Raw genomic sequence first — 61,441 nt, forward strand, 5'->3', positions numbered from 1 at the left:
AATGTAGCGAGCCCTCCATGACCTAACTACACTCCCCTCGGGGAAGACTACAATTCAGTACGGTCCTCCAGGACGAAGTGCAAGCTCTGGGCACACCGCGACTGTGTTTGGTGCTACAAGCTTTTTGGGCAGATACCTTGTGGCGAAGCTCGGTATGTAATGCTACCCACTGTGTCACAACTCTCTGTTATTGCGTTGGAACGCTTACTGACGATTGTTGCTGGGCACAACAGCCAAGGTGGGCACGCACGTCGTCATCCCTTACCGTGACGAGGACGAGAAGAGGCATCTGAGGGTCACTGGGGATCTCGGGCAGATCACATCGTTGGTGCGTATACAGTTTCTTCTCCTAGGTGGTAGGCGCGTCAGCGCGTCGGGTGCAGGTGGCATGATAGTTGAAGTGTGTTGCCGTATTGGTTGCAGGAGTGGGATCTGCGCCGGCCTGATCAGATCGAGGAGTGTCTCAGACACTCGGACATCGTTTACAACCTCGTGGGTCGGGAGTACGAGACCAAGTACGTCCCTTTCCCTGTTGTCCGGCTCCCTTCTAACGAAGGCACGCGTCTCGTGTAGGAACTTCACCTACGACGACGTCCATGCCAAGGGTGCCGAGGCCATCGCGAGCATTGCATACCAGAACGGCGTTGATCGCTTCGTGCATGTGTCTCACCTCAATGCGTCGCACGACTCCCCGTCCGCGTTCTACCGCTCGAAGGCCAAGGGAGAGGAGCTCGTGAAGGAGGCGTATCCAAACGCGACGATCGTCCGCCCTGCCACCATGTTCGGCTACGAGGACCGGCTGTTGAACAACATGGCGAGTAAGCACACATCTCTACATATGCTCCGTTCCAGTACGTTAGTGTAAACGCATCATTTCATCTTGACAGTCTGGCCAATCTGGTGGAAGCTGAACCATATGCAGACGAAGGTTCGCCCCGCTCACGTACGTGTCCCGCATGATTCCTCGCTCCCGACTCCGAAACGGAACCTGTGACGCTGACTTTTAGCTGCTTCGGCTTTGCAGGTGCTCGACGTTGCTCAGGCGCTGGCGAACACCCTCCCTATGGCGGCACTCCCTGGCACCTTCAGTCTCCCGGGCCCATCGACTTTGACATACGAATACCTGCTCACGCTAGTTTCCACTATCACCTACAATCCGCCGTCACGCGCGCCCGTAGTGCCAAAGTCGGTCGCGCTCGCCCTCTCCAAGCTCGCGCAGAACGTGTGGTGGCCTATGCTCAGCCCCGACGAGGTTGTGCGGAGGTACATAGACGACGTGGACGTTCCCGGCGATTGGGACGTATTCGGCGTCATCCCAGACGAGATTGAGGAGCACGCCATCACGTACCTGAGGAGATTCCGATCCGCGTACGTGTTATTCTCATACCCTTCTTCCCAAATTCTTTCTTGCTGCGATTCCTGCGAGTTCTGTCTCCCAACCTCCCCCGTTCCCGTGTGTCTGTGCTTGGCAGCATCATCGCCAGCCAATCCGCGCACAAACGAGGACGTCAGGGGTGGAATCCGTGGCTGGCTGCGGTTTGCGCGTGTTGGAGCGTGCACTGATAAACTAACGTTGGCCGGTTTCGCAGGGACAACTTCTCGCGGCCGGTCGTTTTTCCCGCCTCCCGGGAAACTTCCTCGGTGGGTTGATTCGCTAGCCCCGAACATCCGTTTTGAGTCAGCGTCGCTGACGTTACATTTTGCGCGATGCGTGACCAGTACGACCTGCAGGCATGAGTGCTACAATCATACAATGGGGTGATGTTCGATGCACTGCCCGGAACGTAACGTCATTAGGCTTGAGATAGCGGCTTCGGTCTGTCTGTCAATGCGATACAGATGCTACTACTCTAGTGCTAGCCGGCGGGGCCACCGTCTGATGCAGATGACTCGTCGTTGTGACGTCTAGAATTGGTCCGATAGGAATACGGACTTCGTGACGAAGCGTCGTCATACGCTGGGAGACCAATTTCGCTGATGCGCCCTTCCGACTCCCAATGGACGACGCGGGCCCACCAAACGAGAAGCTATGTTTATGCTGTAGCGCTGCCACGCCAGCTGCTGACATACGTCTGATTGGATTCGCAAGTTCGGAGACATCGGCGTTGGCCAGCTGGATCTTTGACATGGACGTGTGCAATTCGCAATTGCCCGGAGAAGCTGAGGCTTCTACGTATTGGACGGGATGGTCTGATGGTGGCACACCGTGACTGGCTGAGGCCTGGGCGAACAGTGTGCCGCGTTCTATGTATGTATGTATCAGATATGGGACGTATGACGGCAACGGAAGGCCGCGTGCTCAGGATGCTGTTGAGCGTGACGCTTTTCATTTCGGTCTTTGGGCGCGCGTGCGCGGGCGTATAGTGCGGAGGGGCATGGAGGGAGGGATGCGAGCATCACAATAAAGGGCTCTATTATATGGTACATGAGTTGTAAGTGTACGGTTGCATGCATGCGAGTGGGGTGGGTAGCGGTCAGAATCGAGAGGGAGGAGCTCAGAGTGGTGACTTGGGCGGGTTTTGCGGCTGGCCTGGCTGAGGGTACAAGGAGCCAGGGGGCGCGAGCATCTGGACAGATATTGTCAGTGTCGGAGTACACGTCAGACGGTCAAATAGAGTATCTGGCGGAATGAGACGCACCTGCGCGCCCTGCTGTTGGGCGAGCATCTCCTTCTCCTGCTGCACGATCTTGGCCTCGTCCTCGAGCACGAGCGCGAGGGGCAGGCCAATGAGGAGGGCGGAGGTGGTGACAATCCAGACGAGGTTGCCGACGACCTTGCCGGTCGTCTTGAGCGCACCGACGGTGTTGCCGAGCTTGGTAGAGATGCTCTGGCGCGTGGTGGGCGGAATGATGTCTGCTAGGGCGACGATACGCTCGTAGAATGACTCCTCGCCGTCGAGCTCGGAGCCGACGGAGGAGAGAGAGACGGACGATGACGTGCGAGACGAGGAAGGGGAGGAGTAAGGGGAGCGGGAGTCCTGCTCCTTCTCTTCGACGATCTCGACCTTGACCATGATGGAGGTGTTTTGTTGGGAGGAGGGAGTGCTGGGTGGTCTGCGACGGTGACGATGGCAGCTGCTGCGACGTGCGTCCGCACCAGCGCCACAGCGGCCACCCGAAAATTGGCGTGACCGGTATATGTGACGTGTGTGACATGGAGGGCAGATGGTTCGGTGCCGAGAGGGATGAGCTGCGGGGGGAAGGCGCCTAGCGGGCGCGTATGTAAGAAGGCGGAGGCATTTGGCATTGCGGGTGAGACACTGCCAGTCCTCGTCTCATTCCAGTAAACACGCCCCTTGCCTGCACGGACACATCCTACTCTCCTCCTCGTCGCCCACCACGTCCATGGATCCCTCCGACAACAGGGAGGGCTCTCCCTCCGCCTCACAATGTGCGTGCCCCCCTTGCCGCCGTGCCCCGTTCATGGAGCCACCCGGTGTGCTCTGTATTGATTGACTCCCGTGCCAGCCTTCAATTTCTCCTCGCCCACAATGCAGAATCAGATCCACGAGCTCGCCAAGACCCTCCCCCCTCCCAGGAAGCAGAACACCGCTTGCGACGCCTGCAGGTCCGTTCACCGCGCTTGTGGCATGCCTATATGTAGACCAACGCGTTTCTTTGACAGAGCCCGGAAGGTCAAGTGCAACCAGCTACCAGGCCAGGATAAGGTCCGTCCCTCATCGCGTTATCTCTCGCCCTCATCTGTCCCGCTCAGTACAATCCCGCGTACAGTGTCAGGTAATGCATGCCACACCACCCCGTCCGTCTGCCATCACAGACACGCTCTGACCGCGTCTGTCGCGATAGCACTGTCTCTCCAAAAATTATCCCTGCACGTAAGTCCCATGTGCACCTCGCTTTGGTGTGAAACTGGCTCATGTGGCCGTGTACTAGCCATTTCATTCAGCAAGCCACCACTGAGAAGAAACGGAATGCTGCGGCCGCCAAGAGACCGCGGACCCTGTCCGCTAGCAGCTCGAGGTGGGTGTGCACGGACTGATTGGGACGCTGCCCCTACTCACCTTACGGCAGCGGGCCATCGTCGAGCTCCCGTCTGTAAGTCTCTTTTTACCCTGGTATCTTTTCATCCATTCCTCAGCCCCGGCCCCGGGCAATCACGCATGCAAGATTGCTGCGGTCCTGCATTTCTCATGTTTCGACGTGTCCCACAGACAGTAAACATTGAGACATGGGAACGGCAACACACTATGTCTTGGGAACAAGGCACTTGAATGCATGGGCACGATGCCTTCCCTCGTGCAGTCTATGCGCAGTTTCCCCCGTCACGACACGGGCAAGTCTGAGACGGAACGCGCCGCTGATGCAATGACGGTTATTCAGCAATAGCTTCAACAGCGGTTCCGCAGAACACATGGCTCCAGGAACCCCTCACTCGTATCAACCGGCCGGTAGTCAATTGCCCATACACGGCGGCCCGTTCCCTCGGGCCAACTCTATAACGCAAGAGACCCCGACACGCGACTTGCTTGCATACATTTTCTCGCCGCCGGAACCCCTAAGGTTGGTAATTTGGCATCGATTCGCTGTCATGTATCTTCCATCGTTCTGATCTGCCCGAACTTTAAAGCCAGAGCGCCCAGGTGAATGGTTCGAGGCTTCCCGCTGCCTACAGCGAATGGGGCGCCCTTGCTCACCGTCTTGCCGAGGAGAACTTCCGCATAGAGTACGTCCGACCTTCCGTTCTATCATCGCAACGTCACATAGTGCGGCATACGCGGGGCCTCGGCAGCCTTGATTATCGAAATTGGCCGTATCTTCGTCGAATTCGATGAAGTGTCCCATGCGGCCGTGGTTCGTGCTAACACCGGACTAATCTGTCACGCACGCAGATTCGCACTCGACCTCGTGGAGGTCTTCTTCCAGATCGTCCACTCCCGGCTCCCGCTTTTGAACCCAGCGCAGACCCGCACGCGTCTGCACTACAGCCTGCAGTCAACGAACGGCGGAGCGTCTCCGAATAACCCGCAAGGCGGTACGGGCCAGCTTGGGCGGAGCAGCAACAGCCCTCCCCACGGCGGGCCGCAGCAAAAACCTCTGCACCCTGCGTAAGTGTCAATCTGTCTCCTTGTTTCCAGCCGCGTGCGAGAGCAGTTCGGCGAGGCAGCTGACGCGTTGTGCGTGGCTCAGGCTGGTCGCCACGGTCATCGCGTGGGGCGCGAAATTCTCGGAGCACCCCCTCTTCATTGCGGACCGGCACCATAACAAGGGGCAGAGCGCGTTGGCGAAGGTGCTCATCAATCGTGCGAGGGATCTCGCGGAAGACATGAAGGTGCACAGAATCCCGAGTGCGGACCACGTGGTTATCGCGCTCTTAATTGAGCCGTTGCAGAGTCGTGAGTGCGGGCCCGTGTCGTTGCTGTGCGTGCGATGTTGAATGCTGTGTCGATTGCGCAGAGAGTCTAGAGCACAATGCTGGTATGCTCTGTTCTCAGTTGAGACTATGTGATGGCTGAGTCGCGTTTGTTCTGTTGCAGGCTTCCATGGGTTCTGGCTGGGGTCCGCGATCCGATTACTGCTAGATTTGCAGGTCAGTCTACCCAATGTGCTTTTATCTGAGTTCATCATTGACACCCAGACGCTAGATCAACCACAAATCTGTCATGTCGAATATTCAAGATCCCGAAGCCCGAGGGACCATGATTTTCGCATGGTGGATGGCCTGTCTGGCCGATGCCTACCGCTCCGTGTATTATCGGCGGAAACCGATGCTGTGCGTGCCGATCTTCCGTTTACATCTAGACGCTGCTGCGAACCGCAATCTCATGGACTTTTGTCGCAGTGATGACGACGACTACGACATCGACTTCTACACCGTTGGTCCATGTCCCCCAGATATTATCGAGTCGCATGCGCCGCAACCGTCTCCCAGGGAACAGTTAGAGGCACGTCTCGAATCTTCGTCTATCAGTGTCGTGATGTATTGAATACGGCACAATCGTTGCATTTAGTTCTTGGTAAGAACCAACCGCGACCCCGACCATCTCCTGTCGTCGTCGTTGCTAACTAGAGACCTGTGCGGCGATGTTCAGGGGTACTACCGCGCAGCGCATGCTCTCGCTAGGATCGCGCGACAGATGTCTCGCCAGTTGTGGCGACCAGCGACCGAGTCTGACGGCGTCCCGCTGGACGTCCTCGCTGGATTCATGGCTATGCTGACCGACTGGAGCAAGGACCACCTCCAGCACGTCGGTGTACCCAGTAATTTCGAGGCGGAGTGGGATTTTGTCAGTGCCGTCACAGCTTGTGCGTGTCTTCTTCGCTGTTATGGGCCAGGGACTCAATGTTGATCGCGTGTAGGTGCAAGCGACGCGACATATCACATCATGTGGATCATTCTCTACAATGCCTTGGAGGACTTCGGCATCCGAGAGGTCAACGATGTGACGCGCACAGGCACCTCTGAGACGCTCCTCCCACAACATGCGCAGATCGAGGAGACGAAGCGCAAAGTAGCGAGTGAGGCGCTGCATGGCGCGTTGCGCATCGCCGGCCTGGTCAGTTCTCTTCTGCGAGCTTATATGTTATTTTGACTGCGGGCGCTCACGCCCGTAAATGTTTCGTAGGCCGGCGTCTTGGCATCCAACGGCTACTTGGTACGTCCCGGTCCTCCCGCCTCCGACCCGCGCATACGGCGCCGCTGACCAGGCACTTTCTCCTCGTCCCTTCGCCCCCTTCTCTTCGCGCCGCTATCTCCTTCCTGCGCTTGTTTCTTGTCTCCGCACACGCCAACACTACCGCGTCGATGATGACGGCGATGGACGATCCGCGAATCACAGCGGCTCGATTGCGCAGTCATGCATGTCAGCTGCATCCAGGCCGGCATGCTCCTCGCGCGTATGGGCCGCCCCGAGGTGGCCAACTGCGTCACCGGGCTTGAGCAGTACGCGTACGCGTACGAGGAGTGCGCTGAGGCCGCCGCGGAGATCAAACGCATCTACAACCAGACGCTGTCCGGGGAGCTCGACATGGCGCCCTCATCGACGACGAACTCGCGCGCGACGCCGACCGAGGCCGTGTCGAGTCCCATGGCGAGCACGGCGATGAACGTCGACCAGCCTATGTACGGTGTGAGCTTCTGATTGCACTGGGTTCTGCGCGTTAGCTCTTGGTCTTCTGTGTGAGTTGATGTACGTTGGAGACGGACTGTCTTGGAATCTAAGGGATCGTGTCTGGAGGATAGAGGGAAGGTGTCAGAATATCTTGTCCGTGTTTTAGCCTGTAGTTTGTAGCTTTTGTCGTGTTGTCGACCATGTTGCCGTCGTACCATCGCTGCGTTGGGTTATCGGAGTATGTCTTGTAGTAGCATCATAGTATCCCCACCCCCTCCCTCCTATATCAATAGAGCACGGTCGTATGTATCTGGCATATCATGGACTACGGTGTTTGGGAGATCAGACAAAAAACTGTAAGCTGTAGTACGAATATATGCATTACATGCGCACAGCAGCCAAGGCGTGTACAAGAGTACAACTCAAAATGGTAGCTCGTCTGATTAAACAAAGCGTATGGTGGATAAGCCGAGCGTTATAGGCGGACGCTCTTGATCGTCTGCGAGATACCGGTCTTCTCGCCACCATATTTGCTCGCGTCGACGCCGCCCTTGTAGACCGCTCGTTGCGAGGCAACCTTCTTCTTGGCTTTCTCGTACTTCTGCCGTTTCTTGACGCGTGGGTTGCGCACCGACTTCGAACGTTTTGGTGTGAGGCCTTTGTTCTTGAGGATCGCGCGAGTGAGCGAGCGCGGGCCATCCACACCTTCGTCGTCGACGATACTGTTGACATTGTTAGCCCCATGCATGCGCAATGAACAGGCAGCGTAGCATACCGAGCAGCCGCAGCAGCATCCTCGTACTCCTGCTTCCTTTTCTCCTTCTTTTCCTTCGACTTCCGTTTCACCAATTCATAGTACCCATCCGCCTCCCCGCCGCTCTCCTCGTCCTCGTCCTCGTCCTCCCCTCCTCTTCTCCGCTTCTTCCCGTTCTTCCCGTTCGTGTCCCGATCGACATCCATTTGTAGCTCAGGGTCAACGTCGTCCAAGTCCGCGCCTTGCGCCTCGCGCTCCCTCGCCTTTGCGACCTCCTTCGCCAGCCGTGCTTCGCGCTCCTTCTTCCGCTCGCGATACGGGATATCGTCGTCGCCTCCCATATTGGCTGCACGAGCACCGGCGCGGCGCGCGGAAGTGCTCTCGATGCGCGCGACGTGGAAGCGCAAAGACTTCTTGCGAGCCTGCTTGTCCGCCGCGTCTGCGACGTCCAGCGCAGTCGCTTCTCCGTAGACGTCGACCGTAGCGTCCGTCGCTTTTGATTTCTCCTTCTTGGAGGACTTGGAGGGGGCAAGGTCGGGCTCGACGAGATCGAAAACGGGCATTGCGAGTTGTGCACTCGCGTCTGTCGCTTTGCGCTTCTTTTTGGGAGGCTCGGGCTCGCCGTCGGCGACCTTGGACTTGCGCTTCGTCTTCACCGAGTCCTTGCCTGCACGGCTGTCCTTTCCGATGGTCTTTGCCTTGGGCAAGTCATCGCCGTCGACGTCGATGAAGCCCTCCGCTTCGCGCAGGAGCTCCTCTAGCTCGTGCTGCTCCAAGCCTTTCCCCTTCTTCTTCAGTGTATTGTTCCCGGCCCATAGGTCCTGCGCGTCCGCTTGCCAGTCAAACTCTTCGTCCTCCTCATCCTCGGAGTCGTCGAGATCGGACGAGCCGAGGCCAGATTCGTCGTCGGACGCTGCGAAGTCAAGCTCCTCGAGCGTGTGTAGGGATTGCTTGAGTGTTAGCAAACGCGGGAGAATGGGATGCGCGCGGAGGAGCTCGGGGCGTTGGGTATATTTCTCGGAGGCGCGGAGGTGGAGGTAGAAAGCGAGGGTGGTTGCGTATGTGAGCAGGGCCTCTGTAGTCCATGAGATTGATGAACATGGGAGCTAAGAAGGAAGAGAACATGAGGACGTACGATAGTGTAGGTGCATCATACTGAGACTAAGAGCGTCGGGATTCTCAGCCTGGAGTCTGGGAGCAATAGTCAATTTTCTGTAGGTGCGCATGTACGTAAAGTACGCACTTCTCGATCTTGGCCTTGGACTTGACGATGTTGTACGCTACGTCGTCCCAGTCGTGTGCCAAAGCGAGGGCTTCTGGGTTCGTCTTCTCCAAGTGCCGCAATAACGACTGCTTGTCTTGTGGCAATTGGACCACGGGCTGCACGGGCTCGTCCACAATACTGAGTCATGCTTCAGCGTGACAGCTACCATGAAAATGCACAATGACATACCCATCCTCATCCGGCAAACCCTCAACCACATCTCCCAGACCGAAGTCATCATCCGCCATAGCGTCCCGCACCTTTGCCTGAAGCCGCTTCGCCTCCTGCTCCTCCAGCTCAAGTGCTTCCTCGTCGTCTGACTCAATCTCGTCAGCGTTCGAGGCGTAGTACGCGGATTTCTTGGTCCCCCAGCCTTCTTCCTCCTCCGACTCGCTCTCCTCCTCTTCGGACTCGTCCTTTTTGGTCTTCTTTCCCTTCTTCTGCGTCTTCTTCTGCTTCTGCTTCTTGGACGCCGCCGCCGCAGCGTAGTGTACGTCGTCGATGTCGTCGTCTTCGTCCATACCATCCCCATCCTGGTCCGCATCTTCCTCGTCTTCTGAGGGCGAATCCTGCGGCATGCCTTTCAACGCAAAGACCTCGTCTTTGTCTCCATCCTCGTCACCGCCGTGGTCATCTCCCTCCAGGAGGATCTTGTCTCTAGACGCATGGACTGCACCGGCATTAGCTATCCACCCGCGGACGTCCTATGAGATAGACGGGGCGTACACTGATCCTCCTCGTCCATCGGGATATCCGCGGCAGTATTCCACCGCTTCATCTTGCTGTCTTTGCGGTCCACGCTTCTCGGCTTTTTCTGCGCGGCCTTAGCCTTCCCTGAGCGTCGGCGGACCATGGCAGACGACAGTACAAGCGGAAGAGGTTCAGCAGAAGCGCTTGTAGCAGCTGAAGCAAACTCCCAAAATCTTGACGGCTCGTCTGCTTAGCGAGCCACGTGGGAAGACTCGTCTCATCGTCCAAAATGGGCTGTGACGGGCGTCTATCGAAGGAATACCGTACTGCGCTACTGAAGGGAGCTCTTTTGCGACAAATGGCGTACATTATGGAGAGGATCAAGGAGTGCTCTTGCTCCCACTGGCACACGTACTTGGCATCGTTCCTTGAGCTTGTGTACGATGTGCCCAAGTCTAGTATCGATACCGGACATGAGGCACAAACAAGGTTAGGATTGCATGTCGAATCGCGCAACACGGGACCAGGATCGTGCAGAGATATGGAGGCTATACAAGGCGACTTCGACGAGGGACGGACTGCGGAGGCGCATACATCCATCACGGTGAAACAATTGATGCCGAGGGATAGGCCGAATATCCAAGCCATCCAGGCCTGCTTGATGTCACCAGTGACGAATGTACGCCTTCCGTTCCTCGATCGTATACAAAGTCCAGAGTTGCGCCGAACAATTAATGACAGGTCCACGCCGTCATAGCGTATTGCATGGGAATAGGAATATTGAACGATAGTATACGCGTGGATTACGGATGACGTGAAAACACGAAGGCCCGGTAACGGCGTGGCATGCTAGAAGGCGAAAATGCCCATCGCGTGAGCCTCCGAACAACAAGTACTCGGGACGCCAGAATATACGTACCTCCTCGAACATTCCACCGTCCCGACGCTGACCCGCGGAGCGCGAAGGCTCTACCAAAACTCCTTGCGCTTTTTCCGAATATCCACGCTCAACGACTTCCTCTCCCCCCACTTGGCGCGATTTGCGGCATGCTCTTCCTCCGCCGTCTCCTTCGCCTTCCTCCTGTCGGGACCCTTGAGCGACGTGATCTTGCCCACAAACCACGGCGTGCAATTAAACTCTTTTGCTAGCCTCCCACGCGTCCATGTTGTCGGGTCCTCCCTGCGCAGCTGACGGATGCGCGCGACGTCCTCATCTGAGAGACGCGGCTTCTCTTCGTGCTGCTTGCTGAATGTGGGAGGTAGGTCCCCCGTGGTAGAGAACCCGGAAGACTTGAGGAGCGGCGACGCAGGTGAAGTTGTATATGATAGCGGCGAAGGGGCGGTCGGGGGAGGTCGATGGATGAACGTTACATTCTCCTGGAGCTCGGCGTAGGTGGCATGGGGATTGTCCCGGAGGGGATCAGGGGCGCGATATGGTGGCCTTTCCGGGAGTCGCGTCGCATATGAGCGAGAGGAGAACCTCAGCGACGGGAGAGACAGTCGAGGAGGCATGGCCGGCGAGGACGAGATGTTGAGCGCTGCTCTCGACAAGCCCTGTGGTGGCAAGTTTCTGTCACGGGGTCACACCGTCGCCAAAGGGTCGGGTGCACGTGCTTGACTTACCATGTGGCAAGTGCCGTGCTTCGAATCCGACTTGGGCATATTTGTTTTCCTTTGAATCACTCAATGCCAGGCACCCGTTGCGGGGCAGATGTGTCTCGCCAGATATCTGACCCCTGGAACCTTGTTCCTTAACCATCCTCTGGCCTCTGTCCAGAGAAATTCGTTCGGGCTTCCGTGCTGCACCTAGGCTTGTTGCCTCAAACGTCTTAGCGGCGCCTGCTTGATTCTGGCCTCGATCCAATTCTTCTTTGCTCCACAACTATATGTCTCCTCCTACCAGGCTTCGTCACGGCCAAGACACGTATCCGCATTTGTCACCGGAGCACTGATGTTCACTATAGTTTGTGGAGTGTGAGTTTTTGCACTCGCTTCTAGGCTCTTGCACCTGTAGACCACGCCGGTACAGTAAATACTACTGGGTGCGAGTGCGTCATCAACCTGTGGAATTCGACTCGTCGAGCCCTTCGGTCGATCAAACACTCCGGGGCCCAGTGACCTCCATCCGTCGTATTGAAACGCATTTAGGGCGACCGTGGACAGCTGAAACCTCGTACACTGCACCAGCTGCGTCGGCTCAGCTGCGCAAGATGGGCAAGAGGTCCGGCGGCGGATCCCGATGGACGGTAGCCTGGGCAGGCGCACGGATTGGGCGATGACGTAGGTGCTCCGCTCGGGCTGCTATAGGCTGGTGGTGGGAGCCCCGTGAGCGAGTGCGTAATGGGAAGGATATGCCCATTCCCGTCCCCGGCGTTCGTGTCCAGAATCGCCCGCCGTGCTTCAATTTTCGCTTCTAGAACGCACGTCGTATATCGTACACTTGCGCACCTTCCGTTATATGGCCAATCTGTCTCTGTTCCTGCTCCTTGCTTCTGCCCAAACCTCCCCTGCTCCCCTCCTACCTTCGTCTTCCCCGCCCACCCCGCTGTCGCCCCTCCATCTCACAGGGCACTCGTAGGCTATCTGTCAACGACCGCCACTTCCCCCGATCCCCGCTCTACAGCGACCGCTCCCTCCAAGTCCGACGTGCCTGTCACTGGGCCTGGTCTCACTTGCTCCCCCCCCTCGTCGCCCAAGACAATGAACCGAGACATGGCGCACGCCCCTGCCAACGCCCCCGCCCACTACGCCCTCCTCGCGTATGCCCAGGAGATGCACCAGTACACGCTCGAGCTCTGGACGGAGCTCAGCAACAAGCTCGACGCCCAAGGCCGCCCCGCAGCGACCCCCACTCGGGATCTGCCCAGGAACGTGTATGAGCAACTGCCTCAAGGCGGCGCGTCCCCGGACGACACCGACGCCGAATCGCCGCAGGACGAATAGAGGCGGGTCTCATTCTGTCCTGGACTTCGCCGTCTCTGATGTAACACGTCGTAGATCGAGTCCAGCAACTCAACCGGTGGGCCTCATATTTATCATCCATGCACCACACATATCCCTCGTGTCCTCTGCCCTCTGTACGTGTGAACCTTTTCTGCTTGCGTTCCGATTCTGTCGCTTACGTCCTCCTGTCGTTCGATAGCTACTCTGCACAGCGAGTTTTCTCCTGTATCAGCAAAATCCAACTACCACGACCGCGGTCGGTGTAGGTTTATCGTATGTTGTACATTAAGGATGGCCAGGGTTGGCCGTTATGACACCCTATCTAGCGCATGGGTGGTTTTAGGTTTTCGGGCGCTGTAGGCTCGCACGCTCACCACAGAATATGGCACAAATCTCTCCCCTTCTACTCTGGATTATGCAGGAGGCACTCCTACATGCTGTTCCTAACAAGTCCGTGATGATGTATGATATCTTCTCTGCACACGCACTCGTGAGGCGGGTGGCCAATACTTACATTATGGGCGGGAAACTGCTCTATCACGAGTGGACACGAGACGTAAACGAGCAGGAGATAGATGCCAAACACCGCTGCGGATGCTATATAACCTATGACGGAGGGCCTATTTCTGGTACGGTTTTCTGCTGACGACAGTTTGCCTTGGCTGAAACAAACGTTGCCCATGACCGCATCCAATGACCAGCGTCGAACGCACCTGGTAAGTCTCGGACGCACGCCATTTCTTACTGCCGTTGTCCAACGGCGCGACGTAGCAGTAAGCCCACCGCATTGCACAGCGTATGCGTCACCCTCGCTCCATCACCGCCTTCTATCCATCTATCCTTGTGCTTCTAGGGGCTTTCCGGAGCCAAAGCCACTCGTCGGGGGCGATGGCTGCCTAGGGCACCTGCATCCCGGACTTGACCGCAGGACGCTCGGCCGTACGCTCGAGCCATGCCTGGTGGAAGTCATCAGCCCCACAACCACCCACTCGCTAACCATGCCAGGATACGCGACCAACCTTGACGTGGGGCCACTCGTCCATGCTCTCGATCCCAGTAAAGCCGTGCGATTCGACCCTGGGGCAAAGGGAGTCAGCTCCGAGGTCATCGCGAAAGAAAAGAACGGCCCTCGCGGTGCTGAGCGAGAGTTCGCGACGCGGAGGGAACGCGCCTTACCAGGGAAACGCGTTGATATCTGCGATGCTGTACGCCCCGCGGCCGGTGCCCGCGAGCCAGTCGCGCCCGCGGAGACGGATGTCGAGCACGCCGTACAGCCGCTTCGTCTCCGTCAAATAACCTGCAGCGTTCTGGAAGTGAGTCTGTCTGGCGGGCACGCGGCGGGAGGGGGAAGGGTGGCGCACGCTTTTTGGCATAGGGTATGTCTTCGGGCGCGGCCCTGAGGAAGTGATTGGCTGGAGGTGGTGGTCAGGCGCGGACGATGAATAGCGTCATTTGTTGCCGACGCATGGAGCCTGTGCTCACCTTGGCCCTGCATCGGTCCGATGCCACCGTGCTGCGAGGATCAAGAGGGGAGATTGGCGATTGTGAGCGGCCTGGAGGGCAGGGACAGGTGACCAGGGGACGTACTGAGAAGAATATCCACTGCAGCATCTCGCTGTACTCGTCAGGCCGCGTGCGCGGGTCGAATGAGAACTTGAGCTGGGAATCGTAGTGCTGCTCGAGGTAGAGGAGGATCGCTGCGCTCTCGAAGACTGTGAAGTTCTCTCGGTTGCTGTCTACCAGGACCGGGATGCGGCCGTTCGGGTTCATCTTGATGAACCATGGCTCCTTTTGCGTGTCTTTCCTGATGTCTATAGGATGCACGCTGTTGAGAAGTCAGGGCAGCGAGCAAACATAATGATCAGCCCGACACGTACTCATATTTCAGACCGTACTGTTCCTTCATTTCCTCAAGCAGGAGCGAGACCTTCCGGCCGTTAGGGGTCGGGGCCGTGTACAACTGCAGCGGCTTGCTAGACGGCGACGTTGCGGTGGAATACCGGCTGGTTTGCGCCGAGCGACATCCCCGCGGGGATTGCGCTTGCTTCGGTGCGCTGGCAGCCTGCGCCCCGACGCGTCTCGACATGGGCGGGCGGATAACAGAATGTATCAGTGACGTCATCGCTTGATGAATGTCCGGCTGAGAAGAGAGAGAACTGATGGTGATAATTGGTTAATTGAGAGCTCAGACACAACAATAGCCGGAATGAATCTGACCCAAATTGAAGAGGCAGCCTTCGCGCTGCGTCGTCAAGAACCGCGAAGCAGGGAAGCAGGCAAAGTTTTTGTAGGACGCGGGAGTCGGCGTCTACTGCATCAATCGGCCTGGAAATGATGACCAACGGTCTCTGTCAGCTTCAGCAGACTCACATCACACAAGCAGTCAAATCCTATCAAGTAAGCACCCCGCTGGCAGTGTTGTTATGGGTCAAGTCAAGGTCATGACCTTTTCGTCAAGTCATGACGCGATCGGTCAAGTCAAGCGGTCATGCCCAGTGAGAACCGTCCCTTTTCCCTACGTTTTGTGGCTTTTTCTAGCTGACATACAGACAGATATCGCTAGAGATCGGTAGATATCGTAGGAGATAGGCAGATATCGCTACAAAAAGCCAATTGCCATCACTCGTCTTTTCCCCTCGTTTTGTAGCGTTTCTGGTCGAGTATGGTCTATTCAGGTCTGTCGCGACATACAGGAAAAGACACAAAAAGGTACAATTCGATACAAAAAGCCCACCGCGCGCACGCACCCGAACACGCACCCGAACACGCAGCGGCGCGCGCACCTGCACCTGCACCTGCACCTGCACCTGCACCCGCACCCGCACCCGCCCCCGCACCTGCACCTGCACCCGCACCCGCGTCCGCGTCCGCAACTGCACTCCACCTCCTCCCCGCGCACCGCACCCTCCGAAAGCTACATCCTACCATGTGTGTCCACCAGTATTCGCTGTCCCCGATTGCACGTATCCGGGGCAACAAGCATTTGTGCATCTGCCGTAATTCACACCTCTGTGGCGCGTTCATTTTGTATACCAGATAGTTAGCCCAGATATGCACTCGCAAACAGCCCATGACGCACCTACTCTTGCCAGTGCACAGAACTCAGACTATCCTTTCTCAGCCTCTCAGATATTCTGTGCAGGCTCGCGTTTTTAGCCCTTAGGATGTATGAGAGCAGGGACGTGTGCGCACCGCATTTTTGGGACCTCCCTTCTTGCACGGCGCAGCTTCCAAATCGCCATCGAGTCGAATGTATTTCTGGGCGACATTTGAGTCAGCGTGCTCACATCTGTAGCCGTCACAAAGCACTTACGTGCCGCATGTTTTGCGTTGGGATCCTCTCCTTGTAAAAGGTGTCGAATTGCGTCTCCGTGCCCTCGGGATTGCGAGATTTCCAGATTCTGGCACACAGATCTCTACAAGGCAACATCAGTATATAATGATAACGAAATTGGGGCACGCACTTCGGCTTTGTCTTCGACGGTGTGGGGGGCCAGACACGCGGCAGAGCATCTGGTTTTGATGCGTTGATGGCTGTGGTGTCAACAGCGTTCGAGGGACCGGGACTGGGGCGAGGCGAGGGAGAAGGGGGGTTTGAATCACCATTGGGCGAGGGCCCCAATGTTGCCCACATATCGGCCCTGTAAGAACACGACATGAAATGTCAGATTCGTGCAAGACGATGTGAAACGCGCTTACAGCGGGTCCGGAATCTGCGAATTGTGCCCAAGCGCAATCACGGTCAAGTTCAGTACACATTATTGACATCGATACATACAATGATCCGACTCTTGGGTGCCTGGGGACCATCGGACACATTGCCAAGCCCATGGGTTGCCACACTTTCGAATCCGGACTGCGTGTCAGTGCGAGCGGCATTGAACGTTGCGCACACGTCGGCAAGGGCGTTTGCCAAGAGGGGGGAGCTGCTCTGCTCAGCGTGGGCAGACTCCTGAGCCAGGATGTCGTTACGTGCGATGGGGTCGAGGGCACACGTGGATTCTTCTATGCCTGGGGAGTCATGAGGCGATGGTATAGCAGCGCTCTCAGGGACGACGAGTGCATTGTTATCTTGCCCGCTGGGAATCGTCGATGGCCCGGCAATCTGGATGAAAACATCGTCAGAATCCATCAATACGACCTGGCGGGGCTAACAGACGAACATCCCGTTCTGCTGACTGAGAGGGCATTCGGAAGGGTGCGTCGTCGAGGTTCATTGCAATAGAGCTATCAGGCGGAATGTCTCCGCGGGAGTGTGCACAGTGTTAGTGGGACGTCGTCTGAACCACGGCAGGGCTGTCAATTTACCTCGGGTGCGTTTTTTGCTTCCCCGGCTGGATTTTTTCTTGAGAGACTTGTTCTTGCGCCTGAGGCTGCCGGCGAACTGTGAGTAGACGTCAATAGCAATCTGCTCGACCTTCCAGTCGAAGTCGTTGAGTTGTAGTTCCGGAAAGCACTCGTACATGTGCTTATACAGCGCTGTCTTCATCTCCACAGAGGCCCCTGCCTTCCAAGTCTCCGGGAGGTCGTCGCGGCCTCGCAACCAAGCCCGCATTTCTGAACGAATTGCAGATGCACGGTCGCCGTCAATCGGGTTGCCGTGTGCGTCAATAACGAACTGCATCGTGACGTTTTCGTTCGAAATTCTGAGGCGCGTGGGGCCCTTGCGGCCCTTCGTGGCACCCAGGACTGTTACATCGTCTGCTCTCCTGTAGTCATCGAACTTTCTTTTGGTCCAGTACTTAGCCTATAATTTGCGGAGATGAATCTACGGCACGGCAAAATAAAATGGTAGAGTACATGCCGCGTGAGGATAGTCCTGCTCACGTCGAGGTACGACCAAGATCTTCCCATCAGGACCACGCTCTGGAAAGGCATCAGTAGCGTTTGGGTGGGCGGGAGGCGGTGTTGACCAAAACAATGGTGTGCCTGGTGTGAGTATATGCGCATATGTGCATTTAGTATATACATGAGGAAATGCCACTGGACCGCTCACTGGGGTTCAAGGGATCAGGTTGGCTTGCAGACGACGTTAGCATAGTCCCTGGCAAGGGCGAGCCTTCTGATGGCCCCGAAGGCACATGGCTTCCAAGGGGCATCGTCTGCAGACATTCGACACTATGTATTTGAATTAGCAGGGCCCGTGACATCACAATTGAGACGATATACTCTTGACTAAGACGTTGAGACAATGAGACAACATGAGAGACAGTCCGACAGTAAGAGCGATACATTGACCTACTCAATGCCATGACTACGGAGCATAGCCTTAAGGTGAGCGATTTCGGCTCGCGTCTGAGCCAATTCGGAAGAGGAGGGTGCGCGATGGCTTCCCGAGTTCTATGGATGTACAGGGCAGTGCGCGAGGCGCTGCGCACACGAGGATGACACTTACCTCTGATCCAGCGTCGGGCAAGGGGTTTCGGGTGCCAATAATTCTCCTTAAAGGAGACTCAAATGTCTCATGAATGTTTTTGATGAGTATATGCGTTATCAAGTGAGATGAGCAGCGTGACATACCGAGCAGGGCACTTCAAATGGGGTACTGAGCTCACGGTGGGTAGCGTCTGGATGGCTGAGTGATCGTGCGATTGTGCTCCCAGTCGGGGTCAAAAACATTGTAATAACAGGCAGCAATATAGGGCAGGAATTGCCAGGGCAGGACAATGAGAGGGGGAGGGAAAGATGCTGGCAGCAGGATGCTCGATGCGCGTCGCAAAGCACGCGTCAGGTCACGTGATGGCGATGGCTCCCCGGCAAGGCAGTGAGAAGACGGCGTAGCGGCCTGTGGAGGATCGCATTCTCTCCATTACGCTCTCCTGTCAACATGTCCACCGCCAAACTCCCCGAGGTCCTAATCATGGCATGGGGCTTGCAACAGAACATTCACAAACATCCCGAAGGGCACCGCAAGATGATTGTGACCAGCATACTCGCTTTGGCGACCACGGCTGCACGTCTAGCATGCCATCTGGCAGAGGACCGATGCACAGACACTATAGACACATATTGCGTTGTACAGGCCCAAATCTCTCAAGGCACCAAGGGCGTCTTAAACGCATTGAGTAACGTTTTCGACTATTTCGAGGGCACATCAGCAGAGCTTCACTCAAACAGAGGGAATCCCACAGTAGACAGCGCCCGGCATAGCGCCCAGGGGCCGCCGTTAGGTCCTTCGATAGCTGCAGGCTTTCCTTCCGACCACCACATCGAAGGCGTCGCGGCCATGGGGCCATGTTTGGATCCCTCTCTTCTAAACCCACTTGCTGATACACTTGTTCCACCTCTCCTGATGGCACTCAAGGCACCGTTGCTTGAATCGCTGGTGGTCCCACTGCGGATGTCGTTGGCTCAAGATCCTGCTCTTGTAGCTAGCCTTGTGGCGGCCCTGCACGGTCCTTTGGCTGACGAGCTACTGTCGCGCGAACCTCTAGTGTCTCTCTCTGGTCAGCAAACTTCTAGCAGTAATCAATTCGTTCCCCAGGTGTCCCCGGTGTCTTCGAAGGCTCTGGATCCTATCGCAACATCCTCCTCCGGATTTCGGGTGAAACATGGCTCTCGCACAGGAGAGGACAGTGCCCAGACGAAGAAGAAACGGATGCTCCCACCTTCGTGGCGTGATTAGTAGAACTAGGGTGAGCAAGTTTGAGCACATACGTTTTCCAGCAGGTTTCTGACTCCATCGCAGACGGAGCCGTCGGAATCGCGCACACATACAACGTAGAAACCTGAGTGTCACGCGCTCCCCTGGTTACCGCCGAACCTTATCTCGTTTTGTTCTGCTGCTGTGCTCGTCTTTGCCCTGTTTCGCCTTCGCTTCTTATCCTCTCTCTTGTGCTGTCCGCCCATCCGATGTCGCCTCAGCCCTCTGTTCAAGTTTTCGCCGTCTCGACGTCCATCCCTCGCTCTGCCTCGGCCACGTCTTCGCTAGACCCGTTGCATATGGGCGTTCACATGTGAACGCCCATCTTCCCCCCGTCCGAGTCCGTGCTGTACCCAGCGTACCAAGCTTACCCAGGACGCCAGAGATGCGCTCTTACGAACCCGTCACCCCTCGAAGGGATCCTGCTGCCTTCGGCTGGGGCACCCTGGTCGGCATCAGAGAAGTCGCCAGCGTGGGGTGCCCGTAACGACGACTACGAATTTGTGGCGCAGGAACGTGTTGACGAGGTCAAGGAGGAGGAAATGGTCGATGTAGAGAGGCCCGAGGACGAGAGGCACTCAGGTAGCGCGTGGACAATGGAGGCAATCGCACACCAGACAAACATTTTGTCGAGCGCATGTGTATGTACCAACGATGTAATACCGACTGTCATCATATTGTCAAGAGTCTACAAAACAGCATCGAGTCCATCAACGTCTGTACTAAAATCCTGAACTCGTCCGGCAGTGTTAGCAACGTCCAATCCTGGCTTTTCAGTCACAAAAAACCTGTTTCCAAACAGCACGTCTGCCTGCGGGTGCGCAGCTTCCTGGGATGTCATGGGAAGGGGAACCATGGCGATCACAGACACAATCTCCTTGACGAAAATAACCACACGAGATGCATCCCCTAGGTACTGGCATGCTAGTAGTGTCCCCCGAGAGAACGTAAGGATCTCCTGGTCAGGTGGCGTGAAACATGCGACCATCGCAAGGGTCTCGGTGTGACTATGCAGCCGCATCCGAAAGTAGTACTGTACCTCTGCAAAACGGCCATCTCGGAGCTGAACAAACATCTGAGAGTCCAAAAATCATGTAGCAAACAGAGCCCGTAGACGTACCTTTACCATCCGGGCACGCCGTGGCTTTCGCCCTCGAGCCTCTAAGGCAACCTCCTTCCATGCACAGCGGGCGACCTGCCCGTTGGGGAGACGCAGTCGAGCCCAGCGCACCACGGGAGCGGCCCAGTTGGGATCCTGGAGGTGGAGGCCCTGATTGCGGAGAAAGTCGCGCAAGGCACGGGCGTCGAGAGGGGGGATGACACGATGACGGGAGTCCCTCGCTGTAAGCAGGACATACCCATCCCCTAGTTCTTCGGCGTACTGTGGGAGTGGTGCATCGGTATCTGCAAGGGAAGGGATCATGGCCTTTAGAGCGTTGATCTGGCAGCGGCGCAAGGCACGCTCGGATACGTTAGCATATGGAGTGACGTGCTGCTTGATTTCGCGCGTGATGTTGCCAATGAAATTCTCCAAGGTCCATTGCGAATGAAGCGCACCCGGACCGATACGCGTTGCCTCCGGGACGATGTGAGCCAGGGTGTGCAAACTGGGCCGAACAAAATGAAGGCGCTCTCTGCGGCGTCCGTAGTACAGCTTCTCGTACTCCTCAATATATTGAATAAAGGATGTGTGTGCAGATGGAAGATCAGTTTTCGGACAAAAACGGAACTGTAAGACGATGCGGACACCAAAAACAAGGCGGCAGAAGTGTTGATAATAAATAGAAGGGAGGATGTGTCGGAGAAGGCCTGGGAGAAGGCCGTAAACATAGAGCAGGAATTCCCAGGCCTTGTAACCGCTCGAAATCTTCTTGGAGGGGTCCCGGGGAGGTCTATCGAAGGAGCCAGGCAGATAGCGGGTCGCGTCAGCCACGAGTTGGCCATGTTGCCTCCATAATTCTTGATCAGAGAATATGGCGAAGTCCCAGCTCGTCTTATCGTCAGGAGGTTCGCAGGTGAGTGTGCCCCGCAGGAGAGACATGATAAGATCCGTCAGATTGAGCGAAATTAGGTGCATGAGGTCAAGAGCAAACCCACCCGGAACCCCGAGGAATCGCGCCAGGCCACTGAAGAGACTTGGCTTCGCGATGCCAGTCTCTAGCCGCAACCGAGTGTACTCAGCCTTGTTCCTCGCGGCCCGAACACGCTCGAGGTTGTCCATGTAGCGCTGCTGCGCGGCAGAAGTGTCGGTGAGTGTTGGGACCCGAAGCGACATATTGGGGGGGCCATCGTGGTCGCCACGCGGACGTAGGAGGGCTGGATAGTACGTGGGGTGATGGGGTTTGCGACGGCCAGGCTGTCCGCAGTATAGTCGACAGCCTTGGCCACCGTTGTGCCCAACGAGCCCATTAAGATAGGCCATTGCCGGGGAGTCGGCGGTTGCAAGGAGCAGGTAGATGAGCGACGTAAACTGCCGTTGTTGTGCGGCGTCCCAAACCTGGAGACCTTCTCGCTGTAGTGCGGCGACATGATAGAGCCCGGGGAACAGGAAGGAGTCAATATTGCGGGGCTTGTTGGGCCCCCCAATAACGGCTCCAGGGAGGACATATCGCTTCTTGTAGCGCAACGTCGGGGAGAGATCGAGCAGGACCCAAATGTAAAACCAAGTGTCGGATTGCTTTGAAGCATAGAGCTGAGCACCATCCAGGGAGAACATAAGAACCATATCATCGGGACCAATGTCCCCGGCCGCAACAGCCTGGAGATAGTCGGCCCCGTAGTACAGGTCGTCAACCATCGTGAATGTGTCCGTACTCCCTTGTGCTTGCCTGGCCTGTACTTCGGCGAGGATACGCTCCGTCTCACGACCACGGTGGCGCATGTCGAGTGCCGTGGTTGGGGACGCCCACAAGCTCTGTAGCTGCGGACCCAGGGGGAATGTAAGGAACGTACGCCGTGGAACGCGCTTCATGCGATCCAGGCTGACAGCCTCGTAGCGCGGCTCCCGACAGGTAGGAATCGGGCACTCGAGAAGGTTCTCAAAAGGGCCCGTGTACGCGACGCACGAGTTCGGGCACATATCCGTCCGCACGGCGTGAACCCCAGTGACCTGACCCACGAGCCTCTTGACCTGCTCATAGGTCGGGATGGCTGGGCCAGAAGCGGACGAAGCCTCGAGGTACCCAAGCATAGCCGAACGGACATCGGAGTAGTTGTCCTCCGAGGCATCGCCACGCGCGAGATACATGCGCATCCCAGCCAGCTGGCCAGCGTCGAGCTCAGGGAGGCGCATGCGAGGGTTCCGAAGCCTGTCCAGAGTGTCTCCGTCAAGGCCAGATGCATCCAACGTCGCCCCGCCAAGCGCGTCGATAAAGGATTGCGCAATCCGGAAGTCCCTCCGGTGCGCATCGCGAGGGGCACCCTGATCCTCCGTGTACCCCACCTCCGGCTCCGATTCGGATTCCGAACGAGAAGAACGGGACTCGGAACGCTCCTCGGGCGCCGCACGTGCCCGAGGAGAGGTAGGAGGAGAGAATTGATCAGGTGGGGAACCTGGGACAGGGGGAGATGAGAAGCCTGGTCGCTGGGGAGTGCCTGTCTGAGGGGATCCTAGCGAGTCGCCCGGACACGTGTTCTCCTCGTCTGAGTACTCACTCGAGGTCTCCGACGACTCACTCGAGTTTTCCTGCCCTACGTTCTGCCTATGGCGCCCTGCGGCCTGTGCGATGCTCAGCGAGATCGTCTGAAACCCGCTCAATCAAAACCATGCATCAAAAAAAAGTTTTACAACGTACCTGTGCAGTTCGTCCTCGTGTGCTCGATGCGTGAACAATTGAACGTGTAATTGGGGGGGGAGGGGAGCGTCCGATGACTGGGGTATCCGTGCCAGGAGATAAGTGTAGTATAAGCTCGGAGTCAGGCGTGGTGCGATGCCTCGCGTGTCTATTGAAAGTGCGTAAAGCGACACTACGTAGAGTGCCACCGCAATACCTCCGGCAGTCACAGAGATATTGTACGATGGTATTCGGAGGCACATCGTCGGGCAAGAGCTGTCTGATAGGCCCAGGAGGAGGAGGAGGAGGAGGCTGCATTGCACTTGTCGCTGTGGAGATGAGGTGCGTTGGCTCGAACGATCCGCCCGAGTCATGTTATATGTCTGCAAGAGATATATTGTTATCTAGGCTACCGAAGGCACACCGTTTCTGCGCCGCACCAAAGGGTCGAGTTTCGGACCATTGGCGGAAGAATGCATGGGTGCACGACTGGATGGTGACAGAGAAGCCGTTGCGATCCGCTCTAAGGAACGAGCAGAGACGACGGTGGACGCGGGCGAACCCAGATGCGGGTGAGACGGTACCTAGAGATACGCGGTTATGCATGACAATACATTTAGGAGAGCTGCTGACCGATCCTGCCGACGTTGCACACAAGCTGGCAGTCGGAGTGGGACTGGTCCTGTGCACGTGTCGTCGTTAGCACAACAAGGGTGAACTACTCCAGAGAACCTCCATGATGCGCTCTTGTTCGAGTCTGTGCATCGCTCGTCTGATACTTTGAGCAATTCCGGTCCCCTAGTGGGAGAGACGGACGGAAAAACAGAGCATGTTAGGAAACCATCTGACATAGCGAGCGCGCTGACAAACCTCTTGCAGGATGTCTCATGACCATACTGCCGTGTCGTGTTCCGCACGATAAGCATGTACGCAGGGAACGGTCTCTGCAAAAATGGTGACTGCAAAAGGGGATCATTCAGCAAGCGAAGATACGCACTAATGCTTCCTTGCACGACATGGATTCGTCCTAGAACATATGATGATCCGGCCGAGAGGATGTCATGCGGACGAGTACGTCCGCATACTCGTACAAGCGGCCATGCCGTTACGACCATTAGGAAACATGTCATGTGGAGCAAAGTGTGCATCAGTGAATTTTCTATGTACAAGGAGGGATGGTCTGAAACATACAGCGAGCGAGGCAGAGGGGCTCGCCCAGGCGTGCGGTAGACTCACCGGAAACCAGTCGGTGATCGATACAACCGACGGACAGGTGTATATATGTATGGCGACGATCGTGTCGATACACTCAGAGCGAACGATATATATGTGGCAAATCGACGTCGATCAGCCATTCTATATATATGAAAGTGATCATCGATACATGAAATCATGACTAGATAGACGCCGAGCTGTCATCGCGACAGCTCTGAAACGATGGCAAAAGACGGCATTCGCTGGGAAAAGCCACATATCGTAGGGAAAAGGGTTGGTTTTCACTGGGGGTCATGACCGATGGTCATGAGTCAGCACGTGATGTGTTCGCCACACTAGGGGCTTGCCGCGCGGATCCGTTCAGCACGCTATACCGGCGCGTTGTTGGTCTGAGCTTGCAACCAAATGTTGTACCGCATTCTATCCTTGTATGAGTTGAATTTTTGATTGTCTATGCTTCACAACCAAAGGGCTGATGTATTGGAATCTCTGTGCTGTCGCCCGTGACCACTGGCACTCAGAGAGAGAAGACGCGGCCGCACACCCCAGCTTGCAGCCCCTGGCCCTCCTTCAGCCATTTGAATTTCTTTTCTAGAGGCCCCTCACTTGCCTCTTCCCTTTAGTTATACCTCTAATGTCTCTGCTCCTGTGACAGAAAATAATCCAGCTGCATTTTGGAATGCATGTAAGAGGACTCTTGAGCACAAGGTTCTACACTATGATGAGGAGACCGTGCTCGGATCACAGTATGCTATGTAACGGGCACGCAGAGAGTTCTCATACACTGAAGGACCTCTTGACGACATTTGCTTATGGACTCTCCGAATGCCTTGTATTCCGAACACAGTCTGCTTACCCCTGCAACACTTGTATGCCTCAAGTTACTCTTCGTTGTACTACATAAAATCACTCTAATTTATTCATATAACGTTCATAAACTATGCCCAGTACAATAGCAATTCAATCTATAATTTCGATAGACTCGCTACTACATGCCCATTATATGGTAGACTCGCCTTGCCGCCGCGTTCTGCGATCACGTGCTGACCTTTGACCGTTCGGTCATGACCGATGACCCGGGCCGTCAACGGTCATGACTCGGGGTCATGACGGGGTCATAACAACACTGCCCGCTGGACCATGTATGAGTACTCACGAGTGCTGCTAGTGGGGTATTAGGGCGGGATGCGACGAAACCTGACAGCCACCACGGAGATCCCTTGGCCGCCCCAGGCGCTCATCGGATCAGGCTCATCAGAGCACTGCCACCCTGAGTGGTCAGGCGCTCCGCAAAATCTCTCTCCCCTTCGGACAACATCTTCGTTGCTTGCCACTGGGAAGGGCTCCACTCATAGCTCGACGGTTGCGACAGTGTGCTGTTTGTATCGAACTGGAAGAAGCTTTGCTGAAGTTTCATCCACCATCGGAAAATAATCATCATCACAGGACGCGCAGGAAGCTGCGTGGGAGGACATCGTCTGCCGAGATATCTGGAGCACCTGGTCGAGGTTTTGTACGTACAATTGCTACGTGTTTCGCGCAATTCATTAACATTCATTAAGCATGAACTTCTGTTGCGGTCACGGCATGCCAGCAGGCACAGCAGGCACTCAGCTGAAGTAGCCGGTTGTCAAGGCTTCCGGTTGTCGTTGAAGCACACCAATTGGGTTCCCGATACAAGTCTCAGGAAAAAATGAGAAGCAATCATCATGCATCTGCATGCGCGAGGTCCCATCTACAACATGCTTTACAGATCAATCTGGGGGCGGGTTCAGGGATGAGCACTGTGAGAACGCCAGGAACGGTCAGATCATCTGGATCATCTTCTCCTTTCTACCGGATCGTGCGGTGGTGGTCCCCCATTTCTCCACCCCTCAAGGCGTGACACCATCTCCCTATCCGCCGTCTAGAATCCTTCCTGCCTTGTCAAGACTCTGCGGGATCAAACCCGTGCATCGCGCTCCTGCCTTCGCGGGAACGCAAAAACTCTTGCTCAGCGCCGAGCTCGCGGTCCCCTAGACCCCGCCTCTCGCCGCACCCGTACGGTCTCTTCGCAAATCGGAAGCGAGTATGGCGCCGGCGATATATACTGATGGGCTCTCCGGCCCTCCGTTTTATGTTATCACAACGCGCTCGACAGCCCGCAATTCCGTCACGCCTCTCTCCCTTCCCCTTCCATGAGTGCTGAGGTACGCGTAGCCTCCGTTCTCCAGGTTCTCGTCCGACATGCAGCTCAACATCGCGCCCTCTGGGTGTAGTCGTCCAAGTCGAACCCGCCGCTGCAGGCACTCTTGCCCATCAATTTCCTCATCATCGGTGGAGGTGCGTCGATCGATCACTCGACATCGCTCATAGGCTTCGTGGCGTCAACAGTCGTCGTTAACGCTGAACGCTTGAACATCGTCAGGCATCGCAGGGCTTGCTTGTGCATTAGCCCTTCGACGCGTCGGCCACCGTGTCACTGTCCTGGAACGGACGGATAAAGTCACCGCAGTACGTAGCATGCGTTCCAGGGCCCGGATAAAGGCCGCCTCTCATCAAGAGTCTTATTACGTCCTTTGCCAGCGTGGAGATGGCGGTGTACGATTGCCACCGAACCTCACCAAGATTCTGTTCCATTGGGGCCTCAAGGATATCTTGATGAAAAAGGCATCAATCACGAAACGGCTGATTTTTATGCGATGTAAGTCCGGCTATCCTCTCGTGCTGCCCTGGGCTCCTTGTGACTGTTCGACTTTGCTATCACATCTAGATGAGACGGGGGAGAGGCTTGGTGAGCATGTGTGGGACGAGGAGATGCTCAAAGAAACACGAGGAGTTTTCATGATGCTTACGGTAAACATATGTCCATTTACATCGTTTGTACGAGACCCCCACTGACTCCAGACATGCCCCTTCTAGCATTCCGAACTCTACGACATTCTATATGATGCTGCAACTGGGCTCGGGGCGCAGGTCCGGTACAATGCAAACGCGGTAGAGCTTGACCCTGCAGAGGAGCTCGTGAGGCTCGACACGGGCGAGGAGCTGTCCGCGGATGTATTAATAGGGGCAGATGGCGGATTTGGCGTCTGCAGGGCTGCGATCCTCGGGAATGGAGTACGCGGAAAAGGAACAGGGCTCGCGGTCTACGAGTAAGTCACGCACTTCTTTGGCACGTATATGGGCGGCAACGCTGAAGTCTTCTGCTAGCACCATTGTTCCGAGCTCTTCTCTCCCGGAGTATGCGGAAGAAATCCGTGAATGGGTATGTTTCACATGGTGTCATGAATACATCGTGTGCTGATTTGCGGAAAGCACGGACAATTCGTAGCGTTCGGCAACCGCCATGCGATTGTCGCATACCCGATAGTGCGTCTGGTCCGCGTCTTCGGGCGTCAGCTAGCTCACCAGCATCCAGCATGGAATAGAAGATATTGCATTTCAATTTTACGCGCCCGATAACGAACACGAGGGCAAATACGGTAGTAATCCAACGGTGGATGTTCTATCGGTCGTAGATGGTATTAGCCCCCAGTGAGCAATCTCCGTTCCTAATGTCATAGGTATTGGCTCTCATTCGGACTCTGTAGACTCGCAGTGGTCGCCAAGGTTGCTCGGAAAGCTGTGCGCGTCTCGATCCAGGAACATCCGGATCTGGAGGACTGGGTTCACCCACACGGGCGGTTGGTTATCATTGGCGAAGCCGCGCACCCCTTTCCTGTGAGTCAATCTCTTCGAGAAGCGTACGGATTCGCGTCTCTGTAGTCAGGGACGAAATGTGTTCCCATGCTCACATCTACACAGCCTTCCACGATCCAAGGCACGGCGATGGCAATCGAAGATGGTGCGGTGCTCGCGAAGCTCTTCTCGCACCTTTCGGAAGAGCGGCAGATTGAGAGCTTCCTGTACGCGTTCCAGGAGCTGCGCCAGGAGCGCGCCGATACTGTTCGCCACGGCGAGTTTGCGAGTGTCATGTACATGACCGCCGACGGCGAGCTGGCGACAACGCGGGACGAGAACATGCGCCGGAAGGCCGCCGCGGGGAGGAACGTGCTCGATGGCGAGGGGGACTGCGACGCGGCGAGCAAGTGGGAGGAGTATCGCGTCATCTTTGGATACGACTGCGAGGACGAGGCGGACGACTGGTGGGTGCAGTGGGGGATGCTTCGCGAGCGCGCCCTCGATCGCGAGTCGATACATGCGTCGAGCGTTCCGTCATTACTCGATCTCTATCCGATGATGTCGTCTGTGCAAGTTACCTCCACGGATGGCGAATAGGACGACGGCCGGGCGTGCGATTGACTGCGATAAGCCGGACTGATTTCCCCTTGCACCTCATCGAACTCTTTAATCGTACTACCTGCTTTCGATATCCTACAATCGCTTTCTTGCTATCATCTACTCGTACGCACAGCTATATCGCTCATTATACGCACTGGATGTACTAGTACGATTACCCACACTATCTGGATACCATTCGTTGCTCGCCTCTGATTCGAGACAAGATGTCAGAATAGGTACGTGGTCGGGCTATGTATCAGATTCCATTGTATCTCGTACGGTCAGGTCGCATTGCACGATGCTGCTTCCGAGGATGTGATTGCTCGCTCAAGTTTACCAGCCATCTTGACACTTGGAGTTGGAGAGTTGGCCCAATTCGAGCCCACTGGTAACTTGCAAGACCTGCGCGCTTTCAAGCCCGCCTCGCATCAGCGACAGCACCAAACAATCGGCCGCCCGTCGGGCCGCTGGGCAGGCTCCCAGCCACGGTAGGCGTTTGTTTGCTTGTATGTATTTGGCTGGGTAGGCGGCGGTGAGCGACAGCGTCGGGCTGAATGGCGCTGAGAGGAAATTAATGGTGGGCTCCGTTCCCGCCCTTTGTGGGCGCACAGCAATCCGACACCCCAATTGCTACCAATTGCTACCAATCGCCAGTCCCGAGCCAGGCCAAAGCAGCGTATATATCCCGCCTTGTTCCGCCATGGCTGCCTCGCCACCTCTGCTCAACGCAGCCCCCTTCAAGCTCTCAGACATTCTCTGATCCTCCCGAGCTACCACGCTTCCCAGTCTTGTCTTGCATAACAACACCTTATCCATCCACACCATCGCGATGTCTCCTTCTGTCGCCCGCCCTACTTTCTTCGGGCTCTTCGACCGCCCGGTGACACCCGACGTCGAAGCCCAATTGCCCCAGCCCACCGCGGCCCGTCTCCACACGCGCGACGCGTCTATCGCCGAGGAACCCGTTGACTCTGTCGACCTCTTCTTCGGGGTGTCGCGGTCATCCCCTCGGTCGTCAGTCACCCTGGTGGGCACTCGCGACAGTCGTCACGACGAAGTCCGTCGCTCTTCCTCAGTCGATGTCGAGGCTCTGCCTCCTTCCTACGAGGACTCTATCGAGCTCCCTGCGTACACGCAGGTTTCGGACCAGCCTACGTTGGCAATGTACCTGTTCAAATTTGGCTTCCGTGAGTATCTCTGGACCGCGCGCTGGCGTATCGGATAGCGTACTGACCACGTCTGTTCGTTCATGCAGTGTTCCCCCTCTTCTGGGTGGCAGGTGCATTCATCTTGCTCTCGCCGCTTCGTGCTCCCGAGGATTGGGAGTCCACCAAGCCCGAGGTCGTGCGGCGCGAGTTGATCGAGTCCATGCGCCGCACCGAGATCAAGTGGGCACGGCGCTGCCTTATCGCCCTCGCTGTCCTCACCCTCGTCCTCGTTGCCGTCGGCCTCAGTGCATTCCTCATCATGCGCTTCTAATCGTCATCATATTCCCTGATGCTCTTCGAGACCGCCAATCGTTCCACCCCCACATGCAAACAAAATGCGGGCCGCGGCACATCCGATGCCCTATCTCCACCATTCCTTCTTGGACTTTTTGGATGACCAGCGCGCCCTCGCGCATTCTCGACGCGTTCATTGCTACCGCCTGGGCGGTGCCTCATTGCTTCACCTGTCTCTCCCTGCGATTGTATCTTTATTGTGTATCTTTATTGCATAACTGTATCACTAGCACAGAACTCTACTTCCAATTCAGTAACCTTGTCATCATTCTACCTCGTTTGAGCACAGTCGGCCGCCAGCACAGCAGAGTTCCTTGATCCAGGAGTTCAAGATTTGCCAAGCATCGCCAAAGTCGTGTCTTTCAAACCCGACTGTCATTAGGATGTGCTTGTGTGGAATACGCCCACACGGCCTGCAGCGACTCGCATCTCTCGAGCAGCGTACCGGCCTTAGCGCTCATCGGCAGCTTGTCCACGACGTCCCACTGGTGATGGACCTTCGTTTCTCCGTTTCCTGTGTCCCTCTCGGACTCGCAAATGCAGATTCAAAACGTCAAAGCTGGAAGAGAATCAACTTGGATCCGACGAGCGAGGGTCAGCAGGTTGCCGTGGAGATAGTACATTCCTGTAGTATTTGCGTGAGCTGAGGAGATGAGAGTCGGGAGATGCTTACGAGCCGTTGCTCCATGTCCCGGTCGCCGTCGCCCTCAGACAAAGAAATCAGCCTCCTGAACGTCTTGAGCGAGTTGAAGTCAGGCCCTTGTCACGGGCAAAGAGACTTGAATCCTAGCCCTGGTGCATGGTGCGCGACGCATCGCTCCCTGAGATGACGAGGTAATCTGGACCGGTGGAGGCCACGATTGCGCCGGCTTGCTGGTCCTTCCCTTCTAAGCCCACCGGTTCGTACTTAGCGACATGAACTGACGTCATGGGACTAGTGAGACCTACTGACCTAGCATGTACAGGAGGAAGGACCCGGCCGTGGTGTATTACGCAGAGACGGCCACGACCCAGCCTGGCGTTGCTGAGCGATAATGAGGTCCCGATGCTCCAGCGAAAGGCGCTCCATCGTCCTTCTCAAAACGACCCTGTACGTAAGTGTTTTGAAAACCTGGAGGGGATTCAAATAGCGTCGTAACGTTTGCATGGGGCGGGCCCTAGTAGACATTCATGCCGACGTGTGCTTCAACAAGGCGCGGTTTGAGAGATGTTGAGACGAGGATCGTGTGCTTTCCCCCATCGCCGACGGACGAAACGTGAGGGTGGCGGTAGTAACGTCCGGGTTTCTCCGAACTTCAGTCAACGTCTGGCATGACAGTGCACCGTGGGCAGGGCCATCTGCGCCGCCTGACCTCGCAGTATTGGCATGGTTCTCAGCAGTGTACTAATGTCCGAAACCGCCATAACATTATGAAGAACGTCGATGTCGACGTTCAAGACCGGATACTGCATTTGTGGAGCAACACGTCAAAGGTGTCAGCATATTCCTATGCGCTGTCGCATTCCTGTATGCACCTTTATGACCTGCAACGTCTCTGAGTTTCAGGTGTTTGTCCTAAAGCCGAGCCGAGCGGTAACGCGGCAGGGCAAACGAGTGGCGTTAGCTACCTGTTCTTGGTATCGACACGTCAACTACTTAAACGTTCATGACCTGATAACAAGTGGTTCAGTTGAATGACTTCTGACACGCCGCACTGTAGGAATGGGAGGCGGATGAACGGTAGACAAGTTACGCATCTTGATAGACACAACGTAGACAGAGCGCATCTACATCGGGATGAATATTGTGCAACTCGTCGACGATGGGTCACATGACGTCGAAGTTGGACGCTCGACGTGAAGTGCGTTTGAACATCGGTCGACAAAGGCGGCGGAATAGAGGACACATGTACTCGATCCTAATGATACATCTGTGGTATGACAAGTAATCCAGCAAGCAAGAAAGTCCATACGTGCTCCGCGCCGCCACATTCCTGCAAGGTTCCTGCCGCGCCTTTTACAGCTTCGACTTGAACTGATCCTCCGTGACACCCTTGCCCATCGCAGCCGTGGACGACACGCCACCGGTAACGGTCTTCAACAGGCTGTCCGCATAGTCCGCCCCACTCCACTTCTGATGAGTGAGCACGTCGCACCCACTCTCGCGCTCGGGCCGCTGGACAAGCTCGACGTAGGCCTTCATGCCCTCCTGCGCGTACGCCTTGGCGAAGAGGTTGCTGATGTACGCGTTCGAGTGCAGACCACCAAGCTGCAAGACGGACATAATCAGCACGCAAGCTCAGAGCGCTCGCATTAAATAGTCATATGACTCACCGTGATGAACTGCCAGACATAGCCAAACTTCCCAAGCTGCCACACGTACGACTTCATGTCTTCCGTGTTCAAGCCGGCGGCCTCCCAGTTGAACGAAGGGCTAAGGTTGTAAGCGAGCCACTGCTTTGGCCACACAGAGTGGATGCCTTCTGCGAACTCCTTCGCCTGTGCCAGGATCGGCTTCTGCGTCTCCATCCACAGCAGGTCCGCGTACGGCGAGTACGCAATTCCGCGCCACACCGCCGACTGCGTCCCGCCCTGGAACCTGTAGAAGCCCTCGCGCGTGCGAGGCGCGTCCCAATCCCAGGAGGGTACCTGCTTCAGCCCGAATTCCTTCTGCGCGATCTGGACAGCGGCAGGCCACGAGACGTGCGCGACGCGTTTGGCGAACTGGTCAACTTGCGCCGGTGACGCGCCCTGTGCGCGGAGCGCGTTGCTGAGCGTGGTCGAGAAAAGCTCGAGCTTCGCAGCCGCGATCCACCGCTCCTCGACGGCTTCGAGCGCGGCACCAGTCTTGCCGGCGCGCTCGGCCTCCGTGAGCTCGACGACGAGCGGGCGAAGGCTTGGGTTCGTCGAGCCGAGGATGTACGCGTGGTCGCGCTCGTCGATGTTGCTCGTGATAAGCGTCGCAGCCTCGGAGTCAATACGCGCGATGACGAGGTTGCTCACGCCCATGATGTCGAACTGGAGACGGATCGCGACGAGGCGGTTAATGTGCTCCTGCACGGGCACGAGCACCTTGCCCGCCATGTGCCCACACTTCTTCGTGCCGGGCGCCTGGTCTTCAATGTGGATTCCGGCGGCGCCGCGCTCGACGAACAACTTCGCGAGCTTCATGACCGCAGTCAATCCGCCATGGCCGGTGTCTGCGTCAGCGATGATCGGTCGGAGGTAGTCAATGGCGGGCGTCTTCGCGAGCTCGGCCTCCGACAGGCGGGAGCGCTCCTCGCGCTGTTTGCGGTCGTGGAAGAGTTGTGCCGTGAACAGGTGCTCAACCTTATTAGGCACCGTGTTGGATGGATAATCCGCCAAGTCCGGACCTGGCTCATGCGTGGTCGACGCCGTGCTCGACGACTGCCAGCCGGAGACGTAAACGGTTTCGAGGTACCTGGCCATCTGTGTGACCTGCACGGGGTCAAGGCTGCATCGTGTGATCAGCAGACGCCTTGACAGTGAGACGACAGAGCACTTACGCGCCATAGGTATGCGATGGAGTGCCGTTCTGGAAATGCCCAGAAAGGATACGCCAGAGCTTCTTGCCCTGGATGTCTGAGGGGTACGAGATGGGGATCGTGCCACGCTTGGCGACGACCTCAGCCGCAGTGTAGGGACGCGTGGTCTTCCACCAGCGGGAGTCCTGTTCGACGCGACGAATGACGAGCGCAAACAGTCAGCAACACGTGTGACATAGTGGGCAAGCACGCTGCAGACATACCTTCCACCACCGTTCGACCTGCGCAACTTCCTCCTCGAAGGCCTTGCGCTCGTTCAAGTGAGCCATCGTTCAAATGCGTATCCTGAGGGAAATGGTTGTGGGCTGTGGGGGAGGTCGTTTGGAGGATGCGGGGGAGCGTGTGGGGGGATGTTAGCGATCGGAAAGCCATTCCAGTGTCATTTTGTAGGACCTGGTGGCTGGGATGGACCGTCTGAAATGGGCTCTACCGTAACGCCGGCGCATGTGATTCGAGACCTCCGTTAGCTGCCCACGGGTATACTAGCGCCGGTGGAGTCCCGCCCAGGCGCTCGGTGCGCCGTCACCCTCCCGCTTGCAAACCGCTCTCGAGTCGGCCGAAACGCTCCCGAGAGAGCCCGGGCTGTCAGAATTCGCCTCGACTCAATCCCATGGACGCACTCTCAGTACGGCGATAAGGGGAGAGCCCACCGCTTATACGCTCTAACACCTCACGTTTGCGGGGCAGACGATCGTCGCCTGCGTCTGTGAACACCGCATCCGTTGGTCGGAACACTTACACAAGCATCTGAAGCGAGAAAACCTCGCGGTTGTTGGGCAGCTTGGACAGACGCCGCGTCGAAAGTTACGGTATGCCGTACCGAGCTGGAATTGGTGCCGGCATGCGCGAATCTGCAATTTGAAAAGGCCTGGATGGTCCATGCCGGAATGTGTTTTCCTGGCCTACCGTCTGTTCCCATCGTACACCAAACTGGCTAGCCCGTAACGAATGAAGAACGCCACCAGACTCCCGCAAACCTAGAGGAACAGATGTCAGACGCTTGCAATCCACCCCCGCGATGCAACGAGCGCGCTAGACTCAGTGTTTTTCCCACGACTAGCAAGCGGGGTAATCATGGGACTTCATGGTCGTCGACTCCGCAGCGTTCATTTCGCTCAAGCACGCCATCGGGCAGTCAAGACTTCGCTCCGACAAGGGCGGAGAGCAGACGTTCAGGACGTAAAGAGAGGAATTGCGTTGCTCACCTGTGTCGAAATCAGCACGCGCGTGAGACTGTCCTCCCTCCTCGGTCCGAACCGGAGCAGGAACACGTTCAGGATCGTCAAATTGGTCGTCGACGCGATCTCGCCCGTCTTCTCGTCGACTGCGAGATCCACGAGACCGAGCGCGGAATACAGACGGAGGACGAGAGTGGAGAGTCGAGATGGGCGCTTGTCTTTGAATTCCGCTCGTGAGGGGTGGAGGAGCTGTGTATCGGGATCGAATCTGCCGGAATCGACGGAAGAGCGAGAGTCAGTTCGGTACGGCCGAACGTGCAATGATTGATGCGGGGAAGGCGGGATTCCTTCGAATCCGGGAAGCGACGCGCAAGTCGAGCGGTGGAAGGAGAGTACGTACCTCGGGACGCGATGCCTAGGGCAGGGGATAAGCCCGAACAGTTGCGGACATGACAGCACGAAGTTGAAAATCTGGGGTAGGAAGAAGAGGAGCAGCGTCTTTGAGTAATGCGCCTGGATACCGACGACAGCGAAGGCCATGCCCGTGACATAGCACAACGTATCGCCTGGGAAGGCGCGCGCGGGATACCTGCATCGCGAGTTCGCGCATGTCAGCACTCCATGACATCGTTCAACTCGGGTCAAGCATAACCGATGAAGGCATGCGCACCAGTTGTGATACATGAACCCCAGACACACGCCAAGCAGCGGCAGCATGAAGTACAAGCTGAGCAAATGCCGCTCGACCAGGATTCTGCTGCCGTATGCCATCCCCGCACTCCATACTCCTCCGACCTTGACGCCATCTGTTACGTGCAGCGGTAAGGGGATGCGGAATCCGACGGCCCATGGGAGGAAGAGAAGGTCGTTGAGAATGATGGACAGCGAGATGACAACCGCCTGCGAGACCTCTGACCCGTTTATACCCGCCAGTATATTGATGCTATTGGTGCAGAAGGTTGAGAGTAGGGACATGTACACGTAGTACAGCGGACCTGTGAGGAAGGATCAGGGAAGGAGAAGTGCAGTGAGGGGGGAAGGGGACTGACCCAGGTGTAGCAGCGTGCCAAGCAACCATCGTAATGGTAAGGGCACGACGACGTCGGTCGCCCCGCGCTCCGAGTAATAGACGATGAGCAGAGGGATGGACGCAATGATGGGTATCGGTAGCTTGTGTCTCCACCGAATGTCGAAGACATCGTCTAAGAAGCCGAGCATAGTGGCCATGAGAAGAGACAACAGGGATGAGAGATACACTGCTAGCTTTCAATAGCATAGATTCGGTACATGCGACTTGAACGAGCTGAGGACGACTCACTTGATGATGCGGAAACTCGTCCACCACAAGTCCTTCGCGAGCCCTCTGCGGAGAGTCATGGTATTTGGTGATAGATTCGGTGAAAGCATAAGGAATAAATAGGATGAGAAGTATGATGTATATTGAAGCGCAAATGAGGCCCTGACTCTCCGGACTGGCAAGGCGTGGTGCTTGAGTACCTGTGGGACGAATGGTTGGCACGAACTCACATAGGCGAATCATAGGTCTTCAGCAGATCTCTCCCCTTCAGGTTCGCACGAATGAACGTCGGACCTAGTGCGGGAATAAGGTATAGGGAGCCTAGCAGCGCAAAGATAGACAGTCCAACTGAGGCATGCAGCGCGGGTAATGGCGGTGCGGGATCTATGAGGGGCCGGAGGAGGAACCAAGCTGCAGTTGGTACTGAGATGAATAACAAGACATTTGGCAGCGGCCGCGGACGAATGGCTTGTTCTTGCGCCATGTCGGAGTGAGCGGTAGGTGCTCTCAAGTTGTATACCACGCAGTTCTGGATAGTCTGAATATGACGGTTCAAGGAGAGAAGTGGACGGCGTGGCGGATTCGTGGCGGGGGCATTGGTACAGACCAGACCGCCAGCTCGTACTTACCCGACGCATTGCGGACGTGTCGAATCTCAGATTTGCTCAAACGCGTGCCACGTGCTCCTATACACCGTGGTCGGCGTCTAAACCGGGTCGCGTTTTGAGTCCGCCACTTGCCACACGCCTCTTACCACCACCACTCCTCGGCCACCCAAGCTGTTAGTCTCTATCCACTCTGTACCGCCGCAGGGTCCACCCTCATCTGTGCACAAATACAACTACATCCACCTGCGATAATGGCCACTACCCCGCGGGAATGGCTGCAGTCCAATGGCGTGGACCTCTCTTCAGGCTATTCGAGCAATCTTCAATCGGCGCTCCTCGTCGACACTCTCAAGGAGAGTAACTCAGCTCTCAAAGATGCCAACGCTGCTCTCAAAGATTTAGTCTCCTCTCTGCAAAGTGAACGGGACCTCCTCATCGACAAGAACAATAAACTAGTGGCACAACTCGCTCGTCGGTTGAATCCCAATGAGGCAGCAAACGCTGATCGTGTACGTATGCCATACCTGCATCGCCCTGCTATATTTACTCAGAAAAGCCGCTATGGTATCCTGTAGGATAACCGCTTGAGTCAGCTGGATCTCTCCAAGCTTCCCCAAGAGATAGTCCTTCGCATCTGTCTAGCGGCCATACCCGACAAGTACCAGCACGACTATTCCTTTGCCGCCGGCCCTCGGAGCCCATGGTTCAAATGGTTGAACACCCGGACGGCCCTTACTCTCGTCTGTAGAGCCTGGAACGGGCCGGCTTCTGAGGCGCTGTATACCGACATAACTTTTCGACGGGCAGGCCAGATTCCCGCCCTTGCACGTACATTCCGCGCCTCAGCTGTGGTCAACGCTCCCAACCGCGCCAGATATGTGAAGCGCATCTATATGGACTGGTGCACTGTCATGTCTCACTGCGAGAAGATCGTCCGGGATGACCTCATGTATCTCTTGCAACACTGTACTGCACTCAAGTCGTTTGCGTTACGGCCTCATCCAGTTATGTGGGCCTCACACAATTCAGACGCACCAATCATCCGGCACAGACCTCACTACATCTCTAATCCGCAATGGCTTCTCAGCAAAGAAGGGAATCCCGCCTACGGCATGGCGTTAGCGTCACAGTGCGGTGCGGGACTGCAAGAACTAGCCTTCGTGGGCCCGCTGATATCCCCGCAATCACTAAATCTCTTCTGCCTACTTCAGGGAGCTGTCCATCTGAAGATTTTGATTTTGGGCGCCGTGGATTTTCCTAACGTACAAATAGGAAGTAGCCAGCCATCAATCCCTGCGCAAGTGGCTTTACCCCGTCTCGAGGAACTCCAACTTTTCCTGCACAACGACATGCCCCGGCTCCACAACTACATTTGCGGGGCATGGCACCTTCCTGTCCTCAAGAGGCTCACACTCTCGGGCTGCAACTTCTTCCCGGCGGACATTCTCGCGAAACACGGTGAGATGCTCGAATACCTACATCTCCGCTTCGTCCCAAGCACTTCGTCTCCCTGGCGCGACCAACGTCCCGAGTTCGGGTTCAGTCGTATCCGCCGCTGCTGCCCTCACATCCAGCACCTCGTCGTCCCCTTTCTCCCGGCCTACAACCTGCTATGCACCATCGACTCCCCGACGCTGCGCTACCTCGACATGTGGGGCGGGCGCCACAAGCGACGTGTCGTCGAGCTCATGTGCGAGCTGGGTCGCGCAAGCGAGCTCCCGTCCCTGCGCTCTGTTCGCATCCTCCCCTCTGCACTAGCACATATACTCCCCCAGGACGTCCCGCTCATTTGCCACCCGACGGACGTGAGCGACGATGAAGTGCGGATGAGGACCTTCCCTGCCGCCCGCGTCCTGCAGACGTCGTGGGCGCTCTTGACAGACTGTGGCATGGACTGGGGGGTAGCGTTTTTGGACGGCGAGATGTGCGATGACGATTCCGACGGCTCGAACTACGAACCGGAGGAGCAGGGCGCGAATGAGAACGGGGACGGGGATGACGAGGATGAGGACGACGGGACGTCTTGGGTATCAGACTCGGAGGCAGGGGATCTAGCCTCAGACGATGATACTGCGCTAAGTAGTGAAGAGGAATCTGGGATGGAGTATGACAGAGAGGCGGTATTGCAGCGTTATGCGCAGAGTCAGCAGGAGGACTTCCTGTTTGATGATGATACAGACGGCGAAGAATCTGAGGAATGACACGTCGACATTAGAGCTCGCACAGATATCTAACGATAGTACCTTATCGTTGTAATGACACCTTTCAAAGCAGGCTCCTCAAACACCGAGATGCTTTCGAGCGGCAAAGTTGGTTGAAGAGGTAAGCGGTCTCGGATTCTCGAAAGTTGTTGTTGTAAGTGGTAAGTGATGGTCTCTTACACTTCCTTTACGCGGGACAATGTTCAGTGATAGGGACAAGCATGTAGAGGGCCGTATATGTGGCGATTGGCTGAAGCGCGTCTCAGATTACAAGATTGCGACCGCCAATGACATTTGGGTTCCACGTTTGAGTGTCGGGAAACGTAGGTTTCCCCACATGGCCGGCCACGAATACGGCCATAGTCTTGATTGTGGGCATGCGGGGAGACCTACGTTCCCGCAGTATCGCCAAGGCTCCCCTCTAAATATCATACAAGTCCTTGAGGTAAACTCGTCGGCGGCTACCAGCGAGGATCATGATGCACCGCATATGCAGACGGCGGTCTATTCGGGCCGCATCCGCGGATATCCCGATACGGATCTGACTGGGGACCCGCTTCCCACCGCGCCACCCACAGACTCGAAGACGACCGCCACCTCTCTTATCTGCGAGGCCTCAGGCCACTAGCCCGCTCGTTGCATAATCGAAATTCAATAGATCCTTGCCGTTGAATGTCGGCGATCATAGGCTCTTCGGAAGTGATGAAGCTCGCGCAGGATACGGCCGCTGCCGATGCCAAGGAAAGCACAACGATCCGATTTGAATGGACCCTCCGAGGACTCAAGAACCTGTTCGAGAATAGGTTAGTCTGCTAAATCAATGGATCTATGTTTAACCCGAATATCACTGACACCACTTCAGTAAAGGAGAAGCCAAGTCCAAGGTCACGAAGTCACCCAGGTTCGGGGACGGTCGGTGGCAAGTTAGTCACCGCAGATGAATTACAGTCGCAAGCCATGAGACAGACGTGCCGCTTAGATCTTGTTCTACGCAAACTCCGGAAACGTCGGCTCAGATGGCCAGACCTTCGTCAGTTTGTACCTCGCGTGTGAGGTACACTGATTCCAGGCTGCCGTGCGTTGTACCACATGATCGCTGAGACTGCATACAGCCTACTACTGCCGAAAAGGAGAACGCTGTGAACGGCAAGTGAGTAACACCTCTGCCAATTCATAGAGCATACTCATGACGCTAGTGTAGATGGTCTCGAGAGGGTCTTTTCAACTTCGGCTTCGAAATACGGAAGTGAGCCAGTTCACATGCGTGGGTACGCGCGACTGATGAAAGCAGTATCACCAAGGCGATGCAGTTCAACGTGAAAGAGGCTCACGACCACTCGTTCTACTATCCTGGCGTAAGTCTACTGAAGTAAAATTTTCTACCTAGCATTGTGACGAGTGGATGGCATAGGCACAAAATTGGGGATGGGCCCAGTTCGCTCGGAGAGACGCAGTCTATTACCAGCCAGCGACGGTCAAGCAACATGATGCGTTCGTAATCATTTGCACCATCACCTCCTCGCCGGCGACCCCAGCGTCCATGCCTGCCATTCCTCGATACCGCGTACCCCAAGATCTGCTAGACTCAATGGGTAGCCTTCTGGATGAGTGAGCGCTATCATCCCCAACAAACCCTTCATTCTAATGTACTGAGCACGCATACAGTCCATTGTACTCCGACGTTGAGTTCGTATTGCCGCAGAGAGGAAAATCCGTACCCCGGAAGATTTATGCCGCGCGTAGGCTGCTTAGCAGAGTCGCTTATTTCGATGCTAGTTCGTACCACACTCCTTGTGTATCTACTGCATCCATCCAAAGCTCACTTGTAACAGTGTTCGGCTCCGGATTCGCCGAAAGCGCTTCCAATGTCGATCTGCGCCCTGACCCACTTCCTTCGGACGACGCCAGCGTCTCAGAAACCGGCGCAATTGCTCAATACTTTGATGACACAGATCTCGAAGACGATGACAACTATTCAGTCATGCTCGACAACGACCATGACTCCCTGATCGACGATCCTTACCCCCAAGACGTAGTCTCGGGCACTCAGCTAGGCAGTGAAGACGTGCTGCCTACTCCTATCACACAAAGCGCGACCACCTCGCTTCCAAGCGAGAGCAACAAGAGGATCCTGATAAGTGGCGATGAGGCAAATGAGACTCGCGATGTGTTGGGACCAGACGCTTCCGATGAACACGAACAGTCTGCGCGAAACACGCGTCCGAAGTTGAGCCACCCGTCTACGCCGCGGAGCAGGGACGTGATGCTAGAACAGGAGGCGCAGATGCGCTCCCCGCCTCCGAGAGCTGTAGAAATTTTGCCAGTACAAAGCCAACCACGGCCTGATGTTCCCGGGCCCAAGAAGGCACGAGTGGTCGTCAAGGACGTGGCCTACACTACCTATCGTGCTGTCCTGTACTATGTCCGTCCTCAGTCTCCGCCCGTTTGACTACGCGCTGACTATACGCGCCCTCCATGCAGATTTACACCGACATGATCACTTTCGCACCGCTTTCCTCTACGTTCCTCGGCCCCTCTTCCCTCCCACTCGGAACGGGCCCGCACGCGACGTCTGTCGTCTCGACCCCCGCTGCGCTCTCTTCAGAAAACCAGCTCAGCTACGTGTTTGCACGAGCGAATCAGCCTTCAGAGGCGTCAGGCGTGACGGGCTCGCTCGCTGCAGCATCACGGTCGCGGAAGGAATGGTTGGCGGAATGGGAGCGGAACAATCCTAGCCGGCCTAGGCCCGCGAGTGCGAAGTCGGTGTACCGGCTCGCGGACAGTGAGTTAATAGCTTCCGTTGTACGGCTCCCCCCCCAGAACTAACTATGGGACGGGCGTTGTGCAGAGCTAGAATTACAGGACCTGAAGGAGCGCGCGTTCCACCACATCGTCAAGTCGCTCACCGTGGAAAACGTTGCACACGAAGCTTTCTCTGCGTTCTCGGCCGCGTTCGAGGACATCCGCAAGGTTCGTGCCTGCGCCTCTAGTCTGGCCCATTATCGCGGTAGCTGTTTGACACATCGCACAGGTCGAAGTGAAGTACATGTTCGACCACTGGCTCGAGGTCCGCAAGGGCCCGCTGCTCAATATCGGGCAGCAGCTCCGGCTCGGGAGGTTCCCAGGTTTCGAAGAAGGTGTGTTATCCCTCCTGCTTGTACTGACAGCCCCGTGTTACTAACTGTATCTCATTGATGCACATGTAGTCTGGCCGACCATCATACAGAACCTCGTCGCTGATGACAAGAAGAGCGAAAGCGAGTCATCGAGTCGTTGAGGCCCCGCAACACACCCCTTGTGCTCCAAATAGTTGTTGCTTGTTGGCTGGAGGACAGTGGGGCGAAAGCTGACCGTGTATGAAAGGTTCTGCCATCTTGCTTCTCTGGGAGTAAAATGTACTATATCCTGCTGTTGATTCGCATGCTTTCCGGCATGAATCAGTGATCTTCCCAAGAACCCGCAGCAGCTGATTTCTTTCGGTAGGCGCAAATCCTAACGCGGGTCGAAGGCTGAGGGTCTGATAATATCTTCCGCGAGACCCTGCTTCTTGTTCTTCGGCCGCCGCATTGGGGCGATCCCGCGGACATTCGTAGGGAATCGACCAGCCTCGGACTGTCGAGCGAACCAACGCCTCAAAGTCCATACGATCAGCGCACACCGCAGTCAATCTAGGTTCGGTGTGCAGCACTCGGCATTTCTTGCTGAGCACCGCCAGAGTTTTATCCGACGGCACCTTCGCAGACAAGTCTGACAACGAACACAGCATGCATGCTCGATGTACACCGTAATCGATTCCCCGGCGTGATGAGGCGCCCTATAATTACACAGAGACAATTTCCCGTGGGTTTCTAGTGATGAGTAGACCCGTTCTCTACACCGTAAATGACATCCGTGCAACCGCTTAGCGCGATGAGCACTGGGGCGTGGAGCTTTACCCGAGAAACCTAGTCAACGCTGGTGAGACTGCCTTGAGAAGTCGAGGTGGCGTCGGTCGTGTCCGTCATGTCTGTTGTAGAGTCGTCCAGGTCGCCATCGTCCTCCTCGTCATGAGTTGTGCCCGCTCCCACCACTGCTCCTGCTCCGGGCCGCATCCAGGTTCCTCTCCTCATGGGCGAGTCCATGGATGGGCGTGATGGTGACTGACCGGTCCCCATGCCCATCCACGAGGACGCGCGTGGGCTCATGCTGCGCCCGAGGTCCAGGCCTTCACACGGGATTGGAGTTCGGGCACAAGTCCGAGGGAAGGGCAAGCGTGTAACGAAGAGGCAGCGTTGAGTGTGCGGCTCATACGTTCAGGAGTGGCGCGACGAAGTACCGTTCATGTATGCCACTCCTCCGAACGGCCGAGAAGGGGTCGGGGTTGACGAGCGAGGGCTTGAGAGCACATTGGGATTCGAGAGCGAACCCGAGGGGGACCGCGGCTGAGCCGAACGGGGAACCGGGGCGACATGAGTTTGCGGTTGGACTTGGACGACAGTGACTGGCGTGGGGGCAGGTACAGTCTGTCGGTCATGGTTATGACCATGGTCTTCGGAAGAGTGATGTTGGGAGCGATGATGGTCGGCGTGGGCGTGACTATGGTCGTGACCACGGTCGTGGTGGTCATGAGCATGACTGTCACGATAGTACTCAGGATGATGTGAATGCGGCGTCTCGACCTCGACCTCAGACGCACTGCCGCTGCTCTCCGTGTCGTATTCCTGCGCCTGTCCATGTCCATGTCCGTGTGCATGCTGCACACCGGCCCGCCCGTGATACGCAGAAGAAGTTTGATAGGCAGGGTCATGGTCATGCACATAGTTCTGGCCATATGACTGTACCCGCTCCCACTCCTCCTGTTCCCACTGCAAGCGCTCCTCGTGCTCCTCGGGCGTTTCCGCCGTTTCAGGGAGGTCGGCTGGCACGAAAAGCTGCTGCTCCTCGTAATCCTCTTCGGTGTTTTGTGCCAATTCTGGAGGTATCGCACCGGGTTCGCGGTCGGCCGGGAGTGGGGGTATACGATGCAACAACCCGAAGCTGCGTAACGGTGGGAGAGCATATGTCAGTAACGGTGTTGACCGGAGGAATAGGGGATAAACCTACCCGAAGACGCAGCCCAACAAACCCTCGCCGCCCCAGTGGCGATTCGGAATCAAGACAACTTCGCGAATAGTGCTTAAGAGTGATAGGAAACGGTGTTAGACAGGCTCCAAGATGCTTCACGAACGGTGAACCAGGCACAGCACTCACTCAAAGTCGTAAGAATACACATACACCCGCAGCGGTTTCTCGATATGCTAAGGTATTTCATAAGGACGTGTGAACAACACCATCTCGACCATACGCAAACGACGGAAATGAAGTGGATCTGATAGCTAGAGGCAAAAAAGGGGTGGTGAAATATGAGGGGTGGAATGACGCACCGCCTCGACAACATCATAGAAGTCTCCTTCCGCGCTGAGCACGCCGCCGGACCAGCCGATAATCCAGTCGCCATATGGGACGAGACCCGCACTTTCGGCGGGGCTACCCTCGAGAACGTCCAGAACGTGCCACACGTTGTCCAACGCAAACTCCGGCTCGCATATACGCATGCTCAGGCCCAGTAGGGACGGCTTCCGTTCTGCCGCTTCCGGCTCTTTCGGGTCTGGTAGGTCCGAACGAGGTGCGGACCAGTCGCGCGAGGGCGTTATTGATACGGCTGCCATTGCACGAAGAAGAGAGTGTTATTGGGAGGTTTCTTCAGGCCGGAAAGCAGGCGGTTTACGTACTGCGGCTGTCCAGGGACTTGCTGTTCCATACGAGGAGGTTGAGGGTGCGGCCTTCATGACTCTCGACGATGCGCTCTAGCTCCGAGGCGTCAATGGTATTATATGAGTCGAGAGCATCACCCTTGTAGCCAATCACAAAATCGAAGAAGGGCTCGATGGTTGTTTGTGAAGCTGGCGACGAAGGGGTGACACGGAGGACGTGGAGAGCTCGCGGCGGAACTTGCGATGCTGTGGACTGTCCCGCGCCCATCCTGCGCTCAAGACAGTATGCCTGCTAAGTAACCACAAACCAACAGATCCAGAAGAGTTATTTCCTAGCCCAGGCAGAGTAGAAAATCAGAGCAAAGCGTGCAACCTCAAGGGAGCGTCCGCGAGGTATCTGGCAGTGATAGACACTCCGACACGTCTAGGAGCGCTCAATGTGTCAAAGAGACGCTCGTGTCGCAAGAAGCCGATATTCGGGATTTTGCTAAAATGGAAGGTGTTCAAGAACGTTGGCGCTATCATTCACACTCCTCCCTTGCACCCATATCTGCCCCCTTTTACAACCCCCTCTATCTCCACCAGGATATTTGTGTCTAAATAGTGGCACATAACTCAAAGTTGCCTGAAATATCTTGTCCCCAAGAATATATCAATCCACGTCTGTTGTCCTGCCCTTCCAAGCGATAGTTGTTCCGCAAGGTATATCCGACAATATCTCCATAGTTCGCACCAAATGCACGAGAATCCCACGTAGTGTATTGTGGGTATGATAGACTTCAGGCAATTGGTTCATAGACCCAGCTTATCGAGATGCCATCGCCGACCTCACCTATCGGGACTTTGAGCTGCGATCTCGACCCCCCGCGAAGGATCGACCTTCGCCCCAGCCACCGCCAGAATGGTAACCACCTAGTCAAGTGTTCCCAGCGGCAGCATCAGAAAGCCTGCTGCTGAACTATCTCCTAGCACCGATTAATCTTAGCTCACGTTTCCTATTCATCGTGTACGAGCGCTGGAGAAGCTACCATTCAGTCGGGAACCCACGCATAGTCAAGTTTGGCCACCACAAGCCGTTATCCGCAGCAAATGTATTGCATTGACAGGAGCCGTTCGGGGCAGGAACAGAGCTTGAATCTGTGCTAAAGAAAGTACAGCATGGTTAAGGGGCGCGAATGTAGGTCGGGGGGCACTGGCGAGCGTGAACAGGACGATGGATGCAGCCCGTCAAGTTCTTCCGCGCTGAGGCCACGGTGTATCCGAGCATCATCCGCGAGAGACGGATTGCCGTCCGCCCGGGAAGTCAGCAGGCAGGTAGACTGGGTCAGGAGAACATTCCGTCTCCAGAGCCGCGAGCCAATGGAGTAGTCCTACGAATTGGCCCACGACAAAGAGATCAAGCCATTTCTGTGCCATGAAGGGCCCTTGTCTGTGCAGGAAGGTGTGACTAGAGACGCGGATGTAGGGTGGTAACTTAGACCGTCTTCCATACCAGGTGAGAGGAACACGGCATTGTTTCCGCACAGGGCAACTCGCAAGGACTTCCTATCGTTCAATTGATGTCCTTGTCCCGGGCGTCGATGACAAGACCGCTCATCCTCGTATTTCCCATGTCGCACATGAATGTTCGCAGGGACTCGGCGAGCGGACCACCGAAGACGGTAGCGTAATGAGTCGCGACTGAATGGGAGAAGCACTGGTCAGTAAACTAACTTGAGGCGGAAGCTTTAGAAGACTGACGAGTTCCGTGAGGGAATCATAGGAAGCTGATGACCTCATGACTATCCGAGGATTCACGGCACTTGGTAGCGCGATAAACGGATAGCCGAGCGTCCGCAAGGGGGAGGTTAGTCGCTAGCAGGTAGTAATGTAGAGCGTCCATGTTATTAGCCGGTTATGTAGGCCTCGACCCCTGATGGCCGATGTAAGATAACGCCGTGCGACGTGAGCCAGGGGAGGTGGAGATCATCTTTGACAATTACTAGGGTATTTCTTGGCAAAGTATACGGCCGAAGACAGTCCTCTTATTCATTACCACCTTCTAGATTCGAAAGAACATACGTGCGTGAGTAGTTGAGGCAATCTAAAGTAGAGGGCGTCTTGGATATCGACAGTGGACGCCATCAACGCGATCTGCAACCTCGGCGGGGTCAACTGACGGGTCGGGGATGGCTCGGAGGGTGGCGTGAGTGTGACAAGGCGGCTGTGACATATCTGTCACGGAGGCTTTGCTGACGTTGGCGCTTGGGAAGACGGCGTGCAGGTCGTGTCTCTTGCTCCCGTTTGAAAACTTACAGGCCCGCTGGCTCACCGCCTCGCCACGTCGTGCTCCTGATACTCCCTCTAGAGGCTGACAAGTTGCGGAGTAGACTAGCGGCATGAGGTGCGTGGCATTCATCACAGGGCGCGCGGAATGCTCATTAGCTGGTCCTCGGTCCCGGTCCCGCTGCAATTAGTTGACTATATGTTCCTTTGTCGCCACCAACTCCTGCGAGCACCTGCACAGCGCCACTTCGCAAGCCTCCTCACGAAACGCCATGCTCCCGCAGTTGCTGCTATCCCCGAACCGACCTCCCCTCGCCATGCCCACTGCGCCAGCTCAAGACCAGTCATCGACGGCGCACCTCCAGGTCGTACGAATACTGCCGATACCAACGCTCCATCACATAGCTCGAGAACGGCCGGTCACCTTCCCGAGATACAGGACCATGAAGACAGCTCATCTCGCAACTTGCACACGAGACGCTCGTCGCGGTTACCTCGTATGTCCGACGAGGAGTTCAGCCACAGACCCATATGCAACTATATACGTCTTCGGAAGTTTGGCATCCCAGGGTTCCAGCAGCTGACCGCGAAACGCTTTGGTCTCGTAGTAAACGACGCGCTGAGGGGCCGTTGGGCCGGTCCAGATATATTCTCCGACCTCGTGGAGGATGCCATCCACGTCTGCGAACGCCAGAACGTCCTGAAGGGTCGTTTCGTCATCACCCTCGTGCTGAGGAAGCTGGCGATCGCGCAGGCCATAACGAAGACGCAAATTCTCCAGCTCTTACGGACATTAGAGGCGCACGACGGTCTACGGTTTGTTCCTACTGAATCTCGCATCTTCATTGCTCGTGCCGTGGCAGCATATCCACCAGACCAAACCATTGACGGAGAGCTCTTCGGCTTGCTAGCGCCGTGGCTCCTCCGCGCGTTACCTGAGAAACCTGCGCCCTCCACAGACAAGCCTGGCCTCTGGGAGGAATCGAGTACAGGAACTCGCGTACCGCGCGTCCTCTGGGCAATTTACCGTGGCATCCTGTCCCTTGCACAGAGTAGGGAGCAGACTGGAGCGTCTAACCTTCTGGCGAAGCTTGTCGCAGGCTCCCATGTCGGCAACGACGCCATCAACGCGACAAATTTGTCCGAAAAGGACTACATCTATATCGTCCTCTCTGTTCTGGTCCGCACATGTCTCTCGCACGGGTGGGTATCACGTGCAGCTGAGCTTCTCATGCCTGAGGTTTCTGCTCGCGAGTCGCTGTCGCCCGCCCTCGCTCAGCTTCTTCAGGACTGGGTCGCTGCCGCCCTAGGCGACCCTCGTGAACAGGACCTCAAGCCAGCTGCTCATGCGCTCATCCTTCTATTCCAACGTGCAGAGAAATTCCAGGCTTCGACCGCCGTTGTCCAGGAATTCTACGACGCGGCATTTCGCGCGAAGATGCCTGAGGTCGTGGAATCCGTGTATCGCGCGGCGCGCAAGATAGAGACGTACCCCTACCCCCCTCCGCGCGGTCAGGCCCTCCTTTACTTCATGCGTTACCTCCTGCAGAACAGTCGTAACGTTCACTTGGCACGCCTACTCGCCCAGCAAATCGTGGAAGAAGACATTCCCCTGCCTCCCACGGTTCGCGGTGACTTCATCAGCAACATTGCTGTCTTTGGTTTTACGTCGTACGCACGCGCTCTCTGGGAACGTTATTCGACCGGACCCGACATGCTATACGTGGTTGGACGTCGAGCCGTGATGCTTCGTCTCGTCAGCGCTTTCCTCAAGGCTGAGGCAATCGTGATGCGGACTGTTCGCCAGCGGTGGCCCAGTGAGCCCACGGTGGCTCCCCGGATAAACCAGCTGGATGAGGCTGCCCGACGTGTGGATGATCAGGACGAAGACGTACAGGCATCTTCCAGCGAGACACGGCCGGACGACCGAGTCGAAGAAGATCACCCCGCATCTGATGCTCCACATCCAGCTGCATCCCCACCCCCGCACGGGATCGCGGACGAGGATGCTGAGCTGGTCTCCGGGCTGTCATCCGACGCGGATGACCTCGCCGCCCCTACGGGGGAGGACGGAAGTGGCCGCCGACCACTCGGGTTCGCCGCACTGACGCGCTCGGAGCTGCTCGAGCGTGCGGGGGACCTCCGACGATTCGCCGAACGCGTCTTCGACGCGTATGTCGCGTGTAAGCCGCCGCTGGAGGCTTTGGACCATTATGGGCTCAACGCGCTTGCGCGCGGGGCGTTCATGCTCGGGCGTGACCAGATGGCGTTCGAGGTCTTCTCCGCGATGAAGAAGCGGGGCATCAAGCTGGACATGTACGACGTCAACGTCGCGCTCTCAGTCGTCGCGAAGGCAGACCCTGCCGCGGGGTTCGCTCGCATCCGGAGGATGCTTGCCTCTGGCTTCAAGCCGGACGCGGCCACGTACGGGACGGTCATCCATTGGGCGGTCTACCACGGGGACGCACCATTGGTCGGAGAGGTCTTGCGCTTCGCGCGTGCGAACGGGCTCAAGAACTTTTCGTTCAAGACGATGGGCTCTCTCCTGCACGCGACGGTCTCATCGCAGTTCGACTCGCTTACCACGCCTGGCGCGCAGCTGGACAACGCGCGGGGCATCGTCGACAACATGTTCGACGTGGGGATCCTCCCTACTGTCAACATGGGTCGCGACTGTGTCATCGCCGCGCTCCGCGCGGAGGACCCCGTCATGGCGTTCAGCTTTTGGAAGCAGCTCCTCCGAGGCAAGGTGCAGTATACGGACCCCGCTCAAGCAGCCCTCCGGAGGCGTATCGTCTACCAGATCCGAGAGCACTACTCGTCAGGGTGGCTGGACGAGAAACGGGCGCGGGCGATGCTCTCGGAGCTGGGGTATCCTTCCGAACTCCCGTTGCACGTCAAGCAGCGTCTCGGGGCAGGAGCCCCGGAGATTGACGACGCAGGGCCCCTCAGCGCTCAGTAGCGCAGAACTCGCGAGTGTGTAGTCTAAAGGCCCCGAAGCCGGGTGATCTCAGTCGAACGGTTCCGATGGAAGGCACGGACGAGAAGCGCTGTTGGATGCGTTGGGGTCTCCCTGCTGAGGTCGAGGGCGAAGAGGCGAAGGCGCCGCGATCATGCGGGGACTGCATCCGGTGCGTCCGCGCATCGCTCGTGTCCCAACGCAGATGCGCTTCTGGAGCTTGCAATTGGCCTGTGGCAGGCGCCCGGCGCAGTGTCCGGCTGATGATGGGTGGTCGCTATGTATACTGGAGGTCGTTCACGTGGGAAGGCAGGCTGGTAGGCCTTATGACTTCAAACGGGCGATGCTGGTCTCGCGGGCGGACACTGTCGCTGACGGACGGGTATGACGACGGATGTAGGGCTTGACGGATGTGCGCCGTGTGGTCGGCTGGGGAGGGATGATGGGGGCGGTACTTAGAGTAGCGTATTGAACAGCATGGCTGTCGTAATTGCAGGGCGAATAATCCCATGGAGAGACATGCATCACGCACTGTTTGTTGGACGGGGAAGGGGAGCGGGGACGGAAGGGGGCTTCGATGGGCATGCGACGATAACTCTGATTGAGATAGCGATCGCCTGGAAAGGGTGCGGGGGGCCGGGGGAGCGGGGAGGTGGGTTTGGCCGGAGATGAGCCGGCGGAGGGTCTGGTGGACGCGTGACAGAGGGTGTAAAGTATGTGCTGAGGGATTTGTCGGGCGAGAAGGGCAGATTTCGAAGGACTGATTGGGAAAGATGCCGGCTTTCGATGGCAGATGGACGGGGCGAGGGCAGGGCCATGCGCCGTGTCCCTTGGCCGTGTCCATTGACGGATTTGTGCTGGGCTGCTGAGAAGCAAGCGCAGGCGAGGGTCCGCTGCAAACAACACGCGAACAAACAAAACGAGCTCGCTCAAAATCAAAGGCCCGAGTGTCCTTGCCTCGCCTCTCCAGCTGGAGACTTGTAAATACCCCGCCCCCGGCACCGCTCCTGCCACCCCTGCCGCCCCCGCCCCCGCCCCCGCGTCTCCCAGCGCTTGCCCCCTCCGCCCCCACGCTCACGCCCAGCCCCTTCCCCTTCCCGCTCCCACTTCCCTCGACCATGCCCTCCGCGCGTACAAAAAAAGAACCAAACTCGCCCACACCCCCTTCTGACGACCCCAGTCCCAAGGACGCGTCCGAAAACAGCAAGATCAAGAGAAAGTCAGTCACACTTTCCCCGACGTTTCCCCGCTCCCCTTCAGCCCGCCCCCTGTCCCTCCCCCGCATTCCACCCTCTGCCTCTGTTCTACCCCGCACTCCTCTCCACCCTCTCCCTTCTTCTCCGCGCCCGGCTACCTGAGCCATGTTGTGTCATTTCCTCTCCCTTCCGAGCTCCGCACGCTGACCAACATCCTCTCTTCAGGCGGCAATCCCAGAGTCCGTCCTTCCCGCTCATACCACACCACGTCTTCGCCCGTTGACCTTTTCTCTAGGCTGCGATGCCTGTCGTGCGCGCAAGGTAAGGTGTGCGCGCGACAACCCAGACGATCCCAAGGGATCCTGCAAGCATTGCATCACCCTCGGTATTCCCTGCACCTATGACTACCAGCCCAAGAAGAGAGGGCCTCCCAACCTGTGAGTCGTCGCGTTCGAGAGTTATCGCCAGGCCAAGTCGCCGACGAGTCCGACGCGTTCCGTAGTTACCTTCGCAGACTCCAAGAGGCGGCAGCGGCAGCGGCCGCCGCGCAGCAAGAAAATCACAGTGGGTCCGAGCACCCTCAGTCCCCATCCTCGACGTCCCAGAGCGCGACGAGCCCTACTCAGGCTGCGCTTTCACCCTCCGCCCCGGTTCCCGCATTCCTGGAGCCTCCTCTCAACGGGCTTAACGGTGTGCCGTCCGTGTCAGCGCTCCCGCCTTCGCGCTACCCCATCGCGGCGGATGGCTTCCACTCCCAGTTCCCACCGCTGTCGATGTCCGTTCCGTCCTCATTCGGCAATTCGCGTCTGCCTGAGCACGGTATGTCCAATGGTCTGTCCGCGCGCTCGCCGCAGCGGCAGGACGATTCGCAGCCGTTTGGGTCGCCCTCCGACCAATTCAGCACGTACCCGCTCCACAACTGGTCGTACAAGCAGCACCAAGCGCTGTCCGTGCTTCCACCCTCAGCAATTCCCCCGCTCTCGTACTATTACCGCCCGCACCGGCTGGAAGACGTTGCGCCGCGCGATACTATGCTCCTCATCATTGCACTCTTCTTCGACTTTGTATACCCACTAACGCCGTGCGTGCACAAGCCGTCGTTTATGGCGGACGTGCACGCGCGGCGAGAGGAGCGAGACCCGCTCTTCTTCGCGCTCGTCATGTCCACGGTAGCGTCCACTCTCGTGCAGGTCCCGAGGTCCTACCTCCCTATGGAGCGGCATGCGGTCCGGAAGCTCGCGCAGACTTGCCATGAGGCCAGTCGGCACATCTCGGTCGCGTCCTACGACCCTCCAACCTCAATGCACGTCGTCATCCGGTACTTGTGAGTGTTTCTTCTCGGGGAGGTGTTTCACTTGCACGCGTTCTCTTGTGCTCACGGTCGTGTATACATTCAGTGACTGCGTGTATCATTTCTGCGAAGGCCACGACGCAACGCAGCACGCGGCCTTTGGCGAAGCAGCACACATCGCTGTGACCCTTCGAATGCACGAGGAATCGTCGTACGAAGGGCTCGATCTTATCGAGTGCGAAGTTCGTCGAAGGACGTTTTGGTTGCTATTTGGGGGTAAGCATTTATGAATCTACGGGCGGTGTTTAATGGCCGGCCGGGACAGCCGATCCTGATCGATGCTGACTCTGTGTGCGTCTTTGATTTGTGCAGCGGATAAATCCATGTCCATCCTCTTGGGCCGCCCGATCTGCCTCCGAGACGAGGACACCACGTGTAATTTTCCACGAGAGCTCGACGACGAATAGTAAGTGGTCACGACCCTCCGACGCGCGTCCGAGGATTAACCATCCCGTACCCGCGTGCCCATCGTGCGTTGTTGCCTCTGCCTCTCTGTGCGTCTCTCGGATCGGTCTCCTGTCTATTGCTCGTTCCTCCTCGCACCGCCCCAGCATCACGCCGAGTGCATACCTCCCGCAACCACACGGGAAGACGGCTATTGTGTCCGGGCTCAACTACATCTCACGCATCTTCGCCCTTCTGGGCGAGATCCTCGTTCGGATTCGGGTCGACAAGCGTTCTCCGCCCCAAGGGCAGTTCCTCACGGCACGCCTGGAGGAAGTGCAGGCACTCCACTCCCGCATTGTCTCTGCGCTCGCACACACGCCAGAGCCGCTTCGTCTCAAGCACGCGCACTCACAGTCGCACCTCCCGGCGGAGTACGGAGGCGCGGGCTTCCGCCAGGCTGCGTTCACGGAGGTCAAGGACTTCTTCGACAACCCGAATGCGTCGCGGGCGAACGCCCTGAACCCTTTCCTGGTCATGCAGGCCAACCTGTACGTGACGCAGGTGCGTCCGATCGTCTCCTCGGCTCCCTCTCGTCTCCGCGGCTCCGACGCTAAGATGATCATTTCATTAGCAATTGGTCCGCTTCGTGATCGAACAGTACCGGGACGAGTTGATCACCTCACTTCAAGGGAGCGTTGATGAACACAGAGTGGCAGAGGATCGCGAAGCGGTGGCGAGTGATCTACTGAACATCCTCCACAGGTGCGTTGGCGCGGGCGCCATCGATCCACTCTATAGAACCATGATCATTTACTTACGTTCTCATCACGTTCGTCCCCGTGTAGCATCCCGATACAATCCATCGCCACGAACGGGCCCTCTCTGGTGAGTGGAGACGATCCCCGCGCTTCTGGTTCTGTGGAGGCCGGTTTGTGCTGACCAGCGTTTTCTTGATGGTTGAATTCAATAGGTGCACAAGGTCCGATTCGTTGCCTCCACTTTGCTGGACGCGGTGCGGAAGGCGGAGACTGCGCCCGCTTCTGCGGCACGCGCACATGGATACCTTTGTGAGCTTCCTCTCCTTCTGTTCATCTCACTTTTATCTCCCCGCTCTCCGTTTCCCGCTTGCTCCTCTCTTCTCTCTTCTCTTCACACGTCTTCTCCTTCTCTCCCCCGACTGCTGGCTCTGCCCTGAGTACTGCCCCCGACGCGGCTTGGCTAACATGCGATTCTTGCCCTTCTGCGCAGGGGACTTCCTGTCTATCTTGTCGGAGATCGAACGCAACTATCTGTAAGTTCCTTCTAGTGCGACCCCTGGGCTCGAGTGCTCGAGAAGCTGATTTTCGCCATCGCCAGATTGGACGACGACCGGGACGGAACGTCAAACGATCCCGGCATGCCGCTGATGGGCAACTGAGGCTCCAGTGCCGGCCCATGTGCCGTTCTGCCATTTCCCCTTCGCCCTTCTTGGCCGTTTAAGCCTGCGCAGACGATGATCGTCGCATTCCTTGTGGTTCCTTCCTTCTTGTTTGGTATAGGTATAGGATGTATCGGACGACCCCCGGGCGTCGTAGGACGCTCGGAACGACGTTGTGGCACCAGGGAGCGGGACGGCCACGCTTACTCTGCGGAGGTCGCTCCCGGACAGTCTGAATTGGAGCTCTGCTATGCTATCTTACCATCGGTGTATTCTCTAGTGCTGTTGTACTCGCTCGAAGGTCATCGTGCGTTGTTGTATCATATCTATTCATACTCGCCAATCATGCATTGGTCTTGGCTCCATTCCATCCCTTGTCTTGCGTGCGAGCCGCACAATGAATGAGCCCGAGCCGTGGGTTCCCGTGCCGCTCGGATACACCATGCGCTTTTACTGATGCATCACACGGCTCCTGTCCGTTGGCGTCGTACCTCCCCGGTGGTCCCTCTCAGACACCCTTGGGACGGCCTAGCCCGATCGTCGTGGACCGTGCGAGGCGCGCGGCTCGGAACGTTGGTACCGCCTTGAAGCACGGTTTGCAAGAACGCCACCTTTGGCCGTCTTCGCGATCCGCGCGGCACATGGTTAGGGCCTGCGGGCGGCAACGGCCGAGATTAGGCAGGCACGTCCCAAAATGGGCATCCATCCAACTTCTTCCAAGGTCACGTTCTTCGCCCCGCGACCACGCCTTCTGGCATTGGCACCCTCTCAGATACCTCGTTCGTCTTGCTGTCCTTGTTCTCTAGGCGATCCCTGACGACAGCGCAGTAGTACCCCGTGCTCACCGAGCCATCAAGCACGCTCTTCCACGTTCATATCCCAGGCTAGTCGTTACACTACAATTGCATAAATCTTCGTCGCTAAGTCCGGTTGCAGTACTATGACTACGCTCGATCCAGGAACAAAGAGTGTCCCACTCTCAATTACTGAAGGTGGGTCTTGTTTTGTTCTGTTACTAATGCAGGTGTATCCTTGAATCTAGCCGAGGACGAATGGCGTGCAGAGGAGGGCCCTGTCTGACTACAAGGCCCGTCTGCTCCCCTCAGGCACCTATTGTCCCGCAACCATGATTGGTATCAGTCCGTTTTGCCCGACGACGGCCGCGTGATTCTGCATCCTGACATCGTGGATCCTTTGCGTGTACGAGCAAGTGTGCGGATTGACCGAGCACTGACTTCATTTGTCTCGTTTCGTTCTGTGCAGATGAAGCGGCTGTATACGATCGACAGATCCGGCTCTGGGGCCTGGAGGCCCAGCAAAGGTACGCATCCTTGGTCGCTCATGTGTTTCCCGTTCGTTTTCCTGTAGATGTCAGGCGGCGCGGCTCTTCGCAGGCTTCGGGAAACAGGCGACATGCAATTATTTCCGCTGGGAATGGCGCGCAGGCTGCTGCCTATGCAGACATGATCCTATTGGAGCGGTGTGCTTGTCATCGACACGTACGACAGGCCGAGCTCACTCATCAGCAGATCCCGCATGGGGTCTGTATGGCGCTTCGCGCGCTTTCTGGGCGTCGACGGGTTCTGTCTTCGCGATCTATGGGCATCCTTGTGCTATGCTTAGAGCACGTTCGCGCTCCTTAGCAGCTTCGCTGCGCTCATGCCAGGATCATGGGACTGACCTCCGCTCTCAACCCTATAGGATGCGCAATGCTACCATTTTGGTCGTCCAATTGAAGGGCGTGGCCACAGAAGCCATCAAAAATATAGTGCTCGCAGGCATTGGCAAGCTCATCGTAGTCGATTCTGACGACGTGGCCGAGGAAGACCTAGGCGCCGGCTTCTTCTACCGAGACGAAGACATTGGCAAAAAGGTAAGATGGCAGTGCCCCGGCCCGACTTGTAGACGCATGCACATAGACGTGAGGACATGAGTGCTATCCGACGCATGGGTACTCTGCCTTTCCTTGTGCTCAAGACGGAGCCCGCCTCGGACTCTCAGCGGCGTGAACTTGAGCGGCATCGTGACTTGCCTCCTACTCAGAGCATTACAGCGCCGTGGCCCATTATCTCCTAATCGTAGCAGGCGTGCCGGCTGCTATGTGGGAAGACTACCTCATAGGGGAACCACGGACTCAAAGCTTGTCTTGAATGGTGTGTTCCTGGCGCTTTGAAAAATGCTCTGCTCCCACGTTCGCCATATTTGTGGTCCGGACATTGCATAGCGTGTGGACTTGTAGGGCCCCGGTCCGCGATGCTACTAATATTCTCCTTGGCTCGAACAAATATAGCGGCAGGCGCTGTACCCCGAGTCGCAAAACCTACCGAGTAAGCTACTCGTAATGCTGCGGTCTCCAGTCCAGTCCTACCTTACCCCTCGAATGATGTGTCTGATATCGTACTGATTATTCTCGTCGCTCACAGAGAGTAGACGCCGCTAAAGCAAGAATTGAAAGTTTGAACCCCCTTGTTACAGTGGAAACATCATCAGACTCTTCTCTTCTCAAGAACGATGCCGTGGATACTCTCATCGCAAGCGTCGACATGGTCTGCGTCACCGATGTCGATCGGACCACCCTTGTACGTACACCTCTCATGATTTTCCCGTATCCAGGCCTCATTACCACTGCTATCCTTCTCGCACGTCTCAGGTACGCCTTAACGACGCATGCCGGAAAATGCACAAGCCTTTCTACTCTGGAGGAACATACGGCTTACTAGGCTACATCTTCTGTGATTTGCTGCAGCATGACTACATCGCGCCGTATGTATCCTCTGTGGTCAACACGCGGGCTGCCTCTCACACTCTCCCGCAGCGACCGTTCATCACAGAAGGATGTGGCGAAGAATGTGAAGAATACTGCCGTTTACGTATCTCTACGGACCGCACTCCAGCACCGTTGGACAGGGATGACGCGACGTCAGACAAAAGAGCTCAATCCCGCGATACCACTCGCTGTGCTAGGTGTGTGCCAAACTAGTCTCTGATGTCATCGTCATAAATGTCTCACGTATGCTGTCGGTCTGTGGCGGACTGTGGGTGAACAGCCATCTGGGAGTTTCAAGCTACCCACGCTGGCGCATTGCCCGACGACCCGGCGGCTGCATCGGAGCTGGAGGCGATAGCAAATAAGCTTATCGCCGAGGCAGATGTCCACAAACAAGTCTTGTCCAGCATTCCGAAGGAGCTTGTCGAGTGAGTACGCTACGCCGTCACCGCTGCACTCAATCTCATCATTGCTGCCGTTTCCTAACTCTCCCTCACCTGTTCGCCGGTCACCGGGGCGGTGTCATCTGTTGTTCATGGTTCTTCGACACGCGCAGGACCCTCTCCACGACAGCTGCGCATGAGATATCCCCAGTATGCGCTGTAGTCGGCGGCCTCCTCGCACAGGACATTCTCAAGGCCCTGGCTGCGCGAGAGCCGCCCATCGCGAACTTCTTCACCTTTGATGGGAACCTGGGCGGCGGCACTGTCGTCAGAATGTCGATGCCATGATACCCATATCCGATCCGAGGCAGTTGAGCTTCACTTCGGCGATGGAAAGGCTTCGAGTAGAAGGTGAGGTGAAGTGGAGGTGACGGGTGGCTTGCAACGCAATGCTCAAGTGTATATCTTGACGGTTTGTATCTATTCACCAGTGCTTCCTGTCTGTAGCGTGTATTACAACGGCGTATATCCGACTATCCTCCCGCTCGTTCACAGTGCTGTGCTCGTGGGCCCACGCTACGAGCCCGACTCACGAAACTTCCCGAGCTATCAACACCATGGATCCGGCGCCATAATGATTCTAGGCCCGATTTTACGTCCCCTCTCTCCACCTCACCTCGACTAGAAGTCATGTGGAGGGTGGTATGAGACCGTCCTTTTCCCCACACAATCAAGCCTCCTCTCCCTTCACCAAGCACACCCAACGGAATACGCTATATCGAATATAGAGCCCACGGAAACCACTTACCGTCCAAAGGCGGTTAGTGTGTGAGGGTGAAACAAGCTTTCAATTGCAAACTCTATTGAGGCGGCAGCACAGGACGACGTCCATCATTCATTCATTCATTGCAAGTCCCGAGGCTGTCCCGACTTACCCCAACGAGCATTCACCCACGATAAACGAGTACACATTGCCGATCGGCCACGATCATCGAGGTCCCGTGGTCTCTACCTCTCTCACTCAAAATTATCAGATAAAGGAATCAATGACATCGTGAGCGGAGCATGAGCACGGTCACGCTCGTGTAGCAACAGCGTGGTGCTACCGGGAAGTACACGGGGTAAGTTTCGGCGAAATGTCTTCTGGATTCCACGAGCGCAGACCCATGTTCTGTCTGCCGAATGTCATGATGACCGCGAAAAGTTTGCGATGAAGGCCAAGATGCTGGACGCGCGTGGTCCAGAATGCTGACATTGTCATGTGTCGCACTAGGTATTACGATCTCGGGTCGTCCACCGTGTAGCTCATCTCCAGAGGGTCGCTTCTATTCATCAGTCGTAGAGTGATACAGGGACACGAACACACAACCATGGAAGTCTTTGTATTCACTCGCCGGAGATCTAGTTCCCAATTCTCCACTTGCACCGCAGCCCTAATCGTAAACCACTCCGCCGCCTCTCCGCAAATCATGTTGTCGCGATGTCAATCAATGGTTAGCAGGAAACCGTCGGGTTCCCGTATCGTCCTCCACCTCTACTCGTTTCCTACCCGGCTGGCTCGGCTCGGCTCAACGCTCCTCCTCTTCTCGGACCTTCGTCCGGTATCGGACGTCCCCCATCCTCAGCTTGAGCCCCATATATCCCCGGCCTGGCCCAGTTCCTGAAGGAGCCTATAGAAGTCGGCCACAAGGTACAGGCTCCCCGCAAGAACGACGAGCGAGTCTTCTCCATGGCGCCTTCGGCTCGCAGCCCACCGAAGGGCTTCTTCAACATGATCGGTCCTGGGAGGTTCCACAGGGATAGGGGCTTCCTGATAATCTAGCCCACCGAAGTCGCTCGAAGACTCTAGTATCTCCACGCTTGAAGGGGGGACAAGCGAATCAACGGCTGCACGAATGTCCGAGGGTGGCACAAACTTGATCCAAGGCATGCCCAGCGGCGGGGTGAACGGAAGAAGCGCGACCCCTAGGCGCAGTTCACGTTTGTGTGGGAGGCCTTCGCGAATTGCGAGTAACGGCTTGAGCGTCTGCTCGGGCGTTTTTGGTGGGGAATGCGAGAGCGCGAGGATGTAAGTGAGGGCGACGGGCCCGCCCCCAGACTTCCCTAGTGTCGATGTGATGTACGCCGCAAGCGCCGCGGCCGACGCAGGATTGTGCGCTCCGTCAGCTAGAACTAGGATCTGCGAGCTCTCCGGGTCTGTATGTTCATGTGTGGCTATGGCCGAGGTACCCAAAGAAGCGGGTGAGAGCAAAATTGCGTGATAAGAAAGACGGCCAGGCCAGCGAGTAGCGCGGATGCCACGCGATATAGCGTCCGGCGTAAGGCGTTGGTCGAAGTTCAGGCCAGGGCGTTCGCAAGCGGGGTGCGTCTGCAGCGCTGAAATTATTCCCATTGCTGTACCTAAATTTCCCAATTGATGCTCGCCGTGCAAGGGGAGTAGAGCTCGGATAGGGTCGGCATGACACGGTCGGTGGATATGGACAGGTTGAGATTGCGGGACTCGGATCCCAGTTTGAGTAGGTACTGGGGCACCATCGAGGTCAGGATCCCAATCGACAGCGACGACCGCGCACGGGACGGCTATCTCCCCTCCAGAGGAGTGAATAATAGAACGTGCGACAGCCTCGACTTGCTGATGAGCTTGAGGCCCGACAACAAAGGGCTTCCCGCGCCTCGCGATCGCGGCCTTTTCGCGTGTGATGGCTTCGACAGTGTCACCGAGGAATGCTTGATGATCGAGGTCTACGGAGGTGAGTGCAGATATCAGGATGCTCTCATCCGGGAGGACGTTCGTCGCGTCCAAGCGACCTCCCATGCCGACCTCGAGAACGACGACATCAACCTTCAGGCGCTCGAAGATCAGCAACGCATAGCAGGTGTACATCTCGAAGCTGGTCGCGCCACAACAGTGCTCTTCGTTTCTACGCTGGACCTCTTCGCGAGCTTCCATGAAGATATGCCTGTCAACAGGCTCGTTTCGGACGAAAATGCCGTCGAGCGGGGACAGTAGATGAGGCGAATTGAATCGTCCTACGACGAGCGGTGGAGATGCAGCAGAGAGGATAGAGGCAACCAAGGCGCATACGCTCCCCTTCCCATTTGTGCCGGCTACGTGAATAGTAGGTCGTGTGTATGGTATGGGTAAATGGTCCAGCAGATTGCGAATTCTGTCGAGAGAGAGATCAATTGACATCTCTACTCCGAGCATTGAGTCAATCATGGTAAGTTATGCAGGCTACATCTTGGGTTGCGTTGGCACCTCACCAGAACATGTGCAGCGAGCAAGCCGTGGGATGCGATGGTGGTTGGTTGCAACTTTCTTCGAGCTCTCGGCTGCGGGTCTAGTGGCCTATCGCGACAATAAGGTTCATGCTGTCCTCCTTCGAATTTCATCTCCCGCGGATTAACTGCTTAATCTCAGTGACCTCCGTAACATTCACCGGCACTATATAAGCAGCCCTAGACTGCCACTGCTGCGCTACTGGCATATGATTGCGTAGCGCATACGAGGATTCGAGAGCAACTTAGCGCTCATCGGCTAAGTCCGGCACACTGTTCCGTCCCGGCGTTTCTGCTTACAGCGGTCATACTACACCACCGGGCGACTTCAGATATGCCACTGATATGGAAGGGGGACAGTATGGTCCGCATATAGTCACCGGTATAAGGTTCATGTCAGCGCCGCATGTAGCCGATAGGCAGCGCCCATATTGGCGCCATACCACGTACGACCCTTTCCCCATACCATGACCTTATGGTTTTCATATCGAAGCGATCGACCCCTTTACTGTCCCTCATTCATGTCCATACAATATCGGCTACCGACATTGAATACATATGGGCTCACATGGTCCCAACCCGCAGGCACATGGTGCGGCTGAAACTTGTTAAGTATCCGTGCCGCCTCCCGTACACCCGTATATCAATAGCGGCTTGACGAAAGAAGAGAAATTGTAGTGAGATTCAAAAACTTAGTTGGATAGCACATAACTATTAACCTATCTTTTCAGGTGAACATAAGGCTTACAATGGGCAGCT

General features: G+C 56.6%; 18 protein-coding genes across 18 annotated transcripts in view; 10 read left to right on the forward strand and 8 right to left on the reverse strand.

Moving 5' to 3' along the window:
- Window positions 1–1,650, forward strand: part of DICSQDRAFT_70188 (NADH dehydrogenase) — a gene marked incomplete at both ends in the record, with an annotated part of 1,767 nt that extends 117 nt beyond the window's left edge. The window contains 7 exons of the mRNA XM_007370106.1: window positions 8–152; window positions 234–328; window positions 424–515; window positions 574–818; window positions 888–943; window positions 1,025–1,368; window positions 1,590–1,650. Coding sequence (XP_007370168.1) covers window positions 8–152; window positions 234–328; window positions 424–515; window positions 574–818; window positions 888–943; window positions 1,025–1,368; window positions 1,590–1,650 — 1,038 coding nt within the window. The remainder of the gene's footprint in view (window positions 1–7; window positions 153–233; window positions 329–423; window positions 516–573; window positions 819–887; window positions 944–1,024; window positions 1,369–1,589) is intronic.
- An 845-nt stretch (window positions 1,651–2,495) lies between these two features.
- On the reverse strand, window positions 2,496–3,014 carry DICSQDRAFT_112206 (uncharacterized protein; the record flags this gene model as incomplete). Its single annotated transcript, XM_007370107.1, has 1 exon — window positions 2,496–3,014. The coding sequence occupies one exon, from the start codon at window positions 3,012–3,014 to the stop codon at window positions 2,496–2,498; it is 519 nt and encodes a 172-aa protein (XP_007370169.1).
- Window positions 3,015–3,345: 331 nt separating this feature from the next.
- DICSQDRAFT_163576 (uncharacterized protein) lies at window positions 3,346–9,918 on the forward strand (the record flags this gene model as incomplete). Its single annotated transcript, XM_007370108.1, has 24 exons — window positions 3,346–3,391; window positions 3,469–3,568; window positions 3,626–3,668; window positions 3,808–3,836; window positions 3,895–3,981; window positions 4,033–4,056; window positions 4,342–4,521; window positions 4,589–4,684; window positions 4,851–5,066; window positions 5,149–5,354; window positions 5,416–5,436; window positions 5,496–5,548; window positions 5,604–5,731; window positions 5,801–5,903; window positions 5,970–5,975; window positions 6,051–6,264; window positions 6,319–6,515; window positions 6,585–6,614; window positions 6,798–7,792; window positions 7,846–8,899; window positions 8,960–9,015; window positions 9,068–9,226; window positions 9,278–9,758; window positions 9,815–9,918. The coding sequence occupies 19 exons, from the start codon at window positions 3,346–3,348 to the stop codon at window positions 7,098–7,100; spliced, it is 2,082 nt and encodes a 693-aa protein (XP_007370170.1). The 3' UTR covers window positions 7,101–7,792; window positions 7,846–8,899; window positions 8,960–9,015; window positions 9,068–9,226; window positions 9,278–9,758; window positions 9,815–9,918.
- An 829-nt stretch (window positions 9,919–10,747) lies between these two features.
- Window positions 10,748–11,254, reverse strand: DICSQDRAFT_17291 (uncharacterized protein; the record flags this gene model as incomplete). Its single annotated transcript, XM_007370109.2, has 1 exon — window positions 10,748–11,254. A coding segment is annotated over one exon (507 nt), but the record flags the coding sequence as incomplete, so codon positions are not given.
- An 864-nt stretch (window positions 11,255–12,118) lies between these two features.
- Window positions 12,119–12,721, forward strand: DICSQDRAFT_174285 (uncharacterized protein; the record flags this gene model as incomplete). Its single annotated transcript, XM_007370110.1, has 1 exon — window positions 12,119–12,721. The coding sequence occupies one exon, from the start codon at window positions 12,119–12,121 to the stop codon at window positions 12,719–12,721; it is 603 nt and encodes a 200-aa protein (XP_007370172.1).
- An 896-nt stretch (window positions 12,722–13,617) lies between these two features.
- Window positions 13,618–14,807, reverse strand: DICSQDRAFT_174286 (glutathione S-transferase C-terminal-like protein; the record flags this gene model as incomplete). Its single annotated transcript, XM_007370111.1, has 7 exons — window positions 13,618–13,677; window positions 13,741–13,798; window positions 13,898–14,018; window positions 14,083–14,133; window positions 14,204–14,234; window positions 14,309–14,546; window positions 14,599–14,807. The coding sequence occupies 7 exons, from the start codon at window positions 14,805–14,807 to the stop codon at window positions 13,618–13,620; spliced, it is 768 nt and encodes a 255-aa protein (XP_007370173.1).
- A 993-nt stretch (window positions 14,808–15,800) lies between these two features.
- DICSQDRAFT_129696 (uncharacterized protein) lies at window positions 15,801–17,599 on the reverse strand (the record flags this gene model as incomplete). Its single annotated transcript, XM_007370112.1, has 10 exons — window positions 15,801–15,855; window positions 15,914–15,979; window positions 16,009–16,010; window positions 16,035–16,137; window positions 16,186–16,362; window positions 16,421–16,434; window positions 16,500–16,826; window positions 16,885–16,964; window positions 17,030–17,468; window positions 17,549–17,599. 10 exons carry the CDS (start codon window positions 17,597–17,599, stop codon window positions 15,801–15,803), a joined length of 1,314 nt encoding a protein of 437 aa, XP_007370174.1.
- Window positions 17,600–25,660: 8,061 nt separating this feature from the next.
- Window positions 25,661–28,742, forward strand: DICSQDRAFT_92749 (FAD/NAD(P)-binding domain-containing protein). Its single transcript, XM_007370113.1, has 12 exons — window positions 25,661–25,865; window positions 25,915–26,541; window positions 26,611–26,674; window positions 26,760–26,845; window positions 26,918–27,035; window positions 27,105–27,187; window positions 27,254–27,486; window positions 27,545–27,599; window positions 27,650–27,703; window positions 27,753–27,868; window positions 27,925–28,054; window positions 28,139–28,742. The coding sequence occupies exons 2-12, from the start codon at window positions 26,530–26,532 to the stop codon at window positions 28,610–28,612; spliced, it is 1,425 nt and encodes a 474-aa protein (XP_007370175.1). The 5' UTR covers window positions 25,661–25,865; window positions 25,915–26,529; the 3' UTR covers window positions 28,613–28,742.
- A 903-nt stretch (window positions 28,743–29,645) lies between these two features.
- Window positions 29,646–30,073, forward strand: DICSQDRAFT_17380 (uncharacterized protein; the record flags this gene model as incomplete). Its single annotated transcript, XM_007370114.1, has 2 exons — window positions 29,646–29,802; window positions 29,871–30,073. Coding segments are annotated over 2 exons (360 nt in total), but the record flags the coding sequence as incomplete, so codon positions are not given.
- A 1,766-nt stretch (window positions 30,074–31,839) lies between these two features.
- On the reverse strand, window positions 31,840–33,970 carry DICSQDRAFT_112226 (isocitrate lyase). The gene is made up of 4 exons (XM_007370115.1): window positions 33,866–33,970; window positions 33,624–33,787; window positions 32,431–33,571; window positions 31,840–32,365 (listed from the first exon to the last, which is right to left on the reverse strand). Exons 1-4 carry the CDS (start codon window positions 33,929–33,931, stop codon window positions 32,114–32,116), a joined length of 1,623 nt encoding a protein of 540 aa, XP_007370177.1. The 5' UTR covers window positions 33,932–33,970; the 3' UTR covers window positions 31,840–32,113.
- A 594-nt stretch (window positions 33,971–34,564) lies between these two features.
- On the reverse strand, window positions 34,565–36,699 carry DICSQDRAFT_157570 (N-acetylglucosaminephosphotransferase; the record flags this gene model as incomplete). The annotated part of the gene is made up of 7 exons (XM_007370116.1): window positions 36,368–36,699; window positions 36,159–36,312; window positions 35,890–36,103; window positions 35,511–35,835; window positions 35,241–35,429; window positions 34,868–35,108; window positions 34,565–34,639 (listed from the first exon to the last, which is right to left on the reverse strand). Exons 1-7 carry the CDS (start codon window positions 36,619–36,621, stop codon window positions 34,565–34,567), a joined length of 1,452 nt encoding a protein of 483 aa, XP_007370178.1. The 5' UTR covers window positions 36,622–36,699.
- A 297-nt stretch (window positions 36,700–36,996) lies between these two features.
- On the forward strand, window positions 36,997–38,946 carry DICSQDRAFT_174292 (uncharacterized protein; the record flags this gene model as incomplete). Its single annotated transcript, XM_007370117.1, has 2 exons — window positions 36,997–37,254; window positions 37,321–38,946. 2 exons carry the CDS (start codon window positions 36,997–36,999, stop codon window positions 38,944–38,946), a joined length of 1,884 nt encoding a protein of 627 aa, XP_007370179.1.
- Window positions 38,947–39,549: 603 nt separating this feature from the next.
- On the forward strand, window positions 39,550–42,397 carry DICSQDRAFT_140676 (uncharacterized protein). The gene is made up of 13 exons (XM_007370118.1): window positions 39,550–39,749; window positions 39,809–39,869; window positions 39,926–40,000; window positions 40,059–40,096; window positions 40,148–40,192; window positions 40,238–40,301; window positions 40,358–40,554; window positions 40,612–40,721; window positions 40,779–41,368; window positions 41,428–41,728; window positions 41,795–41,916; window positions 41,978–42,083; window positions 42,153–42,397. The coding sequence occupies exons 1-13, from the start codon at window positions 39,619–39,621 to the stop codon at window positions 42,221–42,223; spliced, it is 1,911 nt and encodes a 636-aa protein (XP_007370180.1). The 5' UTR covers window positions 39,550–39,618; the 3' UTR covers window positions 42,224–42,397.
- A 322-nt stretch (window positions 42,398–42,719) lies between these two features.
- On the reverse strand, window positions 42,720–45,096 carry DICSQDRAFT_92763 (uncharacterized protein). Its single transcript, XM_007370119.1, has 5 exons — window positions 44,697–45,096; window positions 44,349–44,626; window positions 44,176–44,222; window positions 44,029–44,100; window positions 42,720–43,962 (listed from the first exon to the last, which is right to left on the reverse strand). Exons 1-5 carry the CDS (start codon window positions 44,944–44,946, stop codon window positions 43,239–43,241), a joined length of 1,371 nt encoding a protein of 456 aa, XP_007370181.1. The 5' UTR covers window positions 44,947–45,096; the 3' UTR covers window positions 42,720–43,238.
- Window positions 45,097–46,950: 1,854 nt separating this feature from the next.
- On the forward strand, window positions 46,951–50,430 carry DICSQDRAFT_112234 (uncharacterized protein). The gene is made up of 2 exons (XM_007370120.1): window positions 46,951–47,061; window positions 47,135–50,430. The coding sequence occupies exon 2, from the start codon at window positions 47,143–47,145 to the stop codon at window positions 49,903–49,905; it is 2,763 nt and encodes a 920-aa protein (XP_007370182.1). The 5' UTR covers window positions 46,951–47,061; window positions 47,135–47,142; the 3' UTR covers window positions 49,906–50,430.
- A 590-nt stretch (window positions 50,431–51,020) lies between these two features.
- DICSQDRAFT_163586 (uncharacterized protein) lies at window positions 51,021–54,621 on the forward strand (the record flags this gene model as incomplete). Its single annotated transcript, XM_007370121.1, has 12 exons — window positions 51,021–51,121; window positions 51,324–51,337; window positions 51,394–51,535; window positions 51,601–52,422; window positions 52,496–52,665; window positions 52,762–52,855; window positions 53,001–53,397; window positions 53,468–53,598; window positions 53,682–53,721; window positions 53,807–53,903; window positions 54,085–54,127; window positions 54,193–54,621. The coding sequence occupies 12 exons, from the start codon at window positions 51,021–51,023 to the stop codon at window positions 54,251–54,253; spliced, it is 2,112 nt and encodes a 703-aa protein (XP_007370183.1). The 3' UTR covers window positions 54,254–54,621.
- A 390-nt stretch (window positions 54,622–55,011) lies between these two features.
- Window positions 55,012–57,947, forward strand: DICSQDRAFT_140680 (uncharacterized protein). Its single transcript, XM_007370122.1, has 10 exons — window positions 55,012–55,032; window positions 55,082–55,136; window positions 55,190–55,245; window positions 55,517–55,574; window positions 55,955–56,126; window positions 56,677–56,832; window positions 56,904–57,016; window positions 57,069–57,217; window positions 57,301–57,448; window positions 57,577–57,947. The coding sequence occupies exons 3-10, from the start codon at window positions 55,194–55,196 to the stop codon at window positions 57,749–57,751; spliced, it is 1,023 nt and encodes a 340-aa protein (XP_007370184.1). The 5' UTR covers window positions 55,012–55,032; window positions 55,082–55,136; window positions 55,190–55,193; the 3' UTR covers window positions 57,752–57,947.
- Window positions 57,948–58,721: 774 nt separating this feature from the next.
- DICSQDRAFT_112243 (Mur ligase) lies at window positions 58,722–60,596 on the reverse strand (the record flags this gene model as incomplete). The annotated part of the gene is made up of 2 exons (XM_007370123.1): window positions 58,722–59,213; window positions 59,262–60,596. The coding sequence occupies 2 exons, from the start codon at window positions 60,594–60,596 to the stop codon at window positions 59,025–59,027; spliced, it is 1,524 nt and encodes a 507-aa protein (XP_007370185.1). The 3' UTR covers window positions 58,722–59,024.
- Between the last annotated feature and the right edge of the window lie 845 nt (window positions 60,597–61,441).

This window comes from Dichomitus squalens, assembly GCF_000275845.1.
Source record: "Dichomitus squalens LYAD-421 SS1 unplaced genomic scaffold DICSQscaffold_61, whole genome shotgun sequence".
Lineage (NCBI taxonomy): Eukaryota > Fungi > Basidiomycota > Agaricomycetes > Polyporales > Polyporaceae > Dichomitus > Dichomitus squalens.

Bases quoted from the DNA above. Each gene is read 5' to 3' on its own strand.
- DICSQDRAFT_92749 (XM_007370113.1), top strand. The intron at 27,704-27,752 runs GTGCGTCTGGTC...ACCAGCATCCAG, and splicing joins CGATTGTCGCATACCCGATA to CATGGAATAGAAGATATTGC. The intron at 28,055-28,138 runs GTGAGTCAATCT...ACATCTACACAG, and splicing joins AAGCCGCGCACCCCTTTCCT to CCTTCCACGATCCAAGGCAC.
- DICSQDRAFT_112226 (XM_007370115.1), bottom strand. From the start codon at position 33,931: ATGGCTCACTTGAACGAGCGCAAGGCCTTCGAGGAGGAAGTTGCGCAG. The intron at 33,788-33,865 runs GTATGTCTGCAG...CGCGTCGAACAG, and splicing joins AGGTCGAACGGTGGTGGAAG to GACTCCCGCTGGTGGAAGAC. The intron at 32,366-32,430 runs GTGAGTCATATG...TCCGTCTTGCAG, and splicing joins ATGTCTGGCAGTTCATCACG to CTTGGTGGTCTGCACTCGAA.
- DICSQDRAFT_140676 (XM_007370118.1), top strand. From the start codon at position 39,619: ATGTCGGCGATCATAGGCTCTTCGGAAGTGATGAAGCTCGCGCAGGAT. The intron at 40,097-40,147 runs GTGAGTAACACC...ACGCTAGTGTAG, and splicing joins GAGAACGCTGTGAACGGCAA to ATGGTCTCGAGAGGGTCTTT. The intron at 40,193-40,237 runs GTGAGCCAGTTC...TGATGAAAGCAG, and splicing joins TTCGGCTTCGAAATACGGAA to TATCACCAAGGCGATGCAGT.
- DICSQDRAFT_92763 (XM_007370119.1), bottom strand. From the start codon at position 44,946: ATGGGCGCGGGACAGTCCACAGCATCGCAAGTTCCGCCGCGAGCTCTC. The intron at 44,627-44,696 runs GTACGTAAACCG...GTGCAATGGCAG, and splicing joins CAAGTCCCTGGACAGCCGCA to CCGTATCAATAACGCCCTCG. The intron at 44,223-44,348 runs GTGCGTCATTCC...GAAATACCTTAG, and splicing joins TCTATGATGTTGTCGAGGCG to CATATCGAGAAACCGCTGCG.
- DICSQDRAFT_112234 (XM_007370120.1), top strand. From the start codon at position 47,143: ATGTTCCTTTGTCGCCACCAACTCCTGCGAGCACCTGCACAGCGCCAC.
- DICSQDRAFT_140680 (XM_007370122.1), top strand. From the start codon at position 55,194: ATGACTACGCTCGATCCAGGAACAAAGAGTGTCCCACTCTCAATTACT. The intron at 56,127-56,676 runs GTAAGATGGCAG...CGTCGCTCACAG, and splicing joins ACGAAGACATTGGCAAAAAG to AGAGTAGACGCCGCTAAAGC. The intron at 57,218-57,300 runs GTGTGTGCCAAA...GTGGGTGAACAG, and splicing joins GATACCACTCGCTGTGCTAG to CCATCTGGGAGTTTCAAGCT.